Source organism: Orcinus orca, chromosome X (assembly GCF_937001465.1).
Source record: "Orcinus orca chromosome X, mOrcOrc1.1, whole genome shotgun sequence".
Classification (NCBI taxonomy): Eukaryota; Metazoa; Chordata; class Mammalia; order Artiodactyla; family Delphinidae; genus Orcinus; species Orcinus orca.
In genome coordinates, this window is record NC_064580.1 from 130,806,839 (window position 1) to 130,876,828 (window position 69,990).

At 52.1% G+C, this 69,990-nt stretch overlaps 2 protein-coding genes and 1 long non-coding RNA gene across 6 annotated transcripts in view; 1 reads left to right on the plus strand and 2 right to left on the minus strand.

Moving 5' to 3' along the window:
• Positions 1 to 308: 308 nt before the first annotated feature.
• Positions 309 to 29,343, minus strand: PDZD4 (PDZ domain containing 4). Of its 2 annotated transcripts, XM_033417669.2 has the most exons (8): positions 28,913 to 29,343; positions 6,389 to 6,642; positions 5,174 to 5,264; positions 4,677 to 4,775; positions 4,025 to 4,087; positions 3,527 to 3,628; positions 3,175 to 3,285; positions 309 to 2,985 (listed from the first exon to the last, which is right to left on the minus strand). In XM_033417669.2, exons 1-8 carry the CDS (start codon positions 28,970 to 28,972, stop codon positions 1,429 to 1,431), a joined length of 2,337 nt encoding a protein of 778 aa, XP_033273560.1. In that variant the 5' UTR covers positions 28,973 to 29,343; the 3' UTR covers positions 309 to 1,428. The 2 variants fall into 2 exon arrangements, with proteins under 2 accessions (XP_033273560.1, XP_033273559.1); XM_033417668.2 differs by lacking the exon at positions 28,913 to 29,343 and having other exon boundaries at positions 5,783 to 6,462.
• LOC117199125 (uncharacterized) lies at positions 6,577 to 7,697 on the plus strand. The gene is made up of 2 exons (XR_004480305.2): positions 6,577 to 6,715; positions 7,194 to 7,697. It is a non-coding gene; the product is annotated as an uncharacterized LOC117199125 (long non-coding RNA).
• A 37,314-nt stretch (positions 29,344 to 66,657) lies between the features above and the next one.
• L1CAM (L1 cell adhesion molecule) overlaps positions 66,658 to 69,990 on the minus strand; it is a 24,079-nt gene continuing 20,746 nt past the window's right edge. For 2 of the 3 annotated variants that reach the window (XM_049705060.1, XM_004286430.4), the window contains exons 24-29: positions 69,927 to 69,990; positions 69,643 to 69,798; positions 68,999 to 69,133; positions 68,572 to 68,644; positions 68,459 to 68,470; positions 66,658 to 67,905 (exon numbers count right to left, since the gene is read on the minus strand). The exon at positions 69,927 to 69,990 is cut by the window's right edge and continues 56 nt beyond it. In XM_049705060.1, the coding sequence (XP_049561017.1) occupies positions 67,674 to 67,905; positions 68,459 to 68,470; positions 68,572 to 68,644; positions 68,999 to 69,133; positions 69,643 to 69,798; positions 69,927 to 69,990 (672 nt within the window). In that variant the 3' untranslated portion in view covers positions 66,658 to 67,673. The remainder of the gene's footprint in view (positions 67,906 to 68,458; positions 68,471 to 68,571; positions 68,645 to 68,998; positions 69,134 to 69,642; positions 69,799 to 69,926) is intronic. The other variant, XM_004286431.4, reaches the window with a different exon arrangement.

Genomic DNA, 69,990 nt, shown 5'->3' on the forward strand with positions numbered 1-69,990 from the left:
GGGAGAGGGTGGAACCACTTCTCTACGACTCTGACCAGAGCAGGGGTGTTGGCCTCATGCACATGCCGGCTCCAGGCTCAGTCGCCAGTCCTGAGACAGGTGTCTGCCATCCTTCCTGCACTGGGCACCACCCTTGTGACCGTGGCAGACCTCTGAAATGACTCTGGTGGCTCTGTCCCTCCTCCCAGAGTGCTGGAGGCTGACTTCAGAACACCTCGCTTTTGCTCAGCTTCCCCCTGACCCGCCCGGCCCCACGCCAGCCCCCGGTGCTGGAGAGTGAAGGAGAACGAACACGAGGAGGCCAGGAGTCACCCTCGAAGGCAGCTTGCTTTATTCTCACGATGCCGGCAGGGGGCGGGGGTGAGCAGCCTGTCAGCCTTCCATCTGAGGCTCTCTGAGCCGGGAAGGGCCCGCAGGCCAGCTCTCACTAATGCACAGGTCCCCGGGGGCTGCCTGGCCCACACTGGCAAAGTGGGGCGCAGGGCATCTTCTCCGGTCAGCCCACCTGGCAGGGCCCGCCTGTCACTCAGCTCCAGGCCACTCCCTAGCTCTGCGTGGGTCGTGTCACCGAGGTCTGCTGCTACTCACGCCACTCAGGAGAGAAGCCGAGCTCCAGAAGGCGTCTGCCACAGCCCTGGGCTCTCTTCCTTCTTCTTGGACGGACACTGACCCTTCAGTCCCCGCAGTCGCCGGGGAAGGAGGTGACCTCCAAGGTGAGCCTGGCAAGCCACATCGGAAGCTCCCAGTCGCCACACCTCGGAGCGGAGGCCATCTGCAAAGCTGCTTCCCATTCTTGCCTTCATCCCCCCACCTCCCCTCCCCCATCCCCCTCCCCTGCTTCCCCCCACCCCCCTCCTTCCCAGCTATCACTCGGGGATTCCACCTCTGTCAGGCTGCCTGAAGGAGCTGCCAGCCCTCAGAGCGGGTCCACAAAACGAACAAACCCAAAAAACAACAATTGGCAAGCACAGAAAAGGAAAAGAACCACAGAGATCAGGGTTGCCTTTGTCTACAAGTAACGGACATTCTCTTGTGCTTAGGACAGTCTTCTTTGCCTCTGCTTTTCAGCTGACTTCCCTGTCCCCAAGTGCCCGCACTGAGAGCGCTCTGGAGGGAAATGCGTGTGTCTGCATGTGTACATGTGTCTGGGCTCGTGTCTCACACACACACATGCCTACGGCTGAAGGGGGGGCCGATACGGGTCTGCCCCCAGACCAGCTGTTGATGTGGTCTCTGTACTTGGGGAGAAGGAAGTCACCAATGGAGAGAAGCGTCCCTCGTCCTCCAGGGGCTTCTGTCTGGTAACAAAGTCCCACGTGCACACACAGACACACGCTAGATTCTAAGGGAGAGCAGAAGACAGGGTCCCGGCAGGCTCAGTGGACCTGGGCCAGGGCGGAGGACCCGTGCCCTGGAGCACAGCTGGGCTCAGACAGTGGTGACGGAGAGCAGAGGGTTGTAGACCCGCTTCCCATCGGCCGAGCGCGTGCCGTGGGCCAGCATCTCCTGGATGGTGATCCAGTTGTCCAGGATCTTCTTGCTCCGCTTCTTCATGGTTTTGCGGTGGCTCAGGGCGATGATGTTGAGCTCAGCCTTGCTGTCGCCGCTCTGCTGCTCCCGCAGGCACTCCAGTCGGCTCTGCATCATGAACTCGCGCCGCTTCCGCTGCTCCCGGGCCCGGATCAGGTGCTGCTTCCGCTGCTCCTTGCTCCAGTAGCGGCCCATCTTCATCTCACTCACCGCATCGTCGTCGGTGGTCATGCCGCTGCGCTCCTCCCGGATCTTCAGGGCCCGGGCTTTTAGGAGGCGGTCCCGCACCGGTCGCTTGGCCACATAGCGGGTCCCGTCGCTGCGCACCTTGACCTTCCACTCCATGCGGGGCGCATCGGTGGCCGCCGCCGCCACCCCACCCACCCGAGGGCCACTGGCCAAACTCAAGGGGCTGCGGCCCAGCTCTTCCAGACCGCGCGGCGGGGCCAGCTGCATGCAGCTGTGGTAGTGATCGCCCTCCTGGCCCTGGATGCGGTGGCGCCGCGACAGGTAAGGGCTGCCCTCGGGGCCCACGCGCTCCAGGGTCACCCCCGTCTTGGGGCCGCGGCGGACCCGCTCCCCCGAGTGCTGTCTCCGGCCCACCTCGGGATCCCGGGAGAGGGATCGGAAGTTGGCGGGACCCCCCTGCGGAGGGGCAGCCTTGGGGTGGGCGGCGACAGGGGGTGCGGAGGGGGTCCGGTTCAGGTTGGAGTTGCCCCCGGCGGTTGCCCGCCTCAGGGGGCTCTCGGGCAGGGGTTCCGCCAGCAGCGGAGTGCTGCGGCAGCTCTCACCCGTGTTGTAGGCGCTGGTGCTGTCCTTGTCTGACTTCTCAGGCAGCTCGGAGATGTCAGACAGCTCGTGCTTCTTGGGCTCGCCGGCCCCCAGGTCGTAGAGGCTCTCCTCCTCCAGCAGCCAGGCCTTCATGCAGCGCTCCCGCAGCTGTTGCATCTTCTGCGCCCGCAGGATGTTGCGGCACTTGAACTCCAGGTGCCGCAGCTCCTCCTCCAGCACGGCCATCTCGTGGCCCACACTCTCGTTGCGGTTGACATCCAGGGCGCCGCTGCCGCCGGCAGCCCGGGGAAAGAGGAGGCCCAGGGGATTGCCATTCTCCAGGTGGCACTTGATCTCCAGCAGCTCGCGGTAGCGCTCGTACTCCTCATCCGTGAGGCCCGGCACTTCGCCGCCACCCAGCCCTGCGCCCTCGGCCAGCAGGGAGTCCATGCTAAAGTGGAAGTCGCGGCTCTGCAGGGCGTCCCCTTGCAGGCCAAACTTGCGCAGGGGCCCGGGCGTGTTGGCGGTACTCAGGGGCTCGTCCCCCAGCAGGTCGTGCTCAGAGCTCTCCTCGTTGCGCGTGCTCTCATCCGTCCTGCCCACCCCGCTGTCCAGCTCCTGGCTGTTGCTCAAGCCTGGGCCCGCATCAGGGGCCCCTTTCTCCTCTTCGTTTCCAAGCTGGAGCTGGAAGATGAGCCCCGCTCAGTCTGGGACCCACCAGTGGGGGCGCCGTGGGGGGAGGATGGAGATCGGAAGGGCTTTCGGGTCTGGTCCATCTCCCGCAGCCCCCCCAAGCCTCTACTCCGTCTGCCGTCCTGCCCGCCCTGCCCGCCCTCCCCGCCCTCCCCCCCACCGCCTTCCCTCCTTCCTCACCTGCTGGGCAGGGGGAGATTTCAGCTTCCGCGCCCGCAGGTCCCCCTCATTCTCAGAGCCAAAATCATCCAGGAAGTCATCCCGGTCACTGTCCTTCCACCGCTTCGCCAGCTGCAGAGACAGGCCCGTGCTGTCCCCACTGCCTTAAGGACCTCCGCAGACAATGACCCCACTCGCGTCTAGGTCCCAGCCCACTCAGCCATCAGAGGCCACAAAGGGAAATGGGCCCCGAACACCCCCCCACACCCTCCATCAGTGCCAGGATGTTGGCATGTTTGTGCCCTAGTCGGCAGCTTTCAAGACAGAAAGCCCCACATCAGGGGGCTCAGGACGCCCTGTTGGGCACACACACCTGGCTCTCAGGCCGGGCCACCAGCAGGGAGATGTTGGTATTCTCCTCCTGGCTCAGGATGGCCACTGCTTCTTCCCGGTTTTGGACGTCCACACCATTTATCTGTGGCAGGCCAAGGGACAATCAACGAGGACACCAGGGCTGGCTCTGGGGCAGGCTCCAGTTGAGCACCCTGGGCCAGGACAGGCTCTCGAGACAAGTGGAAGGTGCCGGGGGCGAAGACAGCCTGGCCCACACAAGAGCACACGTGCTTGGAGCGACGAGGAGCAGGACGCACCCTCACGTCTGGAGCACGGAGGGACAGGCTGGTAAGGGGCCCGAGCAGAGACGCCAGCAGAGCCCACGGGCACATGGCAGCCACCGCGTGGTCGTGCAGGAGGGAGATGGTCCTAGCCCTGGTTTCAGGCCCGGCGGGATGCCCGGCATCGGGCGGGGCTCTGAGCAGGAGGGAGCTAGAACTGGCTGAGGAGAGCTGCGGGGCCTGCCTGCCCTGCTCACCTGGATGATGCGGTCTCCCTCGCGGATGCGGCCGTCTTTGGCTGCGATGCTGTTGGGATTCACCTGCAAGGCACGCGCATCATGGGGACTCGGCCCCCTCCCTGAGGTGCCCGTCTGGTAGGAAGGGGCAGCCTCGCCTCAGAGGCCCCACTGTGAACGGAGGGCTGATTTTTTGAGCATGGCAAAGTATGGGAAAGTACCCAGCACCTGCCAGACGGGTGGCGGAGAAGAACCCCTGTGATTACCAGCAGGGCTCCTGAAGGACGTGGTGGGAGAACACAGCCTGGCCGGACCACATCCTGCCTTACCCCGCAAGGCCCCACTGTTCCACTACGGGCACAGGTCTCCTGGGGAGGACTGCCCGGCTGGACACACGCCGAAGCCACTGGCTGCCTTCCTGTGACGCTAAGCTGCCTCCTTATGGGCAGCCTCAGAGCCCTGGGCAGCGTGGCAAGGCTGTGGGGATAGGGTGGCATGGGAGTCTTCATGTGCCACACCCTGCCTCAGCACGTGCCTCCGTGCTGCCCTGGCCCCCTCATGGGTGCCGTACAGATGGGCACCCAAGTCCAGCTGTCGTGTCCCAGCACACAGGAAGGCACGTAGAGCTCCACTGCCTTCTAGAAGATCCCAGCCGCCCGTCCCGCCTTCATACCTCTCCAACGTAGATGCCCAGGTCCTCCTCGTCATCCGTGCGGTAACAGACCATCAGGCCCAGCTTGTCCCGGTGGCTGGTTTTATACAGCTCCACCTCCTGCCACAAGGGGGATGGATAAGCAGAGGGAGAAGCTGCAGGGACGGCAGCCTCGGCCCAGCCTAACCCCCCAGACCGCATCACCTGAGCTGAGTTCCCAAAGGTCTCTCTTACCATCCCAAATGGCACGTGTGTCCTGTGGTGTCCCTTACCAGGAAATGCCCAAGACACACACAAGACACACGGGACGCACAGCGTACAGACATGCGTGGGACACAGACTCGCCGGCACACACTGACAGAGGGACCTCACCCGTGCCCTCCCCAACTCAGCCCAATTTGGCCCTTGAGCCCTTCAGCCATGCGTGGGAAAGGGCCGCCTGGGGGTTCGGGAGCCAGGCCTGAGCTGGGCCACAGACATGCCCTGGGGCTGGCGCCCAAGGCTGGCCACCAGCTCACCTCATACTCCAGCTCTTCCATATGGTCTGCCTCCTGCGGGCTGCCCTCCATGAACTCCGCCGGGTCATAATACTCATGGCTGATGGGGGGGCTGCCCAGGAGAAGCGGGGCGTCAGGCCAGCCATCTGCTCCCCTCTCTCCCTAGCCCCGGCTCCCAGCTGGCGGGTCCCAGTGCGCTTGGCATGGAGCCCTGCTCGGGGTGCAACCTTGGGAGGCGGTGGCCCAGCTACCTCTTCGGTACCCCCTCCTTTTGAGCTACATGCATCTATGCATAGACCAGGAATATTTCTTGAACAGGAGTGTGAGGGCATCTGCAGCGAGGACCCAGGCATGCCTAGCTCTCCCCACCCCGCCCTGTCCCATCCCATCCCACCCCATCCTGTCCTGTCCGCTAGCTCAGACTCCTCTAACCATGCCAGCCAGCAGGGACTGACTTCTCCAAACTGCGGGTGCCCCTCCCACCTGGCACTGGCCCCACTCATGCAGTGCCCCCAGGAGTTATCCAGGCCCTGGAGGATTGCTGGGCAGCGGAGGAGGGCCCAGTCTCTCTCCACAGGCGGCCCTCCTTGCCCCGAGGCTAAGCTTGGCTACTGCCAGCCCCAGGCCTACCTCTCTGTGGAGGAGGGGATCCCGGGATGACCTCCCTGCCGCCGGGGTGAGGCTAGCGAAATGAGTCAGCGCTCACACAGTCATGGGCCACCAGGCCCGGATGAGAGGCCCTTCTTCCGAGCGGGCCAAAGAAAGAAGCCGAAGAGATGGAGGAAGTTCAGAGCAGGCAGAGGAATGGGACAGACAAGGATGCAAGAAGATTCAAGGGATGATGCTTGTGAGGCAGAAGACGATGGGGCGGCAGAGGAGGAGAAAGGATAGAGGAGGAGCTGAGGACCTCAACCTTCCGGCAGCAAAGTCCCGGGACGGTCCTCCCTTGGCCCTGGGGGTAGATACAGTGGGGAGCCTGCATGTCAGGACCCTCAGGCCCATTCACCAGCTGCTGTCCAGCCAGAGGCTAAAGGCCCGGAGATGCCCGAGCCCTGGGGTGAGACGGTCAGCTCCGGAGGCCAAGGAGCCTGCTTCCTGCCCGGGGGCAGCCAGTCGGGGTCTCCCTGCCACGCCCAGAGCTGCGACAGTGTGGCCTCTGGGTGGCACGGGGCAGCCACCCCAGGTGGCTTGCCCTCTCTGGAGGCAGGGCCCGGGGCCCTCCTGAGGGCGACTCACAGCTCAGACGGGACGTACGGCTCCAGGATGACCATGGGTGGGGTGGGTGGGTGCAGCTTGCCCAGCGCCATGATATGCTCGAAGGTGATGTCGGTCTGAGTGCCACTGTCCACCAGCTGCAGGTCGTGGGAGGAGCCATCGCCCCGGAGGCGGGGACTGCGTCTCAGCACCTGGATTACCAGGGGCTCCTTGGAGGCACGCAGGGCCTCCAGGGTCTGCTCCTGAGACAGCTTGGAGAGCTCCTTCCCGTTCACCTGCGGCAGAGACGACATGTCCCCGTGAGGACCCGCTGAGGCCCTGCTTACCCCTGGGCGCCCTCATTCCCAGGTGAGCCCCACTTCTCAGCCCTGCCCCCACATGGCGCCACGCCCCGAGGGCCCTAGATCCCCTTCGGCCGTCCTCCTCCTTCAAGCAGCACTGAGGCCAGAGCTGGTGTGGGAAGATCACGGGGAGCCCCCTTAGCAATGACCGAGCATCTGCTGGGAACATCCAACATATCAAGGTGGGAGGGAGACCTTGACTCCCTTCTGCCGACAGGAGTCAGTCAACAAACGGGTTCAGGTGGGAGAGTCCGGAAGAGCAAGAAGCCTCAGAGGACAGGGTCTCTGTCCTCAAGGCAGCAACGACTCACCATAGAGAAAAGGCCAACACACACCGAGCCTAAGAGGTGCTGAGGAAGTGGCCCTTACAAGACCACTGTTGTCCCAGTCTTCACTTCTCACGGTGCCACCCCCTCCCCGGGAGTCTCCGGAGAAGGGGTGCTTCACAGAGATGCCCAATGCAATTGCAAAATCATGTCTTCCAGGCTGCAAAGAACAGGCCAGCCCTGGATGTCGTTCCAGGAAGACAGGCTGTCAAAGGAAAGCACAAGGAGTCCTAGGGACGCCTGGCCAGCCAGTGGCTCCTCTGATTCATGGAACCCAAATAATCACCTTGCTGCTACTTGGTTGTGTCCTTGTAGACAGTAGTTTCAGTTTTTATGTTCCCCTCTCTGTAATCTTCGCATGGTCAGAAAAGATTTTTTTAATCAGGTCTGTCCAATTATAAAAAAAAGCAGTTTCGTTGTAGAACATTTGAAAAATACAGAAAACCATAAGGAAGAAAACAAAAATCACCCATCTCAAGGGTGTAAAAGCTGTGAATGTGTTGGCATATTTCATTCCTGCTCTTTTTCCAATTTGTAACTGCAGGCGCCCCGAGGCCTGGAGCACGCCAGCCTGCGCGTGGACCGTCCGTTGTGTATTGGCTTGGTCCCTACTGTCCATCACTAGTGGTTTTCAATTTTATTATAAAGAAGGTTGCAGAGACACACTGTTTGTATGTTCTGTACCTATTTTCTATGTATATCTTTGTGTAATCTATAGTTGTTATGTTAGAGAAATTTTCCAAAAGTGGAATTATCGGATCAAAGGGTATCAAGGAAACAGCTTGTCAACCAAGAAGGTATTAGTTGTAAGAATGTGGTCAGCACAGCCCAAGAGGATCTGGACAGCTGGAGAGGCCGCAGTTATAAAGCGAAGAGGGAACGGAGCCCGCGGGGCCAAGTGCATGGGAGAAAAGGGCTGGCTGCTGACGTGTATTTGGAGACGCGTGTGAAGGGTGGACTGGCAAAGGCTGGGCACCAAGGGAATGTGAGGACTGGCCTTGAAGCCCTTAGCAGAGCCAAAACTGTCAGGAAATGCTTGAGGCAGCATTAAACACAGCCAGTATCGACCTTTCAATGGAACAAACTTACAACTAAATGAATTTTATTAAAAACAAAGGCAAAAGCAAACATGCATGTTCCTTACATAAACACCAATATTTAACATTTAACTCAACCCTCAGGATTCATTAAGAAAAGGAAATTCAATAAAGTCAGACAGATGTGACTACAAGAAAAACTACCTCCAACGAATCTGGCTGCTTTCAGAACTTTGAATAAAAGAGAAGTCAGTTTTACTGAAACCATTTCCTCTAAGATCAAGAACAAGACAAAGTTGTCCACTCTCACCACTATTATTCAACATAGTTTCGGAAGTTTTAGCCACAGCAATCAGAGAAGAAAAAGAAATAAAAGGAATCCAAGTCGGAAAAGAAAAAGTAAAGCTGTCACTGTTTGCAGATGACATGATACTATACATAGAGAATCCTAAAGATGCTACCAGAAAACTACTAGAGCTAATCAATGAATTTGGTAAAGTAGCAGGATACAAAATTAATGCACAGAAATCTCTGGCATTCCTATACACTAATGATGAAAAATCTGAAAGAGAAATTAAGGAAACACTTCAATTTCCCATTGCAACAAAAAGAATAAAATACCTAGGAATAAACCTACCTACAGAGACAAAATACCTGTATGCAGAAAAGTATAAGACACTGATGAAAGAAATTAAAGGTGATACAAACAGATGGAGAGATATACCATGTTCTTGGATTGGAAGAATCAACATTGTGAAAATGACTCTACTACCCAAAGCAATCTACAGATTCAATGCAATCCCTATCAAACTACCAATGGCATTTATCACAGAACTAGAACAAAAAATTTCAACATTTGTATAGAAACACAAAAGACCCCGAATAGCCAAAGCAATCTTGAGAAAGAAAAATGGAGCTGGAGGAATCAGCCTACTGGACTTCAGACTATACTACAAGCTACAGTCATCAAGACAGTATGGTAGGGCTTCCCTGGTGGCGCAGTGGTTAAGAATCCGCCTGCCAATGCAGGGGACACGGGTTCGATCCCTGGCCCGGGAAGATCCCACATGTCATGGAACAACTAAGCCCATGCACCACAACTACTGAGCCTGTGCTCTAGAGCCCGTGAGCCACATCTATTGAGCCCACGTGCCACAACTACTGAAGCCTGCATGCCTAGAGCCCATGCTCTGCAACAAGAGAAGCCACGACAATGAGAGGCCACGCACTGCAACAAAGAGTAGCCCCCACTCGCCGCAAGTAGAGAAACCAGCAACGAAGACACAACACAGCCAAAAATAAAAACAAATAAATAAATTTATTTTAAAAAGACAGTATGGTACTGGCACAAACACAGAAATGTAGATCAATGGAACAGGATAGAAAGCCCAGAGATAAACCCATGCACATATGGTCACCTTATCTTTGATAAAGGAGGCAAGAATATTCAATGGAGAAAAGACAGCCTCTTCAATAAGTGGTGCTGGGAAAACTGGACAGCTACATGTAAAAGAATGAAATTAGAACACTCCCTAACACCACGAACAAAAATAAACTCAAAATGGACTAAAGACCTAAATGTAAGGCCAGACACTATCAAACTCTTAGAGGAAAACATAGGCAGAACACTCTCTGACATACATCACAGCAAGATCCTTTTTGACCCACCTCCTAGAGAAATGGAAATAAAAACAAAAATAAACAAATGGGACCTAATGAAACTTCAAAGCTTTTGCACAGCAAAGGAAACCATAAACAAGATGAAAAGACAACCTTCAGAATGGGAGAAAATATTTGCAAATGAAGCAACTGACAAAGGATTCATCTCCAAAATTTACAAGCAGCTCATGCAGCTCAATATCAAAAAAACAAACAACCCAATCCAAAAATGGGCAGAAGACCTAAATAGACATTTCTCCAAAGAAGATATACAGATTGCCAACAAACACAGGAAAGGATGCTCAACATCACTAGTCATTAGAGAAATGCAAATCAAAACTACAATGAGGTATCAGCTCACGCCAGTCAGAATGGCCATCATCAAAAAATCTACAAACAATAAATGCTGAAGAGGGTGTGGAGAAAAGGGAACACTCTTGCACTGCTGGTGGGAATGTGAATCGGTACAGCCACTATGGAGAACAGTATGGAGGTTCCTTAAAAAACTACAAATAGAACTACCATATGATCCAGCAATCCCACTACTGGGCATATACCCTGAGAAAACCATAATTCAAAAAGTCATGTACCACAATGTTCATTGCAGCTCTATTTACAATAGGCAGGACATGGAAGCAACCTAAGTGTCCATCGACAGATGAATGGATAAAGAAGATGTGGCACATATATACAATGGAATGTTACTCAGCCATAAAAAGAAACGAAACTGAGTTATTTGTAGTGAGGTGGATGGACCTAGAGTCTGTCATACAGGGTGAAGTAAGTCAGAAAGAGGAAAACAAATACCGTATGCTAACACATATATATGGAATCTAAAAAAAAAAAAAATAGTTCTGAAGAACCTAGGGGCAGGACAGGAATATAGACGCAGACATGGAGAATGGACTTGAGGACACGGGGAGGGGGAAGGGTAAGCTGGGACGAAGCGAGAGAGTGGCATGGACATATATACGCTACCAAACGTAAAATAGATAGCTAGTGGGAAGCAGCCACATAGCACAGGGAGATCAGCTCGGTGCTTTGTGACCACCTAGAGGGGTGGGATAGGGAGGGTGGGAGGGAGACGCAAGAGGGAGGGGATATGGGGATATATGTATATGTATAGCTGATGCACTTTGTTATAAAGCAGAAACGAACACACCATTGTAAAGCAATTATACTCCAATAAAGATGTTAAAAAAAAAAGAGAAGTCAGTTTTTGAAATAAAATGCCAAATATAGATGGTGACCATCATTATAAATATTTTCTTTTGTTTTTAATCCTAGAGTGACTATCTTTTGTATCTTAAACTACCATGTTTCTTCAGTCCCTTGGAATACTTTTAAAGAATCTCATTGTGTGAACTTTAAATAAATAAATAAATAAATAAAAATAAAAACAAAGGCAATGAGTCCTCCAAGCTCATGGCTTTCTAATTATTTTACTACACTTTTATCTGGTCTAGTGTGTCTGGAAGGAGACACCATAGGACAGTGTGCGACTGTGCATGTCTTCCCATCCCCGCGTTCAGTGACATCGGGCTGGTGGCCATGGTAGGAGTGTTTACACCATGGAAATCGACAAAGGCTCCAAACGAGGGCTTTGCGTTTCAGAACATTTACCGGCTCCCCACTGCCCTTAAGTCAAGGGCTCCTGTAAGAAGCAGAAGGGCCAAGGGCCGAGAGCTGTGCTCGGCATCTTTGACCGGGGTTGGTGGGGGGTGGGGGACGTTTCACCTTTTCACCATGTGCAGTGGGACGCTCAGGTGACACTGGGAAACACTGGGATGTCTGTCTCCCTGGAAACGTTACCCAGCAGCAGCGTTGCTATGGAAACTGGGCCCAGGCAGTGGGAGGGGAGTGCAGGGTGGTCTGGGATGTCAAGAGGGGGATGGGCACACACACCACGGAGCAGATCGAGGCCACCGGAGTGATGCCCCTGACAGCCCAGCAACCTTCCCCTTGACCCACGTGGCGCAGAGCAGAGGCAGACCTCTGGGTGTGGAGGCCTGGAGCTCCTGGGCCACTCCTGCAGAGAGCGCCTGGGGCTCCTTCAGCCTCTTCTCTTCTCCTCAGCAGTCACGATGGGCCCCAAGAGCTAATGAAGGTGTGTGGGACCAGGACAGGTAAGACAGGAGCCCTCCCAGAAAGGGGGAAGGCTACAAACAAGATGCGGAAATGCGGGGCAACGGGCAAAGCAGTGCGGGCGCAGGCACACGGTAAGGATCCAGCGTTCTGCCGCTTCTCGTCCTCACTCACCCTACGGCAGCGAAGACTCGCGTGCACCGGCGAAGCCACCATTCAAATGGCCCCGCTCCAGTCCCAAAATGTCTGAACCCAAGCCAGCTTCCCTTCAGAGTCCCCCTCAAGCTAAGGCCACCGGGGGGCGCTCCCCACCTCCCCGGCTGCCACTGCTCGAAACCCACACCAAGCAATTCCAAATGGATCAAAGTCCTAAACGGACTGAGCTTTAAAACTACCTTGGAGGCGAGAGAACAGTGTCTTTATGATGCTGAGATAGAGAAGCAATTCTTTCTTTTTTTTTTTTTGGCCATGCCTCGCGGCATGCAGGATCTTAGTTCCCCGACCAGGGATCGAACCTGGACCCTGGCAGTAAAAGCGATGAATCCTAACCACTGGACGGCCAGGGAATTCCCTTAAGACAAAACATGGGCAAACAAGAATGGAAAAGATAAATTTGACTATGTTAAAATGTAAAACTTCTGGACAACAAAAGACACCATAACTACAGTGAGAAGATAGGACAGGCTAAGAGAAGATCCTTACAAACGCACAGAACTGATACAGGATTGTCCAGAATAAAGGGAAACGGGCATTCCAGGAAAAGGGAGCCTGCACCCACCCATAAGCTTGAATCGATGCCCCTTCGGGACGCTGGGAAGCGAGCAGCGTCATCTTAATAGCTAGAAAGAGCCGAGGGCCGGCCGTCGGTGGAGTGGCTCCAAAAAGTGTGGTAAAGTCATACATGTGGCTTGTGACAACACACCTGCTTATGAATAGCACACACAGTAGAAAATGTGCCTCAGAATGGCAAACCTGAATCCCTCGGACAGAGAAGGAGAGGAACGGGGTCAGGGATGGGAAAAACACTGAGGCCAACAAGGCCCACATCGAGGCTGGTGGCAGTACACGCGCGTGCTGACATCATTTTTGATGCTCATACTTTCCCAAGCTCAGGAAATATTCCAGAACATCTCCACGTGGAGGAGCAGCTAGGGGGAGGGAGGCCAGCTGGGGGGCTCTTGCTGCCGTCACCCGCTAGGATGTGGAATGGGTGAGACCTGGGGATGTGGGAGCACAGAGGTTTCTGGCCTGGGTGGCTCTAATACTGGCAGGGATGCCATTACTATTATTACTAATAATAGCTACAAACCAATACTAATAGCTACCACTTACTAACGGGCGACCGTGCCCCATTCTGCTGTGAGTGCTTTATGGCCAGTACTATGAAACAGGCACTGAGAGTACGTCCACCTCACAGATGAGGAAACTGGGGAGGTTAAGGGATTCGCCGAATAGGCCCACCACGGTCAGCATCTCAGGCTGCTGAGGGGCAGGGAGCATGCTCAGTCGGGACAGCTTCGAGAAGCCCCCTCCTTGCGGGCTGGGGGCGTGTGGGTGGTGGGAACCCATGGGGGGAAGGGTGCGGAGGAGTGGGGTGAGAAGGCGGGGCTTCGGCTCAGGTGGGGGGCTCTGGGCTGGTGGTCTGGGTAGGGGCGTGGGTTGTGGTGGGATGGCTTGGTGGCAGTGGGGGTGGGTCTAGGATCCTGCGTTGGACTCTCTTCTCCTTGCAGAGGGTCTTCTCTGGCCCCCTCCCTTCGCCACCCTCCCGCTAAGCGCTCCAGCCAAGCTTACTCATCTCTTGGGCTCCCTGCTCCCGCTGAGGACTCTGCAGAAAGGTGCCCTTGCCTTGCCGGGGGGCGGGGACCGGCGCCTCAGAGGCGCCTCTTTGCCCAAATGTGGCCCAGGTGGCCCTCCCCCTCCCCTCGCTGAGGGCCTGACTCCCGTTTACCTGGAGATCCCTGCCCTGGAAGCAGCTGCGAGCCTGGTCTGGGGCGCGGGCGGGAGAGGTCCCTGGAGTAGCAGCCGCCTCCCCCCCCCCACCCGCACTGCGACCCTTGCGCGGGCTGACCCCATCACAGACCACACACTCTCAGTCTGAACGTTACCCCAGAGCATAAAATGGTAAACTTGCTGGAGGAATCTGTCAATAACTATAAAGAACCTTGAAAATGTTCATCACACCCTTTGATCCAGTAAATTGACTCTAAGTAATAGATCCTAAAATAATCAGAATCGATATTACATGAATCACAGGATGTTCAGAGCAGCATTCATGATTTTTTTTATTGTGGTAAAATACACCAAACGTAAAATTGACCATTTTCAAGTGCACAGTTCAGTAGCATTTGGTGCATTCACGTAGCTGTGCAACCATCACATCTATTTAATTCCAGGACATTTTCATCCCCTCAAAAGGAGACCCCCTGCCCATTCTCTCCAAATTCACCCCAGGCCCTGGCACTCACCAATCTCCTTTCTTTGCCTCTAGACATTTCATAAGTGGAATTCTACAACAGGTGGTCCGATGTGTCTGGCATCTTTCCTCAAGCATGTTTTCTAGGTCCATCCACATTACAGCCGGCATCAGTACTTCATTCCTCTATGGCTGAGTAATATTCCATCATATTCCAAACTACTGCATTGGGCGGACAGACCGTTGATCCCTCAACAGACATTGGTTTGCTTCTACCTTTTGGCAATTGTGAATCACGCTGCGGTGAACATTTGTGTACAAGTTTTTGAGTCCCTGTTTTCAAATCTTTGGGGCCATATGGTCATTCTACATTTAACTTATTGAGGTACCAGCATTATTTTTAATGCCCAAAACTTTACAACAGTCTTAAGCACAATTGTCTGCCTCGAGACTTCCCTGGTGGTCCAGCAGTTAAGACTCTGCGCTCCCAATGTGAGGGGCCTGGGTTCAATCCCTGGTCAGGGAACTAGATCCCGCATGCTACAACTAAAGATCCCGCACGCCGCAGCTGAGACCCAGCGCAGCCAAATAAATAAATAAAGTTTTTAAAGGTGTCTGCCTCATCGAAGTGTACAGCTGCCCTACCAGAGTCTTCCAATAACAAGCCTGTTTCTCAAAAAAGATATAAAATGCCATGTGAACTATGACGATTGCCATGTAAAGTATGTTTATGGAAAGACTGGGAAAGAATATATAAAAACATTGTTCGAGGGAAATGGAAATCTGAGAACTTGCTTTTTTCCAAACTTTATATACCATGGCTAAATTGTTTTTTGAAAAAATGTTTACAAACTTCAAAAAAAATAGCATTGCTGACCCCAGTTCTGAGAGTGTGGATCTCAGCACGTGGGAGGCAGCTGACAGATGAAGGTGGGGAGGGAGGTGTGAGCCCACGGAGGCTTCATGATGCTACAAATGTGCCAGCTCCCAGGGTGCACGGGGGCTCACGGGGCTTTGAAAACTATTTGGAATGCACGTGCCCGTTATGTATATTCATTGGTACGTGCGTAAGTATCAATTATCACACAATATCTTCTTTAAAGACTGGAAGGAGGGACTTCCCTGGTGGGGCAGTGGTTAAGAATCCGCCTGCCAATGCGGGGACACGGGTTCGAGTCCTGGGCCGGGAAGATCCCACATGCGACGGAGCAACGAAGCCCGTGTGCCACAACGACTGAGCCTGCGCTCTAGAGCCCGCGAGCCACAACTACTGAAGCCCGCGTGCCTAGAGCCCGTGCTCCACAACAAGAGAAGCGACCGCAGTGAGAAGCCTGCGCACCGCAACAAAGAGTAGCCCGCCAAAGCCCACGTGCAGCAACGAAGACCCAATGCAGCCATAAATAAATAAATTTTAAAAAACTACAACAATCTAGCCTGTGCTCGGTTTCCCTGAGGAGGCCCCAGGCTCGGGGGCATGGGCTGCTTTGTGCTTCTACTCCCGGGCAGCCCCTGCAGGCGGTACAGCCTCTGGGCTCAGGCCCCTTGGGAGCAGGCCATGAAGTCCCGTCAGACTTCACATCCAGATCCGATCTGAGGAAGCTCGGGACGTGCTTTCTGGCCCAGGTGTCCCCAGAATGCAAGGGGCAGCTCCCAGGAGCCTGGAGCCCAGATGGAGGCAGAGCCTTCACTCCAGGACCTCCGGCCTGGAAGGTGGGGGAGATGAATCACAGCCTCCACCCCCAGGAGGGCCCCACGCCCACCCCACAGAGCATCAGGAAGCTGGTTCTGCAAGGCTGGAGAAGGGCCTTGTCATGGGGCTGCCAGCTGGTCTCAGGCCTGGGACAGGACAGAGCAGACACCATCCCACCCCCCATTTCCCCCATGCCCCTCCCCGTCACACCCACCCCCCACTGGCTCTAGGACTGCCTTTGCAGAGAGGTTCTGCGGGAGCGGGCCCTGAGCTCCCCCAGCCCAGTGTGTGAGCAGAGGGCGGCAGGAGGCCCCTGGGTGTGGAGGCACTGACCTGCGAGCGGGGGAGCACAGCCAGCAGGCCCCCAGGCCTGCCTTCAGAGGGAGGCCGTGCCCAGCCCAGCCCCTCAAGGTAGGCCAGGCCCCGGGGCAAGGCCCCTCACACCAGCGGAAGGCAGGTGCCTGTGGCGGCGGGGAGTGAGGTGAGGGTGGGAGGGGTGCGGGAGAGGAGCCAAGACACAGCTGGCTCCCAGCTGGCTCCCAGCTGGCACACAGCTGGCACACAGCTGACACACAGCTGGCTCAGGGACTGCCTCAACCCAAGCTCCAAAGGAGGACTGTGAGGCAGTGCGGGGGGGCATGCGAAGGCCTTTCCAACGATCCAGGGTGTTGGGGGTGAGCAAGGAAGCAGAGGGCCCCCAGCGCCAGAGGCTGAACCCGGGCAGGGAGTCTGGGTGCCTGGGCCACTTGCCACTGCTCAGGCGCTGAGGGGGGCCCTGGGGAACACCCAGTCCCTTATCCCCAGGGGGCCGAGGACAAGGGATTCCTGGCACAAGCCCATGCTGTGCTGTCTCCCCGGGGCTTCTCCGGGGATCAGAGAGACATGGGAGAATGAGCCCAGGAAGGGAGGGGGAGTGGGATTTCCTCGCCGCCACCCACCCGCCATGCCGGGTTGCTCTTGTGGAAGCTGAGAGGCAGCCTGCTTCAAGCTGTGGGCAGAAGCTTGAGCCTGGGGGGATCCAGAACACAGCCCCTCCCACAAGGGTCCTGGCTGGAAGGTAGGAGGGAAAGGGGGGGCAAGGCTGCAGCTCAGAGGGTCCACGGCAGAGCGCAGGAGGTGAGGTCGGCACATGGGGTGTGGGTGCACCAGTGACCCAGTCCCTGGTCGGCCAGGAACCACTGGAGGGAAGAGGGCACGTGTCCCGGAACAGGGCATTCGGGGACAGGCCCACGGCTGGCTCAGAGCCCAGGCTCACCCAGCACCGGCAGAACAGGAGCAACAACCTTGGGCAAGACAGACATGATCCCCACGTTGTTTGGGGAGACCAGTGCCGGGGCAGAAATGAGCATACAGAGCCTTGAGCTTGGACGGGGGCTGCTTTAGATAGAACGCACAGGGACAGCCTCTCTGGTGACATTTGAACTGAGACCTGAAAGATGACAAGGAGCCAGCCATGCTAGGGACTTCGAAGAACATTGCAGGCAGTGCTAAGCCCTAGGATGGAATGACTTAGCGCTTGCTGGAGAATAAGGCACGTAGGGGACAGGGCGGAGGCAGGGGACAGACCGGCAGACAACTGCAATGGCTCAGCTCAGGGGGTGGTAGTGGAGACGGGGCTACCATGAGCTGCTGCTGAGCTGGGGAAAATGACCAAGGAACCGTGAGGGAGGAGGGACACCGAATGAGCACAAGAGAAGATGCTCAACGTCACTCATCACAAGGGAAATGCAAATCAAAACCGCAATGAGATAGCCCCTCGCACCCACTAGGATGGCTGAAATAAAAACACAGAAAATAACAGTTGATGAGAACGTGGAGAAATTCAGCTCTCACACACTGCTTGTAGGAATGTCAACAGCAGTGGACGTGGAAAACTGTCTAGAGTTCCCAGATGACCCAGCAGTAACACGAGAATTGAAAACAGGCACCCAAACAAAAACTTGTACACAGATGTTCATAGCAGCACTATTTTTATTTTTTTGGCCACCCCACGCAGCTTGCAGGATCTTATTTTCCTGACCAGGGATTGAACCAGGGCCCCAGCAGTGAAAGTGCTGAGTCCTAACCACTGGACCGCCAGGGAATTCCCAGCAGCACTATTCATTTTTTGTTGTTGTTTGGCTGCGTTGGGTCTTCGTTGCTGCGCGCGGGCTTTCTCTACTTGCGGCGAGCGAGGGCTACTCTTTGTTGCAGTGTGTGGACTTCTCATTGCGGTGGCTTCTCTTTGTCGTGGAGAACGGGCTCTAGGCGCGCGGGCTTCAGTACTTGTGGCACATGGGCTCAGTAGCTGTGGCTTGCGGGCTCTAGAGCGCAGGCTCAGTAGTTGTGGCGCACAGGCTTGGTTGCTCCGCGGCATGTGGAATCTTCCTGGACCAGGGCTCGACCCCATGTCCCTTGCATTGGCAGGTGGATTCTTAACCACTGCGCCACCAGGGCAGTCCAGCAGCACTATTCTTAATTGCCAAAATTTGGAAGCAACCTACATTGTCCACCAACAGATGGATAAACATAATGTGGTAACATGCACCCGGTGGATTATTCCACCGTATAAAGGAATGAAGTCCTGCTACATGCTACGACGTGGATGAAAACAGCCCAGCTGAGTGAGAGAAGGCGGGCACAAAAGGCCATGTACTGTATGATTCCAGAACAGGCAAATCCATAGGGACAGAAAGTAGATGAGAGGTTGCCAGGGACTGGGGAGAGGGAGAATGGGGATTGCCTGCTTAATGGTGTGAAGTTCCCTTCTGGGAGGATGAACACGATCAGGCACTAGCTGGTGGTGACAACTGCACCGCACCGTGGACGTACTCAGTGTCACTAATGGTAAACTTGATGTCATATATCTTTTACCACAATAAAACATTAAAACTGCTGCCCGGATCCAGAGACCACCAGTGCCCTTACAGAGGTGAAGACCACTGGAAAAGACACAGGGGTGGGGGGGAGGGGCGGGATCTGGGGAACTTGTTTAATCAATGCACATCTTTATCTCTGATTTGAAGTTCCTGAGACCTGCAGACATCCCCAGCGTCCCCACTCCACTTACACGTATCCCAAACCAAGCCACCAAACCAGGTGTCATATGACCACTGCTACTGAATTCAAGCAGGGATTGGTTGTTCTTGACTTAAAATCATGAGATGGAGGCTATCACCTGGGGATTGAGTGTAGCAGAGGATAAGAGGCCCAAGGAGGACCCTAAGGCACCCTGACATTGAGCAGTTGAGGAGACACAGAGCTTAAGTCAGCCAGAGAGAAGGAAAACTAAGGAGGGAATCTGGGCAAGACAGTGCACCACGAACCGGGAGGATGGACTGGATCAGGACGCAGAAGGGTCCTCAGGATTTGCTAAAAGGGGGCAATCGGGGAGGGCGACCTGTACAGATACTCAGCCTTGGGGAGCTTCTGCAGAGAATGGGGTGCAAGCGCCTTGGGGCTGTGGCTTGGGGATGCGGGAGAGCACTAACGTTTGGGTTTTACCAGGTCAGACGCCTGAGAGCGTCTGAAAGCTTGATGGGAAAGGTAGGTTCAGAAGAGGAAAAAATTTTAAATGCCAAAGAAAGCGAGGGAAAGACCTGCAGAAGGTACGGCAATAAGAGAGGGGAACACGGGGGCAGGAGGGAGGGACACGGCGGGGGGGGGCAGCAGAAGGGATATCGGTGTCAGGTGAGACATGGGGGCTGACTAGAGGGACATAGGGGCAAGAGGGGACTCGGGGACAAGGGGTCAGGCAAGAGCAACGCAGGAAGCTCAGCGGGCAGTCGCGCTCCCGCAGGGGCCTGGTGGGCGAAGCGGGAGGCACGGCCCCACCCCGACCCCCGCCGCGAAGCGGCGGCGCCCAGGGAGGCGGGGGGCGGGGCCCAGGCTCGCTCGTCCCGCCTCCCCGGGCGCGGAGCCGCAGACAAAGAGCGCGCGGCGGCGGCGGCGGCGGCGGCGGCGCGAGCTAGGCTGGCAGCCCGTTGGCTGCGTCTCCGGCGCCAGCAGCCGGCGCAGCCCGACCGACCGGCGCGAGTCCTCCGCCCCCACCCCTCCGTCCCCACTCCCGGCCGGGGCGGGTCTCCGGACCCCGCTCTAGGAGGCCTGGCGCGACTGGGCCGGAGGCTCCGGGTGGGAGGTCCTCGCCGTACTTCCCAAATGCCCTGATCGGGAATCTCTGAGCAGGCGAGAAGAGGGAGGGTAGGCTGAGAAAAGAGCCCTGGCCCGGGTGACTGGGGGTCCCGCGGGCCCCACGGCTCCCCGGGAGGTCTAGGGACCTCCCCTTTCACCCAGGGTAACGCGAGGGGGAGGGGGTTAACGACACAATTCTAGGGGCGCCCACGGTTGGGGTGAGTCTCCCAACCCCACCCTGCGGATTGGGAAACCTAGGCTAGGCGAGAACACAGACCGGAAGTCAGCCTCTGCGCTGGCGCCCCGTTGCACCCGCTATCTCAGCTCTGCTGTCGCGAGTGTCCAAGGAACACCTTGGACGCAGCCGTGTCTGGCTCAGCAGGACCGAGAAAGGAGAAGCCAGGCAGGCTCTGTGCGCTCCCATCTTTTCAGTGGCCCAGCAGAAGTCCTCATTCATGTGTTCCCATCTCTGGAGCTTAAAAATTGTCAACCCACAGGAACGTTGGCGCATCTGACCGTGGACATCTGCATTCCCCTCACCCAGCTCTCCCCGGAGTGCACATTCCACCGCACCTGCTCCCTCCTCGCTACACACACACATTCCCAAGCAAATTGCTGGCACCGACGCTCTCCACACACCCCCACCCCCCGGGAAACCGCGACACCCTTAATGTGCTCAGGGATTTAACACTGACACAGTCAGCACCTCTGCATCTCTCCAATTGTACTGCTAATGCCCTTATAGCTGTTTTTTTTCTTCTTCTTTTTTTTTTCAGATCCAGGATCCAATCAAGGATCACACACTTGGTCATTAGGTCTCTAGTCTCCTGTAATCTAGAACAATCTATGCATTAAAAAAAAAAAACAACCTTTCATGACACTGACCTCTTGGAAGAGTCTAGGGCACGCGCCTTGCAGAAAGTCCCAGTCTGGATTTGCCCGCTCCGCTTCCTTCCTGGTTAGATTCAGCTTAGGTGTTTTGAGGACAGCGCTGCCCAGGGCAGGCTATGTCCTTCTCCCTCCCCGCACAGGGCGAGGAGGGGCAGGGGGCCGGGCTGCCCACCGTTAGGGAGGCTCGGTTTGATCACCTGGTGTCTCCCTTGTAAAGTTGCATTTTCCCTCCCCAATGCACAAGTAATCTGGGTGACACCTTGAGACCCAGTGACTATCTTTTCTTCCCCAACAACCTTTATCTAATGGTTTTACCTTCCAAGGATGATCCCCAACTGGATGAATTGCATTGGTGGCTGCAAAATGCCTTAATTTGTTAGAACTCTAGCAGGGACACAGCACTACACGCCAACATGTGACTGGCCCAGTGAATGGCATGCCCCCAGTTGAGGCTGCCTGGACAGGCCATACCATCCGCCCCCCAGAACTCTGTGCCCACTCTTTCTGCCCAGGGGCAGGAGCGAGAGAAGGAAGAAGCACAAGAAGCCCTCATCTCAAAGAACTTTTTAGTAGTTTGGGGCTGGTGTGTGTGTCTGGGTACCCATGTGAGCTGCCTGTAGGTTGGTAAGGTTGTGGGTGATGGGAAGAGGCTCAGTTAGTTGCAGGTAGCCTGGAAGAACAGATTATGTCCCTTGGGGCCCCACCTGGTCAATTATCCCTGGAAATTGATCTGATAGGTGTGAGGCCTGCCCCTCTTATTTGTAATAACCTCACTTCCTAGGTGATATTGACATAATTTGGGGCTTCACTGATTTATCCAAGTCCTGAGCGAGGTCCTAGCTACTCAAAGTGTAGTCTGAGGGCCAGCAGCATGGACATCCCCTGGGAGGTCGTGAGTAATGCAGAATCCCAGGCCCGAGCAGATCCTGCATTCTAACAAGGGCCTCAGGGTAGAGTCATGCTGGCCCAGAGCACCCCCTTGAGGAACCAGGCAGGACTTGCACACACCTTGACAGGATTCAGACCACAGGCAAGTGCTTCAAAGGGTCTCTGCTCTCACTCCACAAAGGGGAGTGGGTGGGTGGTGCCCATGGGGCAAGCGGAAATCTGATCCACCTGCCCTGGCCCCCCTGCCTTTCCAGGGAAGAGCAGGCCTCTCGGGCCCCTCTGAAGTCCTGCCTGGAGAGAGAGGCTGGGAATGAGGGGTGCCCCACGTGCGGCCAGTATGGAAAAGCAAAGAACTTCCGGAGGTCATCATTAAGATCAGTTTTAGGGGGCTTCCCTGGTGGCGCAGCGGTTGAGAGTCCGCCTGCCGATGCAGGGGACGCGGGTTCGTGCCGCGGTCCGGGAAGATCCCACATGCCGCGGAGCGGCTGGGCCCGTGAGCCATGGCCGCTGAGCCTGCGCGTCCAGAGCCTGTGCTCCGCAACGGGAGAGGCCACAACAGTGAGAGGCCCGCGTACCGCAAAAAAAAAAAAAAAAGATCTGTGTTTGGGTGTGTGCTCACAGCTTCCCAGGCACTTTGGGTGATGATGGAAAACGTCCTCCCACCCACCTACCTCTGGGCTAACCTGGCTGGCCCAAAAGCAAGCTCTGTGTCTCGCAGTAATCAAAATGATATCCCTTATGGAGTGCTTTTCATTTCCACTGCTCAAAGCAAGCATGAGGAAGAGACAGATTGCACGACAAAGAGGGGAGACGCCTGTCACACCCAAAGCCAGCTCTGAGCCCCAGCTTCTCAATCTTTCTTCTTTTGACTTGGCTCACGTGCAAAAGGACCAAATGTGCCTCCACCTTGGCATGTGTCCATCGCCTAAGTAATCTTACACGTTACACTTCACAACTCACGGCGCCTCTGTTTTTCTCCCCCTTCTTTCTTACTAGAAAAACCCTCAGAATAATATTGGACATTCTTCTGTCACTGGACATTAATTGTGACATGTTCATGAGGAATGCCTTCTCCATCCGATTTCCACGCCTTAACGCCTGACCAAATGGCCTGATGGCAGCAACTCCACCCCCACCCAAATGAGATCCCAGGGGACCCAGTGCCGCTGATTTCCCAATGGCAATGACGCCGGGAGGCAGGCGCTCTTTATTCCCATAGAGCAGGTGAAGAAACTGAGGCACTGAGCCAGTGAGCCGTTGAGTATCCCCACACCACACTGTCTTCCCCGGCAGGGATCCCGAAGTAGAAGGAAAGAAGGGGCTCCTGGTGGGCTAAGTGCTCTCGCGTGCTTTTCTTCCTTTGGTAGGTGTACACGTGTTTCTTGCTTTCAAAGCTTTACCGGGGTACCATTGCCACATGATCAGCTGCACATATTAGAGCGTACAGTTTGAAAAGTTTTGATATAAGGTGTACATACACATCTGTGAAGCCACCACCACAATCAAGATAGTGACCATTTCCATTATCCCCGAAAGCGTCCTCGTGCTCCTGCCTCTGCTCCCTCCCTCCCACCCATCCCTGCAAATACTTTCTGTCACTATAGATGAGTTTGCATTTTCTAGAATTTTTCTATCAGTGGCTCAGACAGATCCACGTCATGGGGGTCATGGTGTCAGAGAGAAGGACACAGGCCCGGCAAGCAGGGACAACAGGAAAGGCTCTCGGAACGTGCGTTTGTGTCTCAGTGTTAGGTGACCAGGCTACCTCCCTTTCTGCCCTTTATGACCTGGCTTCTTCCTCTTCCTATCAACATGCATGACCCTCCCCCACTCAGGGTCATTTCCAGATTTTTCAAGCTCTCCCTGTGCCCCCCCATGCCCCCAGCGCCCACACTTGGTTAAGTATCCTTGGAGGACTAGACTGGGATAACAGAAATGGAGCTGCGGTTCTGACATGCCGCACTTAAAGTGCCCGTGATAGACCACGTCAGTGGAATCAAGGGCCCAAAAACCACAGGATCATCTCAAGAGCCACAGAAAAAGCATTTGACAAAACCTAACAACACTTCATGATAAAAACGCTCGAACTAGGAACAGAAGGGAACTTGCTCAAGCTGATAAGGAGCATGTATGACAAACCAGAATTGTGGGTGAAAGACTGGAAGCTTCTTAGACCAGCAACAAGACAAGGATACCCACTCTCACTTCTATTCAACACTGTACCGGAGGTGCTAGCCAGAGCAAATAGGCAAGAAAAGGAAATGAGAGGTATCCACAATGGAATATTACTCGGCCATAAAAAGGAACGAAATTGGGTCATTTGTAGAGACGTGGTTGGATCTAGAGACTGTCATAGAGTGAAGGAAGTCAGAAAGAGAGAAACAAAAATCGTGTATTAACGCACATATGTGGAACCTAGAAAAATGGTACAGATGAGCCAGTTCGCAGGGCAGAAATAGAGACACAGACGTAGAGCACAAACGTATGGACACCAAGAGGGGAAAGTGGTGTGGGGAGGGGGGTGGTGGTGTGATGAATTGGGAGATTGGGATTGACATATATACACTAATATGTATAAAATGGATAACTAATAAGAACCTGCTGTATAAAAAAATAAATAGAATAAAATTCAAAAAAAGAAAAGAAATGAGAGCTATTCAGATTGGAAAGGGAGTAAAACTATCCTCTATTTATATATAGGAAATCCTGAAGAATCCACTCAAAACAACCATTCGAGCTAATAAATGAGTTTAGTAAGGTTGCAAGATATAAGACCAATATAAAAAATCGATTGTATTTCTATACAGTGGCAATGAGAAAAATGAAAAGGAAATTAAGAAAACAATTCTACTTACAATAGCATCATAAAGAATAGAGTACTCTGGAATAAATTTAACAAAAGTGCAAAACATTGGCGAAGGAAATTGAAGACTCAGGGAATTCCCCGGCGGTCCTGTGGTTAAGACTCTGTGCTCTCACTGCCGAGGGCCGGAGTTCAATCCCTGGTCAATCCCTGGTTGGGGAACTAAGATCCCACAAGCGACGCGGCAAAGAAATTGAAGATTCAAATAAAAAGGCATCGCATGTTCATGGGTAATACTCTCCCAGATTCAATGCAATATTCAATACAAATTCAATGCAATTCGTACAAAATCACAGCTGGTTTTTCTGAAATTGACGAGCTGATCCTAAAATTCATATGGAAACTCAAGTGACTCAGAATAGACAAAACGACCTTGAATAGCACAAAGTTGGAAGACCCACAGTTCAAAAGTTACTTACAAAGCTCTAGTAAAAGCAATGTGTTACAGGCATAAAGATAGACATTTCTCCAGAAAAGATACGCAAATAGCCAATAGCACAGGATAAGATGCTCATCAGGAAATGCATATGATGTCCCCTCAAACCCAGTAGGATGGCTATAATAAAGAACGCGTGTGGGGAGGGTGTGGCGAAACGGAACCCTCATACACTGCTGGTGGGAACGTAAAACGTAAAACTGTGCAGCCCTTGTGGAAAACAGACAGCTCCTCAAAATACTAAACACAAGTACCATATGATCCAGCAATTCCATTTCTGGGTATATACACAAAAGAATTGAAAGCAGGGACTCAAACAGATATTTGTACACTCATGTTCACAGCAGCACTGTTCACACTAGCCAAAAGGTGGAGATAAGTCAAATGTCCATCAATGGATGAATAGATAAATATTATGTGGTATAGCCATACAAAGGAAAATTACTCAGTAATAAAAAGAAATTTAGTACTGATACATGCTACAACATGGATGAACCTTAAAAACACGATAGGGGCTTTCCTGGTGGCGCGGTGGTTGAGAGTCCGCCTGCCGATGCAGTGGACGCGGGTTCGTGCCCCGGTCCGGGAAGATCCCACGTGCCGCGAAGCGGCTGGGCCCGTGAGCCATGGCCGCTGAGCCTGCGCGTCCGGAGCCTGTGCTCCGCAACGGGAGAGGCCGTAACAGTGAGAGGCCCGCGTAACGCAAAAAAAAAAAAAACAAAAAAAACAAAAAACCACGATAAAGGAAAGAAGTCGGACAACAAAAGGTCGCGTATCGTATGGTTTCATTGAGATGAAATGTCTGGAACAGGCAAGTCCATAAAGACAAGTAGATTGGTGGTTGCCAGGGCCTAGGAGGTATTGGGGGAAATGTGACTGCTAATGGGTACGGGGTTTCGTTTCAAGGTGATGAAAATGTTCTGGAATTCGATAGTGGTGATGATTGCACAACTCTCTGAATATACTAAAACCCACTCAATTGTATGTTTTACAAGGGTATGTGAATTATATCTCAATAAAGTTTTTTTTAAATGCCTGTGAACTATCGGGAGAAAAGGGTCTGGAACTCAAGGCTAGAATAAGACACTCGGCACTTAACCTGGGTGTCAGAGACCTCTGGGGATCTAGGAAGGGGCCCCAGGGCGCCCCAGCAAAATGAAGCCACATGGCAAGTGCTGTAGGTGTACTTGTGCATTTCTCTGGGCTGAACTGTATCCCGGGGGGGTTCCTTATTTTGGCAAGGTGCGGAGGCCACAGGTGGGTGTGGACAAACCATGGAGAAGCCTCTCTGAAGCTGTGAAGCACCAGAGTTTAAGGGGGGGCAGGCAAGGGGTCCTGGAAACTGCCTGGTGTTCTGGGACAAAAGCTTCCCTCCCCTCTGAAAAGAGGCTGGGACCAGGAGAAGCTCCCTGCTGCGCCTGGGACGCCAGCCCCCAGACCCAGAGTCATCTGGGATAGTTAATGGTTTTCCCTGCTCTCCGGATTTTTTTAAATTCAATTCTCTTTTGTCTTCCCTTAATTTTGAAGGATAGTTCCTTTTTAAAAACTGCATCCATACTGTATAGCACAGGGAACTCTATTCAATACTCTGTAATGACCTATATGGGAATAGAATCTAAAAAAGAGTGGAGATATGTATAACTGATTCACTTTGCTGTACACCTGAAACTAACACAACGTTGGAAATCAACTATACTCCAACAAAAATTAACTTAAAAAGATAAATTTAAAAGGTAAAATAAAATAAAACTGCATCCAGTCTCGGATTCTGTCCAAACTTCTGCAGGAGCTTTAAAAGGGAGCAGCACCCCCAGGGACTGGTCAGTGAGGGCTGCAGATGAGGAAAAGCAGAGGCGGCTGGCCTGAGGCCGCCCTCCTCCTGGGGAGCTACTTGCCCAGGGCTTGGGGTTCTCTCTCCAGGAGAAAAGCCTGGACTGCGACCTTCCAGCCCAGGTTCACCTCAAGCCTTCCTGCGACATGAAGCCTCCCTGAAGGCCGTCCCAGCCAGACCTGTGGCAGCCTCCCTGCCACTGCCCATGGGGAACCCGAAGGGTCACAGCAGCGTCGCCTCCCAACCACGGCTCATCTCGGGCCTGCAGCGCAGCGCAGGTTGCCCTCCACTCTCCACACATCCGCAAGGGACTGGCCTTTAACGAAGCACTACCTCAATCCCTCTGGGAGGAAGTTAAGATTCGCTTTTTGCCATTTGATAGAATGATCCCAAGAAAGGAAGCAGTGAGGACGGGATCCCACGGCCTCATCAACCAACCAGTGCAGCCCACCTCCCGCCGGGAGCCCTGGTGCCACTACTGGGATTCCACGGGACTGCTCGGGGTCCAGCCTGGGCCATTCCCGAACCTGATCCCACGAGGGCGAATAGCAATGGCCAGGCAAGATTTCCAAACAGCTGGAACGAGAGATGGGAGGAAGCACGAGGCGGGGTGGGGGTGGCGGAGAGAATGGCAGAAAGAAGGCGGAGGGCCGAGAGCGGGGAAAGCAGAGGGCCCGCGTGTCCCGGGAGAGCGGCCCGAGAGCGCGGAAGAGGAGCGCCGCCAGGCTAGGCAACATTCCCGTCCTGCCCCCCTCCCCTCCCGCCCAGGACGGCCAGAGGCTCTCAGCACGAATGCAGCACTCCCGCGGGCTCCCCAATCCCCACCGCGCCCCGGCCGATGCCTGTAGGGGTCCCCCCTTTTCTTCTAAGGAGACCCCATTCCCCCAGCCAACACCTCTCCGACCTGCACTTGCTCCCCAGTCCGGACCAATAAACCCAGAGCAGAAACGTTATCCCTGTCTGCGCCCGGTCTGCCCCTGGGTCCAGACTCCCTCTAACCTTGAACTCCCTCCACAGAGCCCTGGGGGCGTCTCAGACCACGCCATCCGGGACATTTCTCTAGACAGCTCTCAGAGCGCACACAGAAAGTACACACACGCAGGGCCGGAGAAGCCTCCGCGAACACACAGACGGGGCACAGGCACGCACTCACGAAGTCACGCCACGCACAGGCAAGGAAGCCGAGCTCCGGGTCCGAGAGCGCGACCTGGAGTCTCCCCTCCCTCCCCGCCGATCACTGCCCGGTACACGCCCCCACCGCCCAAGACCCGAAGGCCCTGCGGGGCCTAGGGCAGGCCGGTCACCGACTCCCGAAGACTGCCCTTCTGGCAGACCCGGCGACAGCCACTCACCCGAGGCTCCCAAGGGCTGGGAGCCCACCGTTTGTCTGGGCAGGGCCGGAGCGGAGAGTGCGTGCGGGGGTAGATGCCCGATCCTGGCCAGGCGGCGGCGGGGTCCCGGGGCGGCCCGCGCGCTCCAGTACCCCTGGCCCACGGGGACCTGGATTTGCCCCGCCCCACCGCGCCGCGGGCGCCCTGCTCCCTCCCCCGCCCTGGGTCCACCGGGGCTAGCGAGTGCGGGGAACGGAGGCCGTTGCTATGCAACCCCCATCCCGCGCCGGCGCCGGCAGCAACGCGTTTCCCGGCTCCCGGGCCCGGGATGTATGAGCACAGGACCTAGGCTGAGCCCAACTTCCCGACCCGGGCCGACCTGGACCCAGGGCTCGCGTCCCAATCAATGTACTCCGGGCGAGCCAGGGATGCGCCCCGCACCCCTACCCCCGCGCAGGGACCCCCCATCTTTGCCTGGTTCCCACGGAGCACCTACACCCAGCAGCCCCAGAAACTGAGGGCGAGGATGGCTCCCTACCTCTTCCTCGTCGAGCCCTCGTGCCCCTCCACCCGGCCCTCCTCGCGGGCCAGCTCTTCCCCAGGTGTCGCCCACGCCCCTCGCCCCAGCTGCCCAGCCGCCCTACCTGAAGCATCACTTTGTACTGCTCCTCCGGTTTCTGGACCACGCACATATTACATCCCATGGTGCTAGCCGGCGAGGGAAGGAGGGCGGGAACGGGAAAACGCCTTTCACTGGCCCGTGCTCAGGACCTCGGGTCCCGGCCCAGGGCCGGGGGCCATACCCTAGCGCGGGGGGCGGGCCGCCTAGCGGGGGAGGGGGGCACGCCCCCGAGGGGGGGGCAGCTCCACGTCCCTCGGGTTAACTCTTAGCTGGCTGAGGCCAGGCGCGGGCATGCTCCCTTGCACCCGGCCAGGAAAAAAAGGGCAGCGGGGGATGGGCGGGCGCGCCGGGCGTTGCTTAGCTACGGCCCCCCAGGAGGCGCGGGGGCGCGCCAGGCCACTGGGGACCGTCAGGGGCCGTAGGCCGCGCGCCTCCCCGCCCGCGGGGCCCGCCGCTGCCGCTGCCGCTGCCGCTGCCGCCTCCGGCTCCCGCCCATGGCCACCAGCCCCGGGAGCCCGGCCCTCGCGCTTGGCGCCGCGGCCCGGCCAGCCGACTGGGGGGCGGCGGCGCGGCTGCGGCCCCCGCCCGCGGCCCAGGCCCGCGCCCGCGCTCCCGCCTCGCCCGGCCGCGCTCCCGGCGCCTGCTCTCGGGCCCGCAGCCGGCCCCGCGGTCTCCAGCTCCCGCCCGGGACGACGGGCACAGCGCGCGCGCCCGCGGCGGCGGCGGCGGGGGAGGGGCGCGGGGACCGGGCGCAAGCGCGCGGGAGAGTGGGGCTGGGCTGGGTGGGAGAGCGAGCGGCTGGAGGCCGCGGGAGCTGGCGCGGGAAGCTGGGGGCGGGGCCTTGACGGGGATGGAGTGGGTCCCTGGTTCCCCGCGGTCCCCGGCGTCCGTCTCCGAGCACCCGGCCCAGTTTGTGCCGCCCGCCCTGTGCCAGCCCGGGAGACGGGGATCCTGTTTGGAGGAGCGCCTCCCGGGATCCCCCAGAGAGCTCAGGGCCTCGGGAGGGGGGCGCGATTTCAGACCCTTTCCCAGTTCCTCCGCGCCGCATCCCGAATGCCTCTAGCCCTCCCTCAGGTTGCCCTTTAACGAGTGCTTCTCTCCTTCAACTTAGCCGTTCTCTCGTTGTTGAAATGGACACCTTTGTTAAAATTTACAAAGAAACAAATGTTTTTAATAAGAAGGAGAAAAAGAAAAAAGCATGAGGTGGGGTGGGTCCTGGGGAGAGCCGACTAAGGGCCTTGGGGTGCCCTGGGGCCCTGGCGTGCAGCCTACCTGTGTCTCTCTCAGCCACAGCCTGCGCTCAGGCACACCGCTTTAACGTTCCCTCCATCTCCCTCTTCTCTCCCACAACCTGTCCTGGCTCTCTTCTTGGGAAGCCTGGAGAGGGACAGCCTGGGAAGCAGCATCGGATTGAGGGCTGGGTTCCCATGGGGTGCCAGGAAGAGCTGCAGAGCCCAAGCCCTCTGGCTGCAGATCACTTGATTAAATTGTTGCATGCTTCATTTCCAGGCTTTGGCAAGTGATAGAATCATTAACCACACAGGGCCGAAGGCCCCTCCAAAGCCTTTCATTCCTCCCTGACTCCTGGTTTAGAGAACAGGAATCAGGAACGGTGGGCCTGCCTGGAGTCTGGAAAAGGAATGTGGGTGTTCCAAAATGCAGACCTTGAGACAAGACAAGGGCTGATGTGCAGGTTGCATATGTCAGAAAGTGGTCTCAGGGGAATGAGAGCCATTCTAAGGGTACATTATCAAGTTGGTCGGCACTTGAAGCTGCTAGGACTTGACTCTGCTAGGGGCTGGCTGGGTAGAATTGTCTGCCCCGGACCCAAAGAGGAGACTGCCACACCACAAAAGACCACGAGCCCGGTGGCTTAAAACAACAGAGACGTATTCTCTTCATAGTTCTAGAGGCTCCAAATCCGAAATTAAGGTGCTGGCAGGGCCACGCTCCCTCTGAAGGCTCTAGGGGAGGGTCCTTTGCCTGTGCTGAGCTGCTTGGCGGCTCGTAGCCATGTTTCGTGTTCCGTGACTTGTAGCTGTATCGCTCCAATCTTTCCCTTCATCTTCATATGACCTTCTTCCCCATGTGTCTACTCTGTGTCTGGGTCCAACTTTCCTTCTTCCTTACAAGGACACCAGGGAGTTCCCTGGCGGTCCAGTGGTTAGGACTCCGTGCTTTCACTGCCGTGGGAAGCCATGCTGCGTGGCAAAAAAAAAAAAAAAAAAAAGAGAAGACACCAGTCATTGGACTTAGGGCTCACCCAAATCCAGCATGACCTCCTCTTAAATTGGTTACATCTGTAAAAACTGTAAATCCAAATAAGGTCACATTCACAGGTACCAGGGACTGGAACTTGAACTTCTGGAGGACGTAATTCTACCCACTACGCATCAGCAAGTCCAGATTCCGAGCCTGCAGAAGTGGACTCTGCCTTTTGGTGGGAGGAACGACAAAGTCACACTGGATAGGAGCGTGAGTGTCTGTGTAGACCACATGGGAGGGCTTTGTGGACGTTTTGCCATTGACCGTACCCTCCTCCATCACCCATTCTAGATTTCCCTCGCCCTCAGAAGGCCTCTCCACGGGTCGAGGTGATTTTCACGGAGGACTGAACCACATCTTTATCCGCCACAGGTCAGCGCATTTCATTGCTTTCCCCTTGTCAGGCCACCAGCGTGCAATCACCTGTTTACAAACACCGAGAGACACGCTAGCGAATCCGTGTGTCACGGACACACTTCCTGCTGTCCTTGGAGAGCAGCAGCTCTAGCTCGTGACGTACTCAGGATCAGCTGCCCTGCCGATACAGCAATCTTTTCTTGAGTGGATGGTCCCTGGGTACGAGGAGCTCACATTGACCAGATGGTAGGTTTCATTTCAAGTTCTGCAGAGCCCTTACCATGAGCCCTGATGGAAGCAGTTCCCGCCACCCCAGAAACCAGGACCGCTGGTTCAGGAGGGCCTAAGGTTTCAGAAACGGGGAGCACAGATTCCCCAGATGGGTCACTGGGAAGCAATGGGAGAGCAGCCAACGCTACTCTCATTCCTTGGTTCACAGCACCATGGATTCTATCCACTGGGGACACAGCACCACAGCACCACGTACTAACTATTAACTCAGTGCATTCGTCACATTATGGAGTAACACTCCGCAGCCCCACAGGGTGTATTTCCCGAGCTGGCATCTTTGCAGAGCAAGACCACTGACTCCCAGGGTCGTGTACCTATTGTCACACCTCCTTTCTTGGAAGAAGAGTCCCTTACTCTGAAGCACTGTTACGTGACATACTATGTAAGCCCTCCGATTGCTGGCAGACACGCTATGCACAGGAAGGCCAGTCCACATCTGGAGTACAACCAATGATCGCCCCTTCCAAGGTGGAAGGAGCCCAGTGTAATCACGCTGCCTCCAAACGGCTGGATGGTCCCCTGGAGGAATGGCATCACATTGAGGGCTGAGGTCGCTGCTCCGGCGGGCTGGGCACTCAGTGGTGGCAGAATCAGGATTAGCCTCCTCGGTGAGAGGAAACCCTAGCTCTTGGGCCTTTGCAGAACGTCCAGCCTTTCCACTACAGCCACTGCCTTCACGGGTCCAGGGTACCACGGAGAAAGGCCAGCTGACCTCCGCAAGGCAGAGACACGGGACCCACACCCTCTTCCCACGCACCCCTTTCGGTGTGCTAGCTAGCTCCCACGCTCTTCTCCAAATCTTCTAGTCTTTGGCTGTGATACTGTGATTTATGAAAAGAAATATATATACTTGGTATTTGTCCCTGTTTCTGGCACAGAGCTCCTAAAACTCTTGGAATTTCCTAAGTGATGAGAGCTATAAAAGTGTCTTTATTAAGTGAATGAGGTGACTTTGGGACCCCACCTGAGGATGGGGGTTGGTTGCCAGGGGAACCAACCAGGTGATTAGAAGCTTGGGATTTTCACTTTCTCCCCCCATCTGCCTCTGGGGAGGGGAGAGGGGCTGCAGGTTGAATCAATGGCCAATGGCCAGTGATTTCATCAATCGTGCCTGTGTGATGAAGGCTCCATGAAAACCCACCAGGACTGGGTTCAGAGAACTTCTGGGTTGGTGAACACATGGAAGTGGCCGGGAGAGTGGCCCCTGGTGAGGGCGTGGAAGCTCCGGGCCCTTTCCTCATGCCTCGCCCTGTGCCTCTCTTCCATCTGGCTGTTCCTCAGTTATATCCCTTTATGATAAGTCAGTGATCTAGTAAGTAAAGTGTTTCTCTGAGTCCTGTGAGCTGCTCAACCAAATTAATTGAACCCTCAGATGGGGTCGTGGGAAGCTCCCATCTATAGCTGGTCAGTCAGAAGCACAGTTGACAACCTGGGCTTGCAGTTGGCATCTGAAGTGGGGGGTGGGGGAGCGCAGTCTCATAGTCTCGTGGGACTGAGCCCTTAACCTGTGGGGTCTGATGCTGTCTCCGGGGAGACAGTGTCGGAATTGAGTTGGATTATAGGACACCAGCTGGTGTGCAAGAATTGCTTGGTGCTGGGGAAATCCCCACCCCCACCCCTCGGAATTGGGTGCAGAACCCTTTCTACCGACCCAATCTTACTCCCTCTGGGTCCCTGACCAATCAGTTAAGTTGTTTTCCATGGACACCTTTAACTCAGGCCATAGCTCTCTCTACCAAGTGGATGGCCAAGTGTATTGCTCACTGGGGGGATTTCCCTCACCACCGTCCCTGAGGGCCACCTGAATGGGACCATAGTGAGACAGCAATCCACTTTTATCAGTACCAACATAATGCGGTGACCCATCTATGAGCCGGGTCTGAGTGCTTCCCCCGCATGGGTTAGTCACAGGGAACCTCCGCCCATGAGCCCACAGGTGTGAGCTGAGGAAGAGTACAGAGTGTGATGGAGGCAGGTGACACGTGGGGTCTTGACTACCTGTCCATGTACCTGACCATGTAGCCTTGGGCCCCAGTTGGGCCTGGTCTGGAAGGTGTCATCTCCATTGGATCACTGCTGTGTCTGCCAGGCCACAGGGCTCAGTGGGTCTGCCAATACTCGGCTCGTGATGGCCAGCTCTGGTTACACAGGCACTTGATAACCTGGCATGAGGCTCTAAGTCTGGACCACGGCCCGGTAGCATGACAGCAGCTTCTTTTTTTTTTTTTTTGGCTGCATCGGGTCTTCGTTGCTGCACGTGGGCTTTCTCTAGTTGCGGTGAGCGGGGGCTACTCTTCGTTGTGGTGCGAGGGCTTCCCATTGCGGTGGCTTCTCTTGTTGCAGAGCACGGGCTCTAGGCGCGCTGGCTTCAGTAGTTGCAGCACATGGGCTCAGTAGTTGTGGCTCACGGGCTTCGTTGCTCCACGGCATGTGGGATCTTCCCAGACCAGGGCTCGAACCCGTGTCTCCTGCATTGGCAGGCAGATTCTCAACCACTGCGCCACTAGGGAAGCCCCAGCAGCTGCGTTTTTGAGCGGTGGGTAGCTCTGCCACAGAAGATATGGCCTTGCTCCAGACCTTTATGGGCCTGTACTGGAATCCTTCTACAGAGGCTTCCCACAGACTCCCCCCAGCATCATTGTCTACCGTGGACAGATCCCCTTGAGCCTTTAGACTGGCTGCATCTTATAGCCCTAGTGGCCTAGCATCTTGCACTGCAGTCCAGATCTTCTGCACGGCCCTTTCTTGCTCTGGACCACTCTCAAAACAAGTGACACCTGTGCATCTCAAGACCTGCTTATAGACATTCTACCAATTCAGTGATCTACCCAGCATCATGCCAAATAAATCCCTTTTCTTGCTTAAGTTAGAGTCAGTTTCTTCCTGCAATCAAAAAGCCCTAACATGAAAAACCTGTGAGAGTGTGGGAGAGGAAGATCGGAGACAGTCGATCGATCGAGGAGCAGCTGCTTTGGTCTGACCTCAGCAATTCAGCAATGAGGACGAGTGTGGAGGGGTGCCCCAGCATGGCAGGAGGGCAACAGGTATGGCAGGCAGCCAGGCTGGAGCAGAACAGCCGGCTCAAGAGACAGATATGGTGAGGGCAGTCACCACCATCATCTCCATGGCCATTGCAGCATTCGTTAACCTGAGGACCAAATACCAAGGTGAGCCAGCCCGGGTTCTTATCTGGACTGGTCCTATCCTGTGACTCTGGGTTTCTTTCCCTCGATGCCCTGAAGCTTGGTCCTGCTGAGGACACCATGTCACCCCACAGAAAGTTTGCACTCCAACTCACCCCTGATTGCTGCAAAGAGGTCAGGAAGCCAATCTCCTATTTTTCCAGTGGATGTACGGTCCCTGCCTGGTCTTCACCCCAGCCCTGCCATATGCCCAACTGGGAAGCCCTGTTTCCCAGTAGTCACTCATGACCTTGCCCACTGGCATCCCCAGAAGGGAGCTCCCAGGGAAGCAGAGGCCAGACCACAACCGGGAAACTGTCCAGCTTCTCATCTCTGGAGAGTCTGGACTCTTTGTTGTCTGTCATCCTAGAATGAAGAGGTTGCACTCTCCTAATTCTTTGTGTTTGCCACTCTATTTTCCACTGCTCGTATCTTTGGTGTTGTGAGCCAAAGAAGTCATCAGCAAACGCAAGGTCACCTAGATGTTCCTCTAGGTTATCATCTTCTAGGATTTCATAGTTTGACATTTCCTGTTTAGGTCTACGATTCATTTTGAGTTAATTTTTGTGAAACGTATAAGGTCTGTGTCTAGATTCATTTTTTTGCATGTGGACGTCCAGTTGTCCCAGCGCCATTTGTTGAAAAGATTATCCATTCTCCATTGAATTGCCTTTGCTCATTGCCAAAGATCAGTTGACAGTAGTTGTAAGGGACTATCTCTGCTATTCCATTTTGCAAAACTGAAAACCCTGTTGATGACACGGAGGAAGCAGATGGTGGGCCCAGGGGGCTTCTCATGTTCTATATGAGAACATGTCCTAGCTCATGGGAACATAGGTATTTGCTTTTCTAGTTTTATTCTGTTGTTTTGTTTTTTTAATTCAGATGCACAGAATTGGATTACTCACTATCCACCAAATTTGTCCACTCAAGGCCCACTTTCATTTTGTTTATTTTAAAAATAAGCTCGGGGCTTCCCTGGTGGCGCAGTGGTTGAGAGTCCGCCTGCCGATGCAGGGGACACGGGTTCGTGCCCCGGTCCGGGAAGATCCCACATGCCGCGGAGCAGCTGGGCCCGTGAGCCATGGCCCCTGAGCCTGCACGTCCGGAGCCTGTGCTCCGCAACAGGAGAGGCTCGCATACCGCAAAAAAAAAAAAACCCAAAAAAACAACAACAACAAAAATAAATAAATAAATAAATAAATAAAAATAAGCTCGTTAACACCGACTAAGCCAGCACCCAACCCTGACACAGGACCATTACCGGTAACTTACGTATACCATCCTGACCCCGCCTCCCCCATGCCCCACAGTGACCAATAGGCCACAGTTGGATTTATCATTCTCTTGCTTTTTAAAATTGGGAACAAATATGTATAACACAAAATTTGCCATTTTAACCACTTTTAAGTACAATTCAGGGGCATTAATTACACTCACAGTGTCCAACCATCACCATATCTCCAAAACCCTTTAATCACCTCAAACAGAAACTTTGTACCCATTAAGCAATAGTTCCCCCTTCCTGTCCCTGAGCCCCTGGTAACTTCTATCTACTTTCTGTCTGTATGAATTTGTCCATTCGAGATATTTCATATAAGTGGGATTGTATAACATTTGTTAGTTTATTAGTATTATTTTTTTAATTTATTATTTTTGGCTGCATTGGGTCTTCGTTGCTGCGCGTGGGCTTCTCATTGTGGTGGCTTCTCTTGTTGCAGGGCACGGGCTCTAGGTGCGCAGGCTTCAGCGGTTGTGGCGTGCAGGCTCTAGGGTGCGCGGACTACAATAGTTGTGGCTCACGGGCTCTAGAGCGCAGGCTCAGTAGTTGTGGCACACGGGCTTAGTTGCTCCGTGGCATGAGGGATCTTCCCAGCCCAGGGACTGAATCCATGTCCCCTGCATTGGCAGGCAGATTCTTTTTTTTTGTGGTACGCGGGCCTCTCACTGTTGTGGCCTCTCCCGTTGCGGAGCACAGGCTCCGGACGCGCAGGCTCAGCGGCCATGGCTCACGGGCCCAGCCGCTCTGCGGCATGTGGGATCTTCCCGGACCGGGGCACGAACCCGTGTCCCCTGCATCGGCAGGCGGACTCTCAACCACTGCGCCACCAGGGAAGTCCCACGACTGGCTTACTTGACTCAGCATAATGTCCTCAAGTTTCATCCATGTTGTAGTGTGTGTAGCAGAACTTCATTCCTCTCTATGGATGAATGGTATTCCATTGTATGGATGGACCACATTTATTCCTCTAGTTATCTCTCTATGGACGCTTGGGTTGCTTCCCCTTGTTTTATCATATATGCTTTCAGTTTAGCTTATTTTTTAACTTTATGCAAAAAACTATCTCATCTGTAGTCTTCTGTGACTTGTTTTTCTCCCCTCAACATTATATAACTCAGACTTTTTCCCATGATGTTGTTTGTAGCTATAGGTAATAGGTAACAATAGGTAATAATGCATAATTTATCTACCCATTCTCTTGTTGAAGGGCATTTCAGTTGCTACCAGTGGGTCGTGTGCAGTCTCCTAGTGCAGCGTATGGAAGTTTCTCTTGAATATGTGCACATATTCAAACCAACAGATGAGGCCTAGCTGTTTCCCAAGGCGGTCCTGCCAGTGTACACTCCCACTAGCAATGTGGAAATGATCCTTTGGGATCTGCATCTTCAACTCTTGGCATTTTCAGACTTCATTTTTGCCAGGCTTGTGGGTGGAAATGGTCCCTCACTATGATTTTGCATTTCCCTGATGACTGATGATGGAAGAAATGTTCACATAGTGAGGTCTGGGGAAGTCATTCTGGCTTATGCATGAGTTCATTTGAATTTGAGGCTAACTAAAACAGCTTGTTTGTGGCCTATCGAACATACGTTGCCCATCTGCTTTATTAAAGAAAAGGTGCATTGACCAGAAGTAAAGAACGTCAGTGATAAAAATATGAAATGCCTCCCCTCCTAGAACTCCTTTGATTTGATAAGACTCCCTTCCCATGTGCCAAGGCCATACTGACTCGCTGTGGACATGCCGGTCTGTTTTTTTAAACCTTGAAGGAATGTATCCTTGACTTGTTTGATGGTCTTTGTTCTGACAAGTTCTAAAACTGTGCTGAAAACCATGCGTCTCTGGAACAGTTCCTCAGAGTCATATGAGAGGCTGTCTTCCAGGCTAGAGTCCTCAGTTTGGCTCAAATAAAACTCTTTTCTATTCCTATTATAGACTGTTTATTGATTATTTTCATCGACACTAGTGAGGCAAATATTTTCTTCCGTGGTTTCTTGGCCATTTGCATTTTCTCTTCTATGCTACACCTGGTTTTGACTTTTGCCTTTTTTTGTATTGTTTTCTTTTTCCATTTGCTTTTACTGATTTGTAGGAATTGTTTGTATATTCCGGATACTAATCCTTTGTCAGTTACAAATATTACATATATTCTCTCTCAGTCTGTGGCCTGCCTTTTCACTTTCTTGAAAGAGTGTTTGGTAAACAGAAGTTCTCAATTCTAATGTAGTTAAATCTACCAAAAAATATTTTTTTAATAAATTTATTTATTTATTTTTGGCTGCGTTGGGTCTTTGTTGCTGCGCGCGGGCTTTCCCTAGTTGCGGCGAGCGGGGGCTACTCTTCGTTGCGGTGCTCAGGCTTATCATTGCAGTGGCTTCTCTTGTTGTGGAGCACGGGCTCTAGGGTGTGCGGGCTTCAGTAGTTGTGGCTCGCGGGCTCTAGAGCTCAGGATCAGCAGTTGTGGCATGCGGGCTCAGTAGTTGTGGCTCACGGGCCCTAAAGCACAGGCTCAGTAGTTGTGGCGCACGGGCTTAGTCGCTCCGCGGCATGTGGGATCTTCCCAGACCAGGGCTCAAACCTATGTCCCCTGCATTGGCAGGCGGATTCTTTTTTTTTTGAATTTTTGAATTTTATTTTATTTATTTTTTTATATAGGAGGTTCTTATTAGTTATCCATTTTATACATATCAGTGTGTATACGCCAATCCCAATCTCCCAGTTCATCCCACCACCCACCCCCGCCACTTTCCCCCTTTGTGTCCATACATTTGTGCTCTACGTCTGTGTCTCTATTTCTGCCCTGCACACTGGTTCATCTGTACCATTTTTCTAGGTTCCATATATATGCGTTAATATACGATATTTGTTTTTCTCTTTCTGACTTACTTCACTCTGTATGCCAGTCTCTAGAGGCAGGTGGATTCTTAACCACTGCGCCACCAGGGAAGACCCCAGAAAAAATTTTTTTAAGGATTAATGCCTTTTATGTCTGGTTTAAGAAGTCCTTCCGTACCCCAAGGTCAAAAAGATACTTGCCTATATTTTCTTATAAGAATTTTAAAGTTTCCTTTTTGACATTTAAATTGTTATTTGCTGGGGACTTCCCTGGTGGTCCAGTGGTTAAGACTCCGTGCTTCCAGTGCAGGGGGGCGTGGGCTCGATTCCTGGTCGGGGAACTAAGGTCCCACATGCCAGGGGATGTGGCCAAATAAATAAATAAATAAATAAAAGTGTGATTTGCTAGACAAGCCCCTGCTCATTCATCTTCTTCAGGGGTGTATTACCTGGTCTTGACCTTTGCTGTTCCGTAAAGCCAGCAGTAAACCAAATATATAAACCTAGTAAAGAGAGTATAGAACGAAACCTTTTGAAGACAAGTGCAAAAATTCTAAAAAGAGGAGCGAGATATTATGTACGGCCAAGTAGGATCTAGCCCAGAAATACAAAGGTAGTTCTGAAGCAGGAGATAGATGGGCCCCAGTCTGAAGTTTCGCCCCTGTGGACGGAAACTCCATAATAGCAGAAACTCCATAAAAACAGGATGGTGGAGGAGGCTGGCCCTGCCCAGATAAGAGATGAGAGGCCACATATTCCCATTCCCGAAGTCAAGGAGACCTCCCCGACTACACATGTTCAGAAAGGCTCCTTGGAGGTCAAAAAGGGAGGGGGCGCCACCCCATAGTAAGTAACGCCAACTACCCATAGGCCTCTTCGCTAGAATCCATCTTGGCTAAGAGATGCGTATGCACACGTGGGAGGACCCTGAGTTATACCAAACACGGACTCAGAACCAGGCAAAGCAAGACGACTGGCCAGAGGAAACCCGGAAGAAATGCCCCATAAAAGTGATTCAAACCACCACACGGGCGCGACCCTCTCTGAGCCTGCCCGTGTGTCGATCCACACGTACTGTACTCTTTTCCCTCCTAATAAACATGTTACTTGCTTCACTACTTTCCTTCTCTGTGTGGAAATTCATTCCTACACAGCTGACGGGCCAGGGCCTTGTCACTGGCCACTGGTCCCTTGTGGTCTGGTGGTTAGGGTTCAGCTCTCTCACTGCCGCTGCCTGACCTCCATCTCTGGCCGGGAACCGAAGCCCTGCTTCAAGCTGCTGCAGGCCGAGGCCACCGGAGATCAGTTCAACAGGAGAAAGTCTTTTCATAGAAATCATTACTCAGCAAATTAGAGGAAACAACTTAATCACATCAGTAGGTGCTAATAAGGCATTTGATCAAATTCAACGCTCATTCCTTTAAAAAAGAGTACGAGGTAGATCTTATACTAGTAAAATAAGACAGAAGGAAAAAGACAAATGCCACATGACGTCACTTATATGTGGAATCTAAAATATGACACAAACTTATCTACGAAACAGAAACAGACTCACAGCCATAGAGAATAGACCTGTGGTTGCCAAGGGGAAGCGGGGATGGGGGAGGGAAGGACTGGAGGTTTGGGATTAGCAGATGCAAACTAGTACATATAGGATGGGTAAACGACAAGGTCCTACTGTAGAGCACAGGGAACTATAGTCAGTATCCTGTGATAAACCGTAATGGAAAAGAATATGAAAAAGAATGTATATATTCGTATAACTGAATTACTTTGCTGTACAGCAGAAACTAACGCAACATTGTAAATCAACTATACTTCAATAAAATAAATTTTTAAAAACAGTGCAAGGCAGTGAGACAGCGTTTTGACTCTTCTGGTGATGTCACAAAAGCAGTAAGTTGCATGGACCCCCCCCCCAAAAAAAAACAAACTTCCATTTTCAGCAAAACTAAGAGACAGATCTCCTCAGCCCCAAGGCAGTTAGAATTCGCGTCGTGCAGAGTCCACAGTGAGGCGGCCCCACCCTGGTGTGTCCCAGATAGACCAGCGCACTCTGTCCAAGTAGGGAGCTGACTCTGTGATGGTAACCCTATGTCCCTAACTACAGCAAGAGCTATAGGACCTGGGGGACATTGGGAGGAGGCGGACCGAAGCCACACGGGGGATACGTGCAATTAAAGGGTAAAGAGCAGAGAAAAGCAGCTAAGGGGCAGAAAATCTCAGAAAACACCAGAAACAAAATACACTTCTGTAGGTGAGGGGCTCATCCTGACATAGTAATCCTACCTGCCTAAAGCAGGAGCTTGGAGATAGGGGTCAAGAGAAAGGAGAGAGCAGAAGCCACGCTGCGGGGGGAGGGGCAGGGTGCAGGGAAGACTTGAAGAATAGCAAATTGGCCCAGTGCCGGCAGAGCTCAGAAAACACTAACTTATCAATATCTTCTCCTACGGTTAGTGCTTTTTGTGTCCCACCTAAGAAATCTTTCCCAACTCCGAGATCATAAAGATGTTCTCCTGTCGTCTTCTACAAGTTTTGCTATCTTGCCTTTTATTTTTAATTTCCAGTACAACTGAAATTGATTTTTGTGTATGCTGTCAGGCAGTGGTCACGATTTTTTTTTTCTTAAAAGAGAAGAAAAAGACTCTTCCAGGTTGAAGATGCTCTGTAGGGTCTAATCACGAGGTCCAGGTTGGTTTTCCAGACTGTTATTTTTAACAATGCCAGGAAGCTGACCAAAGTACTCTCTTCCTTTAAAAAGACACAGCATTGAGATGCAAGTCCCTTTGCGGGCGGGGCATTTGCTTCTACAGACTGGGTCTTGGGCACTTTTAAGTTTTAAGCGAAGTCCTCCAGGAGCAAATGCATCTCAGGAGTTCCTGGGGAGGGGATGTTGGGGGTGCTCTCACTCTGACTACTCTCCACTCCTCTAAGAACTTAAGTGTATTGAAATGCAAGTCCTTTGGAGGGCGGAGGCATTTGCTTATCCATATCGGGGCTTGACAATTTTTCAATTGTAAGGGGGCCGTTGGAAATTCTCTGGGCCAGATCACAATTCCTTCCTGGAGGAAATGCACCTCGTGAGTTCCTGGGGGAGGGGCTGCTGTGGAGTCTCTCGCTTTGGCAATCTTCAATTGACCCTTCCTCTCCTTGCTGCCTTGGGTCCCACCTTCTCTCGAAGTCCCCTCAGCCCCCATCTTTCCTGCTGCTGCTGGGGAGGGCTTTGCAAAAGCACCTCTATTCTTGGGAAGGGTGGTGACCCAAAGGGATGTGGAAGGTAAATGCTTCTTTACCATCTTTGGGTCTCTGGCTGGGCCTGAGAATAAAACGGACACAAGACACATTAACAGGAGACAAGCATACGCATTCTATTAAATGTTAACATGTACCTGGGAGCCTTCACTAGAGAATGAAGACCCGAAGGAGTGACCAGAACGGGAAGATTTTCTACCTTTTAGACACAGGCATGTTGCATTTGTGAAGAATTGACAAGAGAAAGGGGTTTGGGCTTGGGTGGCAGGTAGTAAAGAAACAACTCGGAATACTAGGGTGAGACTAACAAGGTTTGCACAGACTTCCAGGCCCTCGCTCCGTCCCTGGGGCACGGAAGCACTTTCGTGGAGGCGGGCTAGCTCCAGCTCTCAGCAAGAGAAAGGCTCAGTACATTCATGACCTTTCACTTTCCTGCCTGGTGGTTACAACTGAGGAAAAGTTCAGTGAGAAGACTTTTTTTCTCCATGTAGATATTCAATGAACACATCTCCATTGAAGCAAAAGTTGCCCTTTCTCCCTGGCTGCGAAGTGTGTCGGAGAAACATCACTAAAAACAAAATCTCCCAACCTGGAACACCTCTCCACAAAAGCAGAAAAGATAGAAAACGGATGTAAAAAGCCTGAAAACAGAATGATCTGTGCAAACGCAGGCACCCCACCCGAGGGATGCGGAGACAGAAGGAACATCTCCACAGGGGTAGCAGACAACAGCCCCGCCCCCCACCTCCCGCACTAGCTTTTGCCATTTGGAGTCCGGTCGGCTGAAGTCAGACGGAAGCTGGGAGGTCTGCAGGGCCAGCGTCTTCCTTGATTACAATTCAAAAAGATGCTCCCAGACCACATTCCTGAGTTGTGAGAATGACCGGAGGCTGATTTAGCCATTAAAAAGATTTACATATATTTAAAAGGACAGAGGGAGAGATTCTGAAAGAAAATGTCTAGGAAGGGGAGTCTCTCACCTTATCTTCTCCCAGTAGAATTAAGACTCTTACTCTTACTTTGTATTCGTCCTTACAATTGCCTCCCTGTGTTCCTATGAAATAGTAACATTACAATATTTCATTATCTCCATTGTCCTTTTAACTTTCTCTGGGCAAGGGACAAGTTGCAGGTGCCTAATTAGCCAGGAGGAAAAATGTGAGGCAAAACGATTATCAGAATTACAATAGGATGACGGCCACCATGGAGAACAGTATGGAGATTCCTTAAGAAACTAAAAATAGGGGCTTCCCAGGTGGCGCAGTGGTTGAGAGTCCGCCTGCCTATGCAGGGGACGCGGGTTCGTGCCCCTGTCTGGGAAGATCCCACGTGCTGCGGAGCGGCTGGGCCCGTGGGCCGTGGCCGCTGAGCCTGCGCGTCCGGAGCCTGTGCTCCGCAACGGGAGAGGCCACAACAGTGAGAGGCCCGCGCACCGCAAAAAAAAAAAAAATAAATATATCATACCAATGGGGAAGGGTTAAATCAGATTCTTGGGAAGCAATGCGCATTTTCCTTCTTCATAGATTAATTTTACTAGCGGTTATGACCTCTTTATTAACTGACCTTTCAAATGGTTAACAATTTGAGTATTATTCTGAAGTTCCTTACAAAGTCTTGTCCAATCCAAGTCTAGAGTAGCTTAACTCTGGAGTTTTATAATTTAAAATTTTAATTCAGAGTTTTTCTTGTAAGGCCCAATACCTTTCTCCTGAGTTTTCATCAAATATATAGGTAACATCATATTTACATCAGTTTAGGCCCTTCTGTAATTGTTCTATCTTCTCACATACTGTGTCTCTCATGTGGACCACAAAGACACCCATGGCCACCATCCAAGTCTTAGGTGGCACCACTCCAAGGGCACAGATGGAACTTCCAGTGTTTGATGTCCATGACCGTATTTGTTTTTAGTCTTGGGACAAACCAGTCCCTTGCGCCATTTTTTTCATGCATCAGTCCAAATCAATAGTATTATAACGTTAAGTCAACGACATCTCCCTGAATAAAAGCCAACCTTTGTTTATCCCTCCGTACTGGGATTGGGAGAGCTTGTGTCCGAAAGTTAATCAAGTCATATTAGACCCGTCTTTTGGAGCCTCTGTCTGCAAATGCCAGATTTCTGTTTGTCTATTAATTAGATTCTTTTCTTCTGAACACCATCCTTTCATCTCTTTTGGAAGTCGTGGCCCAATACCTAACTGTTCCTTTAAATATCAATAGTCCTGTAACTTTGAACAATCTCAGTGCTCTTTTTTTTTTTTTTTTTTTCCGCGGTACGCGGGCCTCTCACTGCCGTGGTCTCTCCCGTTGCGGAGCACAGGCTCCGGACGCGCAGGCTCAGCGGCCACAGCTCACGGGCCCAGCCGCTCCGCGGCACGTGGGATCTTCCTGGACTGGGGCACGAACCCGTGTCCCCTGCATCGGCAGTAGGACTCGCAACCACTGCGCCACCAGGGAAGCCCTCAGTGCTCTTTTATAGCTGATTGTTGCTGGACTCTTCTAGTGAAGGTCTCTGAGGTCTGGGTGGGATGATTTTTTTCCCAGTATTAAACTATTTCAAATTTTTTAAATGTAATTATCTTTTTAATTTTTTATACAACGTTTAAAGGTTACACTCTATTTACAGCTATTACGTAATATTGGCTACATTCCCCGTGTTGTACAATACATCCTTGTAGCTTACCTTACACCCAATAGTTTTTACCTCCCGCTCCCCCAGCCTTATATTGTCCCTCCCTCCCCACTGGTAACCACTAGTTTGTTCTCTTTATCTGGGAGTCTGCTTCCTTTTTGTTATACCCACTAATTTGTTGTCGTTTTTAAATTATCTACTTTTTTAATATTGATTTTATTAATTTTTTTGGCTGCATCAGGTCTTAGCTGTAGCATGTGGGATCTTTTGTCGAGGCATGCAGGATCCTTTGTTGGGGCGCGTGGGCTTCTCTCTAGTTGTGGTGTGTGGGCTTCTTTCTAGTTGTGGCCTACGGGGTTATTTGCCCTGTGGGCTTATTTGCCCTGTGGCATGTGGGATCTTAGTTCGCGGACCAGGGATCGAACCCGTGTCCCCTGCATCGGAAGGTGGATTCTTTACCACTGAACCACCATGGAAGTTCCTGTTGTAGTTTTCAGGTTCCACATACAAGTGGCATCACACAGTGTGTGTCTTTCTCTGTCTGACTTATTTCACTAAGCATGATGCCCTCCAAGTCCATCCATGTTGCTGCAGATGGCAATTTTTCACTCTATTTTTTAAAACCAATTTTTTAAATTGAAGTATAGAAAATTTCATTCTTTTTTTTTATTATTATTTATTGGCTGCGTTGGGTCTTTGTTGCTGCCTGAGGGCTTTCTCTATTTGCAGCGAGCGGGGGCTACTCTTCGCTGCAATGCACGGTCTTCTCATTGCAGTGGCTTCTCTTGTTGCGGAGCACGGGCTCTAGGCGCACAGGATTCAGTAGTTGTGGCTTGTGGGCTCTAGAGCGCAGGCTCAGTAGTTGTGGCGCACGGGCTTAGTTGCTTCGAGCATGTGGGATCTTCCCGGACCAGGGATCGAACCTGTGTCCCCTGCACTGGCAGGCAGATTCTTATCCATTTTGCCCCCAGGGAAGCCCCATTCTTTTTTTTTTTTTTTAATTGAAGTCTAGTTGTTTTACAATGCTGTGCCAATCTCTGCTGTACAGTAAAGTGACTCAGTTATACACATACAGACATTCTTTTTTTAATATTCTTTTCCATTATGGTTTATCACAGGATTTTTTTTTTTTTTTTTTTTTTTTTTTTTTTGCGGTACGCAGGCCTCTCACTGCTGTGGCCTCTCCCGTTGCGGAGCACAGGCTCCGGACGCGTAGGCTCAGCGGCCATGGCTCACGGGCCCAGCTGCTCCGCGGCATGTGGGATCTTCCCGGACCGGGGCACGAACCCGCGTCCCCTGCATCGGCAGGCGGACTCTCAACCACTGCGCCACCAGGGAAGCCCTGTCACAGGATATTGAATATAGTTCTCTGTGCTCTACAGTAGGACCTTGTTGTTTATCCATTCTAAATGTAATAGTTTGCATCTACCAACCCCAGAGTCCCCGTCCATCCCTCTCCCTCCCCCCACCCTTGGCAACCACAAGGCTGTTCTCTGTCTCTGAGTTGCTTTCTGTTTTGTAGATAGGTTCATCTGTGGCATATTTTAGATTCTACATATAAGAGATATCATATGGGGCTTCCCTGGTGGCGCAGTGGTTGAGAGTCCACCTGCCGATGCAGGGGACACGGGTTCGTGCCCCGGTCCGGGAAGATCCCACATGCCGCGGAGCGGCTGGGCCCGTGAGCCATGGCCGCTGAGCCTGCGCGTCCGGAGCCTGTGCTCCGCAACGGGAGACGCCACAGCAGTGAGAGGCCCGCGTACCGCAAAAAAAAAACAAAAAGACTTATCATCTGGTATTTGTCTTTCTCTTTCTGACTTATTTCACTTAGTATGATAACCTCTAGCTGCAGAAAATGTCATTCTTTTTTATAGCTGAATAGTAGCCATATATATATGTAGTATATGTGTATATACTACATATATATACACACATATACCACATCTTCCTTATCCATTCATCTATTGAGGGACACGTAGGCTGCTTCCATGTCTTGGCTATTGTGAATAGTGTTGCTGTGAATATAGGGGGTGCATGCATGCATCTTTCTGAATTAGAGTTCTGTCTGGGTACATGCCCAGGAGCTGGATTGCTGCATCATATGGCAACTCTATTTTTAGTCTTTTGAAGAACCTCTATACTGTTCTCCACAGTGGCTGCACCAATTTACATTCCCAGGAACAGTGTAGGAGGGTTCCCTTTTCTGCACATCCTCTCCAACATTTGTTATTTGTGGTCTTTTTGACAATGGCCTTTCTGACAGGTGTGAGGTGATATCTCATTGTGATGTTGATTTGCATTTCCCTGATGATTAGCGCTGTTGAGCAAACTATTTCAAATTTTAAACCTCTTACCTTTTACAAGCATTAGTTCTACTAAGTTCCCAGTAAAGTGGGTCAGGGAGAACTTCCTGCGCTTAACTTGGCAATTGCCCATAGAGGAGTCTGCTGATAAATGGCACATCTCTTTGATGTGCTTTGAATAATTTCATTAAAAAAAAATTTTTTTTTAATTTATTTAGTTTTGGCTGTGTTGGGTCTTCGTTGCTGCGTGCGGGCTTTCTCTAGTTGCGGCGAGCAGGGGCTACTCTTTGTTGCAGTGCGCGGGGCTCTCATTACGGTGGCTTCTCCTGTTGCAGAGCACGGGCTCTAGGCACACAGGCTTCGGTAGTTGTGGCATGTGGGTTCAGTAGTTGTGGCTCGTGGGCTCTAGAGCTCAGGTTCAATAGTTGTGGCGCATGGGCTTAGTTGCTCCGCGGCATGTGGGATCTTCCCCGACCAGGGCTCGAACCCGTGTCCCCTGCATTGGCAGGCAGATTCTTAACCACTGCGCCACCAGGGAATCCCCAAATAATTTCATTTTTTTTTTAGTGGACATAGTAAGAGTCTAGTACCTTTAAAATTCCTCTCTTAGATGATTTTTGTTGATGACACAAAAACACTAACCAGGCAAGTAGGGATTGTGGTATAAGAACGATTTTGGATTCCCATAGCCCAAACTTCTTTTATCCCCCTTTTCAGTTCATTTGCCCATTTCCTTCTGTGGAGCTATTTTTTTTATGAACAAAATCTTCTTATTGTAAAAAGCGGAGCGCCTGTGTTTGGAGGCCGCCATGTTTTACCAGCAGCTTCGGCAGCTCTAGCCAGAGAATCCTGGCATTCAGCAACTTCCTCCTTCTGCCCCGCGTGAGCTCTGCAATGATTTATTGATATCTGAGCAGGCAGTTGTAAAGCCTCTGACGAGCCAACTATCAATTTTTCCATGAGATATTTTAGTTCCTATGGAATCCAGAAATGCTCTATTTTTTCAAATTCACCCTGTGGTTTGGCCTGATACCAAACATGGAGTTATTATTTATATATTGTATATAAACTGTATATATAAAATATGCATTCATTTTAGGTCCAGAACCAAGAATTGCAGCCCTAGTCACTGACATTAACTTGTCTGCTTGTGCGGGCTTAATTGCAGACAAAACACCAACCTCCACGGTTTTATGACAAGTCACCACAGCACAGGAAGCTTTAGGTGGCCGCTTCTTTTTCTAAATTTATTTTATTGAAGCACAGCAGCTGATTTACAATGTTGTGTTAATTTCTACTGTACAAATCAAAGTGATTCAGTCATACATATACATATATATATTCTTTTTCGTATTCTTTTCCATTATGGTTTATCACAGGATATTGAATATAGTTGTTCCCTGTGCTGTACAGTAGGACCTTGTTGCTTATCCATTCTGTATCTAATAGTTTGCATCTGCTAATCCCAAACTCCTTCCCTCCCCCACCCCAATCCCCTTGGCAACCACAAGTCTGTTCTCTATGTCTGTGAGTCTCTTTCTGTTTCGTAGTTAAGTTCTTTTTTTTTTTTTGGCTGCACCTCGCAGCATGTGGGATTTTAGTTCCCCGACCAAGGATCAAACTCGTGCTCCCTGCAATGGAAGCGCAGAATCTTAACCACTGGACCTCCAAGGAAGTCCATGGATGAGTTCATTTGTGTCATATTTTAGATTTAAGTGGGCCACTTTTATCCCAAGTACATGACCCATGAGTAAACGTCATCAAAGGTGCGATATGAATAGGAATATCGGATGAATCAGGTTGGGATTTTCACAGTTTGGAACCCCCAAAGCTGGGGGAGAGACTGGAAGCCAATTTCAGTTGCTCAAAAGCCTCTTCAGGTTCCAGAGACAGAGACCGGGAGAATGTGCGTGCAGTCGCTCCACCTGAGGTTTGGTCTGCTCTGCAAAGCTGGAGATAATCCACTGTGAGTTAGACTGCACCAGCCCCCACATTGGCTAATTATTTTCGGTCGGAGTAAGCTGTTTTATCTGCAAAATGGGCCGACTCCTAGACTCTAACACTCTATGGCCGGCAACTGACAACAGATGCTCTAAATATTCCACCTGAGTTTAGCAAGATTGCAATTTGTCTGGTGAGGCTTATGTGCTTATTCAGGGAGAAATTGTAAGAAAACCCCAAAGCAGGCAGATTCTTAACTGCGCCACCAGGGAAGTCCCTCAGTCTTACTTTTTTAACCACTCTCATAAGCTCTGCCTTTTAATTGGTCTGTTTAATCCATTTACGTGTGATGGTTAGGTTTAAGTCTATCATCTTGCTATTTATTTTCTATTTGTCCCATCTGTTCTTTGTTCCTTTTCTCCTCTCTTCCTGGTTTCTTTGGATTAATCAAATATTTCTGGCGTTCTATTTTTTCTCTGCAGTTGGTTTGTTAGCTCTGATAACTGAGGCCACTGGTTCTGCTCAGGAGCCCCCTCTTCCTGCGCCATATTCTGGAAAGTACCTCCAGGCAGAGATGCAGGCTGCTCGGAGCAATCTCCACATCTGTCTTCCTTCTGATCACAGTTGTGCGCTGCCCGTTGGCCAGCAAGTCATCTATATCCTGAATAACCTTAGAGCTCTCTGGTGGACACATCTCTCTTAAGTTTTCCCATAAATGCCTAGAGGCAATAATAAGAGAGTGTGAAACCCTCGAGGAGTCCCTTGCTATAAATATCAGACTTTTTTCGTAAGCAAAAGCAAACAAGAATTTAGACTCATCTGCTAGAGGAACAAGAAAGAAAGAAAGAAAATGCAGGCCAATGATCAGATACAGAAAAACTTGTGCAGACAATGGTACCAAAGTCAAAGGAGCTGTAGGAGTTCATGAAACAACAAATGTATTTACTTCTTTGAGCTCTTGTACAAATCTATGTAATGGTTGATTATTTTTACCAAATTTACCTTCCATTATGGGATGAATGTGTCTCCCCCAAAAATTCATATGTTGGGGACTTCCCTGGTGGTGCAGTGGTTAAGAATCCACCTGCCAATGCAAGGGACATGGGGTCGAGCCCTGGTCCGGGAAGATCCCACATGCCGCGGAGCAACTAAGCCTGTGTGCCACAACTACTGGGCCCATGTGCCACAACTACTGAAGCCTGTCCTTAGAGCCCGTGCTCTGCAACAAGAGAAGCCACTGCAATGAGAAGCCCACACACCACAAGAAAGAGTAGCTCCTGTTCTCTGCAACTAGAGAAAGCCCGTGTGCAGCAACGAAGATCCAATGCAGCCAAAAATTAAAAATTAATTGCTTAATTAATTTAAAAAAATTTATATGTTGAAGCCCCAATCCCTGATGGGATGGTATTTGGAGGTGGAGACATTGAGAGGTAATTAAGTTTAGATGAGGTCATGGGGGGGCCCTTATAAGGGATTAGCACCCTTAAGAGAAGAAGTTAGAGGTCTCATTCTTTCCACCCAAAAGCGCGTAGCAAAGGCTGTGGGAGAACACAGTGAAAGGAGCTCACTACAGGAAGTGAGCTCTCACCAGGAGCCCACTACAGGAAGTGAGCTCTCACCAGGAGCCCACTACAGGAAGTGAGCTCTCACCAGGAGCCCACTACAGGAAGTGAGCTCTCACCAGGAGCCCACTACAGGAAGTGAGCTCTCACCAGGAGCCCACTACAGGAAGTGAGCTCTCACCAGGAGCCCACTACAGGAAGTGAGCTCTCACCAGGAGCCCACTACAGGAAGTGAGCTCTCACCAGGAGCCCACTACAGGAAGTGAGCTCTCACCAGGAGCCACATCTGCTGGCATCTTGATCTAGGACGTCCAGCCTTGAGCACTGTGAGAAATAAATGTCTATAGTTTAAGCACCCTGCCCCCAATCCCAGGTCTCTGTTATTTTGTTATAGCAGCCCAAGCTGACTAAGGTATCTTTATTTTTTACTGGAAGTGTGGGAATTTAGGGGGTGAGTGCCTTTTAAAAATTATCCTTTGTGTTTTGAATTCTTTTATAACGTGTGTGTTATATTCCTTCTAGTTGAGCTCTTCACAAAGGATTTTGTTTTACACATGACTATGGCTTATCCCTTTAGTAAACTATTTGTATTGTTTCTATATCTCGAATTTAACTAACACCTTTATTCTCTAGGGTTCAAAAGATGCAACAATTTGTTTCAGCTTGGGGTGCTTTTCCAGCACGGTGTGACATGACCACTTCTGTCATCCCCATTTCCTTTCAGAAGCCACAGAGTAACCAGATCAGGTGCTTTTCCCCCCAGGAGCTACACAGACACTCCCTCTGGAGGACAGAATATGGCAGCCTCTAAGTTGCACAGCAAGCCCCTCTCCCCAACAGGTTTGTGCTGATTCCAGAGACAGTGAGAACACACATTCCTTGGTCAGAAAAAGTATCTGTGTGGGAACTGCAGAGGGAAAGGAACAGCAGCCCGTACTGGTGGGAAGCGAGACATTTCTCAGGAAGTTGCAGAACAAGCAGCACCAGTATCTGCCAGAAAAGGCACTGACGGATTAGCCCCAGGAAAGGAGGAAATGTTATTGACACAGAGGTTCCCCACTTCCCATGTCTCAAAGTCCCAGTCTGTGAGCTTTGAGCCGTTTGCCAAGTGTTTCCTAGCTGAGGGTCTTGCCCTCTAGGCTCTCCTGATTCTCTGGTCCCTGCAATTCCTGCCTCTTTCGATCTCTTTCTCCAAAATTCCTCTGTCTGGGAGTCTTTGGCTTCTCCGGATAAAGGTATACAGGGTCTTTCTTCCTTTCTCCTCCTTACAGGTCGGCCAGAGCAGAGTTCCAACTGAGCAACTGACACTGCTTCACGCTGCCAAGGGCTTCAGCAACGTCTGGGGCCTTATTTATTTATTTGGCTGCGTTGGGTCTTCATTGCTGCACATGGGCTTTCTCTAGTTGTGGCAAGTGGGGGCTACTCTTCGTTGCAGTGCGTGGGCTTCTCATTGTGGTGGCTTCTCTTGTTTCGGAGCACGGGCTCTAGGCGTGCGGGCTTCAGTAGTTGTGGCTCACGGGCTCTAGAGCACAGGATCAGTAGTTGTGGCGCATGGGCTTAGTTGCTCCATGGCATGTGGGATCTTCCCAGACCAGGGCTCGAACCCATGTACCGTGCATTGGCAGGCAAATTCCTAACCACTGCACCACCAGGGAAGTCCACTTCTGGGGCTTTAAATGGTAATATCAGGTGTCCAGGAAGGCATGTGGATGACCTCAGAGTCCTGGGTAGTTTCTCAATGGCATCAGCCTTGCTGACCATCTAAGTAGGAAGAGCTCGTTTTCCTCTCACTGTGACAAGAAAAAGGTAGAATTATATTGCATTTTGCTCTCCTTTCCAGTACTGACGTCCAACAACTTAACACCTTATTAATAACAGAGAGACAACAGGAAAATCTCTAAACACTCGGAAACTAAACAACACACTTCTAAACAATCCATGGGTCAAAGAGGAAGTCCTGAGGGAAATTTTAAAAGTCTATTGAGCTGGATGAAAATAAAAATACAGCAGAGCAAAATGTGTGGGACAGCTAAAGCAGTGCTGAGAGGGAAATTTATAGCACTCAAATGTGTACATTAGAAAAGACGATAAGTCTCAAATCAATAACCTGAGTTCCCACCTCAAGAAAGTAGAAAAAGAAGCACAAAAGGCAGGACCAGAAATCAAGGACAATGGAAGCAGAAAATCACATGAGAAAATTAATGAAACAAAAGATCAATAAAATTGACAAACCTTTAGAAGACTGACAAAGAAAAAAAAAGGGAGGGGGCTTCCCTGGCGGCGCAGTGGTTGAGAGTCCGCCTGCCGATGCAGGGGACACAGGTTCGTGCCCCGGTCCGGGAAGGTCCCACATGCTGTGGAGCGGCTGGGCCCGTGAGCCATGGCCGCTGGGCCTGCGCATCCGGAGCCTGTGCTCCGCAACGGGAGAGGCCACAACAGTGAGAGGCCCGCGTACCGCAAAAAAACAAACAAACAAAAAAAAAGAAAAAAGGGAGGGACTTCCCTGGTGGCACAGTGGATAGGACTCCGTGCTCTCAATTTAGGGGGCCTGGGTTCGATCCCTAGTCAGGGAACTAGATTCCACATGCATGCCACAACTAAGAGTTCGCATGCCACAACTAAGAAGCCCGTGTGCCGCAACTAAGGAACCTGCCTGCTGTATCTGAGACCCAGCACAACCAAATAAATAAATAAATAAATATTTTTTAAAAAGGAAAGAAAGAAAAAAGGGAGAAGAAACAAATAACGAGTATCAGGAATGAAACAGGGGATATCACCATAGACCCTTCAGGCATCAAAAGGATCATAAGGAATTCTACCAATAGTTTACAAAAATGTGACAATTTAAATAGAAATGGAAATGGACAGGAACTTCCTTGGCAGTCCAGTGGTTAAGACTCCACGCTTCCACTGCAGGGTGCACAGGTTCGATCCCTGGTTGGGGAACTAAGATCTCAGGTGCTGCGCTGCACTGTCAAAAAGAAAAAGAAAAAAAGAAATTGAAATAGACAAATTCCTCAAAAACACGAACTACCAAATCTCGCCCAATATAAAATAAATAATTTGAATAATCCTATAACTATTAAGGAAATTGAATTGATGATTTAAAATCTCCCCCAAAAAGAAACTTCTAGTCATAGATGGCTTCACTGAAGAATTCTGCCAAACATTTAAAGAAGAATTAATATCCATTCTACACAATCTCTTCCAAAAAATGGAAGAGGAGGGAGTATTTCTTAATTTATTTTATGAAGCTAGTATTACTCTGACACCAAAACCAGACAAAGAACATTTAAAAAGAAAAGGCTACAAACCAGTATCCCTCATGAACCTAGACCCAAAAATGCTTAACAAAATATCAGTGAATGGAATTCAACAAAATATGGAAAGACAAATGCTGAGCCCGTGTGCCACAACTACTGAGCCCACGTGCCACAACTACTGAAGCCCGCACGACTGGAGCCCGTGCTCCGCAACAAGAGAAGCCACTGCAATGAGAAGCCCGTGCACCACAGCAAAGAGTAGCCCCTGCTCGACGCAACTAGAGAAAACCTGTGCGCAGCAATGGAGACCCAAAACAGCCAAAAATTAATAAATTAATTAATTTTAAAAAATGAGATGTCACTTTACACCCACTGGAATGGCCAGAACAAAAAACAATTGTTGGAGAGGATGTGGAGAGACTGGAACCCTCATCTATTGTTGGTGGTTGTGATTGTTCATTTTATGTGTCCACTTGGGTGGGCCCTGGAATTCCAGATATCTGGTTAAACATTATTTCTGGCATGTCTGTGAGGGTGTTTCCAGAAGAGATGAACATCTGAATCGGTTACACTGAGGAAAGCAGATGGCCCTTCCCAATGGGGGTGGACCTCCACAAACCCCTTGAGGGCCTGAATAGAACCCAAAAACCCAGGGAGGATCTCCTCTCTCTGCCTGACTGCGAGCTGGTGTCATTGGTGGTCTCTCCTGACCTTGGACTGGGATTTACACCATCAGGTCCCCTGGTTCTCAGGCCTTTGAAGTCAGACTAGAATTTATATCACCGGCTTGCTGACTTTAGACTGTGGGACCTCTGAGCCTCCATAATTTCATGAGCCAATTCCTTATAATAAACCTCATGGTGTGTGCGTGCGTGTGTGTGTGTGTGTGTGTGTGTGTGTGTGTGTGTGTGTGTGTATATATATATATATATATATATAATCTCCTGTATTCCAGACACTGCAGACATAGTCTTCCTTACCTCCAGTGTGGACCAGCAGTCCAACTTCCCCTTGGTAGTCAGGATCAATGACCCCAGCCAGCACAGGAAGTCCATTCCCTGCCTATTGATTCAGACTCATGAGGAGCCCAAGGTGGCTGAGTGACAGTTTTAACTTCCGGTTCAATGGAATCATTGCTGTGTTTCCTTGTGGAAGCCTCCGACTTCTGGAGCTAAGACCTCTAGGCCCGCAGAGCATAATGCTGCAGAAACAGGAAGCAAAGCTTTTGCCTGTGGGTCACTGGGGGTAATAGAGAGTGGTGTCACCACCATTTCCAGCCCCTGATGCCTGCACCGTGAATCCTGGCTGTGGGAAAAACGGTATCGTACGCTGAACGCTGACTCTGAGTGTATACAGCCTTCTGGAGAACCTTGCCCCTGCCCTGGAGGGTATCTCCACCTAGCTGGCACTGTGAGTCTGCAAGGGGCCTTTGCACCCATCTACCAAGCCCTTTCCACAGTGGAAGTGGTCCAATGTAATCAACCTGTCACCAGGGAGCTGGCTGATTAGTCTGGGGATTGGTACCATATTGGGACTCGGTACTAGTCTCTGTTGCTGGCAGATTGGGCACTCATCAGTGGCCATAGCCGGGCTGGACTTGGTGAGTGGAAGTCCACGTTGCTGCACCTTCCATCATAGAATGAATACCATATGCACTAATATTTAAAGTGTTTTCGTTTGGCAAATTATCTTGCTTCTTGCTTATCTTATTGAATTTAGGTCAGATTGACAACAATTTACTTGCAGGGGATAATGTCTATCATCTCAACTGTTTTAATGTTTTATGTTAATAAATGTCATGGTAGCAAAGCAATGATATATTGTCAGGAATGGAAGAAGAGTTTTTAAAGTAACTTTCACAAGCTCAGGATATTCATTTTACACTTTTCTCTAAAATGAAGCAAGTGATGCTGTATTTTCAAAATTCATCTTCAATCTTTCTTTTTTTCATGATTTTTTTTAATTTGGTTGCACTGGATCCTAGTTGTGGCAGGCGGGTTCCTTAGTTGCGGCACATGGGCTCCTTAGTTGTGGCATGCAAACTCTTAGTTGTGGCATGCATGCGGGATCTAGTTCCTTGACCAGGGATCGAACCTGGGCCCCTTGCATTGGGAGTGAGGAGTCTTATCCACTTCGCCACCAGGGAAGTCCCTTCAATCTTTCATCAATAGTCAGTTCCAACAAATTATCCTGTAAAGTCGTAGTCAAATTTAAAGAATATTTTAGAGAAATGCAAATCAAAACTACAATGAAGTATCACCTCGCACTGGTCAGGATGGCCATCACCAAAAAGTTGACAAATAGGGAATTCCCTGGTGGTCCCATAGTGAGGACTCGGGTCTTTGCTCCAGAGACAATCTATGTTTGCCTCTGGCTGACAGTTGGGACACTAGAAATCCCGGCTTTCCTTAATCCGGTTTCCAGGGCTCTAAATAGCTCAGATCTTGAGTGCAGTCCCTTACAGGACAGAGCTGCAATCTTTTAGAGGGCTATTCTAGTTCCACCTTACGCTTACTCCTAGACCTTTGGGTCTTTAACCCAAAGCATGAGGTACCATCTCCAAGTTTTGATCCCCTGCCACATAAGTCTGTCAACAGCTGTGCTCAGCTTCTCAGACTCTCAGCTGCCTCTCCAGGACTCAGCAGGTGGCCTTAGGGGATAAGTCCCCTTAAATGCTGAGCTCACATCTCTTTCACTTGCCTCTTTCTTCCATATTTTGGCCTCAATTCTTCACCACCTGTTATCACTTGGACATTTTCAAGCAAATGTTTTTCATACTTTGTTGAGCTTGTCTAGTTGTCCTCAGTGAGAGCTGTGGTTCAAATTGCTTATTCTATCATTGCTGGCCACAGACGTCATTCAGCACCATGATTTGAGGCTCTCTTTATGTCACTGGGTCTACATGTAAATATTTTCTTGTTTGTTTGGTTGGTTGTTTTTTCTAATTTATTTATTTTTGGCTGCGTTGGGTCTTTGTTGCTGCGCGCGGGCTTTCTCTAGTTGCGGCGAGCAGGGACTACTCTTCGTTGCGGTGCGCGGGCTTCTCATTGTGGTGGCTTCTCTTGCTGCGGAGCACAGGCTCTAGGCACGTGGGCTTCAGTAGTTGTGGCTCGCGGGCTCAGTAGTTCTGGCTTGCGGGCTCTAGAGTGCAGGCTCAGTAGTTGTGGTGCACAGGCTTAGTTGCTCCACGGCATGTGGGATCTTCCCGGACCAGGGCTCAAACCCATGTCCCCTGCCCTGGCAGGTGGATTCTTAACCACTGCGCCACCAGGGAAGTCCCTTTTCTTTTTTTTTTTCTTTCTTTCTTTTTTTTTTTTTGTCGTGCCCTGCAGCCTGCGGGATCTTAGTTCCCCAACCAGGGACTGAACCCGAGCCCCGGCAGTGAAAGCCCCGAGTCCTAACCACTGGACCACCAGGGAATTCTCTACATGTAAACCTTGCTTGCAAAGACGGCACAGTGCTCCCTAATGTCCTATCTGCTTCCTCAGTGATGGATGTTCAGATTGCCTGCACGTTCTTGTCACAGAAAATAAAGCTACAATGAGCTTTGTCACACATGTAACACCTTATACATTGTGTCTTAGGTGACACAGAATTACAGGGTCTTAGGCCAGGTGTATACATACTTTTTTTTTTACATTTTGGCCATGCTGCAAGGCATGTGGGATCTTAGTTCCCCGACCAGGGATAGAACCCACACCGCCTGTTGTAGAAGTGTTAACCAATGGACCGCCAGGGAAGTCCCAGGTGTATACATACATTTTTTTAATATTAAATTTATTATTTTTTAAATTTAAGTTTGTTAGTATCCTTTTTTTCTTCCAGTTTTATTGAGATATAACTGACATACAGCACTGTATGAGTTAAAGGTGTACAGCACAATGATTTGGCTTACATACGTCATGCAATTATTGTCATAGTAAGTTTGGTGAACATTCATCGTCTCACATAGATATAAAATTAAACAAATAGAAATTCTTTTTTTACGTGCCGCGGAGCAACTAAGCCTGGGCTTCAGTAGTTGCGGCACACGAGCTTCAGTAGTTATGGCTCTCGGGCTCTAGAGCACAGGCTCAGCAGTTGTGGCGCATGGGCTTAGTTGCTCCAGGACATGTAGGATCTTCCTGGACCGGGGCTCGAACCAGTGTCCACTGCATTGGCAGGCGGAGTCTTAACCACTGTGCCACCAGGGAAGCCCTCATTGCTTTTTTAATTTAATTTACATTTCTCTCATAATCCATGGGCTTGAGCATCTTCTTTTTATGCTTCTCAGTATTTTGGGTTTTTCTTCTGTAAACTCCCTATTCATATGCTTTGCCCGTTTTTGATATTTTAATTTTAATATTTTTCCAGCTTAATTGAGATGTAATTGACATATAACCATTAAAATACACTGTAAGTCAGGAAAACGGAAACTACACTAAGTATTTCAACAGAGAGGATTTAATACAGAGAGTTTATTAAGCAGGAAGCAGAAGACTGGGCATTGGAGGAACTGAGATAGCACAAAGGCAATAACTACAGGCAGCAGCTGCCCACCTTCAGGGCTGGGAGAACACAAGGAAGAGCTTGGGTATGGATCTCAAAGCTCAGAGGAGGGGCCCTGCAGAGTTGGAAATCAGACACAGAGGAGAGGGTGTTGAGTCGCTGCTGCAGAGGCTCAGGGGAAGGGCCACATCGGTCTGGGACTCTCACCTCTGAGGAAGAGTGCCCCTTGGCCGGTTCTAAGAATGCTGAAATCAGCTCGAGATGGAAATCAACTGACACTGCCAGGCTGAGGGCCGAGGCTGGGCCAGAGTGATAGGAGCAGAAAGCGAACAGGAAGGAGTAAGACCCTTGTCCACTTCTCCAGCCTTTCAGTCTTCCTCTAGTGCCCCTACTGGTGGAACCCAACAGACACAGAGCCAGAAGACGAGGAAGCGTTGCGGAGCCCAGCGTGGCACAGCTCCCGGCTCTAAGCCTCTTCAGCGTCTCGGCATCAAACCCTTCTACATGTATTTGAACTGCCAGCAGCAATGGTGACAACTGTATGTTTCTGCCTGACCAAAGGCCAGCATCTTCCATAAAAATATGCTCCCACCCTCTCCCCAAAGAGGAGAGAGGCCAATTCCCAAGAGCCCTTTTTTTTAAATCTTAGCTCCCCCACCAGGGATTGAACCTGGGCTCCGGCAGTGAGAGCGCCAAATCCTAACCACTGGACACCACGGAATTCCCCCAAGAGCCTTTTTTTTTTTTTTTTTTTTTTTTTTTTTTTGCGGTACGCGGGCCTCTCACTGTTGTGGCCTCTCCCGTCGCGGAGCACAGGCTCCGGACGCGCAGGCTCAGCGGCCATGGCTCACGGCCCCAGCCGCTCCGCGGCATGCGGGATCCCCCCAGACCAGGGCACGAACCCATGTCCCCTGCATCGGCAGGCGGACTCTCAACCTCTGCGCCACCAGGGAAGCCCCCCCCAAGAGCCTTTTTAATCATCTCTGATGACAGCCACAGTGCTGCTGGTGTTAATTTCTCCTCTAAATGTCATAGTTCCACTTTAATACCCTGTGATCCCGAGACTAAATTGTAAAGTTACGATCAAAACAATTGCTATATAAAGTAATAAGGGGAGAGGAGAGGAAGCAGAGAATTCTATATATATAATGTATATATATATGTATATACGTAGTATACATACCACGTCTGGGACAGTGTGAATCTCTGCTTTTGTCGGCCTAAGCTCTCTGCAGTAGTGAGGGCCAGGTCGACCTTGACCAGGGGAAGTCTGTGTTGTTGAGTCCATGCATAACACACCCCTGCCACCATGGCCGCTTTGTTCAGGGGCCTGTTGAGCGAGCGCTGGGGTTGCTGGGAAGGAGGCTGGCTGGCATCCACAGAGCACATCTTTCAGTCTCATCTGCAGTGGACGCCCCTCTGAAAGGTCCGTCCACATTCCTCTTCCCCAAACCTATGTTGCCAAACTTCCAGCCCTGTTCTTTCCAAGTCATGACCATTTAGCCAAATCAGTAGCAGTTTCCTACGAATCTATGCAGATCCATACTTCTGGCCGTCCCTCAGGCCAGTCAGAATGGGCAATCAACTACATCAAGTTAAATAGCTTCTGCACAGCCAAAGAAAGAACACTGAAAAAACAACCTATGGAAAGGGAGAGATATTTGCAAACCATCCAGCAGATAAGGGGTTAATATCCAAATATACATAACATGCAACTGAACAGGAAAAAACTAAATAATCTGATTTCAAGATGGGCAAAGGACCTGAACAGACATTTTTCCAAAGAAGACATCCAGGTGGCCAACAGGTTCATGAAAAGATGCACAACATCACTAATCATCAGGGCAACGCAAATCAAAATCGCGGGGTGATATCACCTCACACCCGTCAGAACGGCCATCATCAAAAAGAGACAGAGGGCTTCCCTGGCGGCGCAGTGGTTGAGAGTCTGCCTGCCGATGCGGGGGACACGGGTTCGTGCCCCGGTCCGGGAAGATCCCACATGCCGCAGAGCGGCTGGGCCCGCAAGCCATGGCCGCTGAGCCTGCGTGTCCGGAGCCTGTGCTCCGCAACAGGAGAGGCTGCAACAGTGAGAGGCCCGCGTACCACCAAAAAAAAAATAAAAAGAATCTGCCTGCCGATGCAGGGGACACGGGTTCGTGCCCCGGTCCGGGAGGATCCCACATGCCGCGGAGTGGCTGGGCCCGTGAGCCATGGCCGCTGGGCCTGTGCGTCCGGAGCCTCTGCTCCTCAACGGGAGAGGCCACAGCAGTGAGAGGCCCGCGTACCACAAAAAAACAAAAAGCAAACAAACAAACAAAAAAAGAGACAGATAACAAATGTTGGTGAAGATGCGGAGAAAAGGGAAGCCTTGTGCACTGTTGGCGGGAATGTGAATTGGTGCAGGTACTTTGGGTATATTATATACGCAAAGGAAATCAAACCACCTTCTTGAAGAGTTTTCTGCGCCCCAATGTTCACAGCTGCACTATTTACAATAGCCAAGACATGGAAACAAGTTAAGTGTCCTTCGATGGATGAATGGATAAAGAAGATGCAGTATATATATACAATTGGATATTATTCAGCCATAAAAAAAGAAAGAAATCCTGCCACTTGGGACAACGTGGATAGAACTTGAGGACACTACGCTCAGTGAAATAAATCAGACAGAGAAAGACAAATACTGCGTGTATAATCTCATTTCTGTGTGGAGTCTAAAAAAGCTGAAGTGATAGAATAGACAGTAGGACGGTGGTTGTCAGGGGCTGGGGGAAATGAACACGTGGTGGTCAAGGGCACAGACTTCCGGTTAGAAGAGGAATAAGTTCTGGGGTCTAAGGTACAACATGGCGAGTATAGTTAATAATACTGTATTGTATACTTGAAAGTTGCTATGAACAGCAAAGTGACTCAGTCATACATATATACGCATTATTTTTCATATTCTTTTCCATGATGGTTTATCACAGAATATTGAATAGAGTTCCCTGTGCTCTACAGTAGGACCGTGTTGTTTACCCATCCTATAGATACTAGTTTTTATTTTTTTATTTATTTATTTTTTATAGATACTAGTTTGAATCTACTCATCCCAAACTCCCACTGCTTCCTTCCCCCACCCCCTCCCCCTTGGCGACCACAACTCTGTTCTATAAGAGTAGATCTTAAACGTTCTCACTAACAACAACAACGACAAAATGATAATTCTGTGAGGTGAAGGATGTGTTCACTAACACTATTGTGGTAAACATTTTGCAACAAATATGTGTACCAAATCGTGGTGTTGTACACCTTCAACTTACATGATAGTATATGTCAGGCTCGCCCGTGAATGGTTCTGGCAGGCTCCCAGCAGACTGTGCAGCGCCATCCACAAGCCAGGCTCCAGTTGCTCCCTCCTCACTCACCTGTCCTGCAAAACATCCCGGGAAGCACAGACGTGGCAGAAGGAGAGGATGTGCTGCAGGAAACCGAGGCGCTTCCTCAGGCTGCTTTCCTTCTGAAACCACCTGAGCTCCTGTCTCTAAAATCCCATTTCCACTCATGGCGACGCGCCGCTGCACGTGCCCAAACTATGGCTTGACAGGTCAGACCGACACCCAGTTCTGGATGGAAAACTCAGGTCACCCAGAGTCCTAAGAGTTCAGTCTCTTCCAGGGCCCGATAGCAAAGCCAAGTCTGCTTCTCCAAAGGAGAATGGTTATCGGAAAGAAGAGGACATGGATTTTCTACAAAAGCCTAAAGGTCTGCGTGGTGACCCCCCATCGGTGCTGGCCAGAGACTCCGCCCAGTCTCACTACCTTCCACAGACATTTTGAGAAGTATTGGACCTGCTGGGTCACAAGGCCCAGTTGCAAGTGCTCCTTGCACGGCAGCCTGGACTCACTGCAGAGTTCTCTCCTGCTCAGGTCCCCACACAAAGTGGCAGCCTTGAGTTACACACTCGATGGGTCAATGTGGCACACTCACCTGTGATATATATTCCACAATCGGAGAGAGTACACCAAACGTTATTTTTAGAGGTGTTTGGTGTAGGTTCAGCGTCCTGTCTTTCACCTTGAAGAGGGTATCTTTACATTCCGTAGAGCATTGAACTTCCCGAAACTTCACTGAGGTTTTACTTCCCTAACTTTTCATGGAGTAACTCTCCCCCCTTCTAGTCCGGGTATGTCTTACTAAGGCATCTCTAGTACTTTCTGCCTCTTGCTCCTCATATCCAATCAGGATGATGTCATTGATGTAGTGAACCAGTGGCTGTTGTGAGAAATGGTGAGACAAAGTCTCTAAGCGTTACATTATGTCAGAGAGGAGGCGAGGTGACATGGCCCTTAGGTGCGCTGTTGGCCCTGCCAAGTAAAAACAAAGTGCTTCTGGTGGACTTCGCAAAATGGTATGGAGTTAAACAGTCAATAGGGCAAGACCTGCGTACCAGGGGCCAGGGGTTGTGTGTTTACTGCTTCGGTAAAGAGACTACCTCTGGAACAGCAGCTGTAATCCGAGTCACTGCCTGATGAAGTTGACATCAATCCATAGTCATTCTCCAAGATCTATCCACCTTCTGCCCAGACTCAAATAGACAAATGGGGATATGAGCAAATATCATCACAACTGCAACTTTCAAGTTCAAGACACAAATACCTGCAGCTCCCCCTAGGACACACCTTCGTGTTCCTTCCTCTACATCAAGCCAGGGTTGTTCTGGCGTCTTGATATCATTGAACTTAGGCCACAGCTGAGTCCAAGTTTAAGTCAACCAACCAAATAGGCTGTTAGAATCCCTTCCAGCTGCATGGGCTAACATTAAATATAGACTCCCTGGTGGCACAGTGGTTGAGAATCTGCCTGCCAATGCTGGGGACAGGGGTTCGAGCCCTGGTCCAGGAAGATGCCACATGCCGCGGAGCAACTAAGCCCGTGCGCCACAACTACTAAGCCTGCGCTCTAGAGCCCGAGAGCCACAATTACTGAAGTCTGCGCGCCTAGAACCCGTGCTCCGCAACAAGAGAAGCCGCTGCAATGAGAAGCCCACACACAGCAATGAAGAGTAGCCCCCGCTCGCTGCAACTAGAGAAAGCCTGCACGCAGCAACGAAGACCCAACTCAGCCAAAAATAGGTGTCCCCTTGCAAAGCATCAGAGAGCTTCCACGACAGCCCTAAAAATTCTCTTCCTCTTTGCAGCCGTGTAGCTGAAAGTGCTGCAAATCAAGCACAACGTTTCATTGTGCGGGTTGCGGAATCCCAAGGTCAGATGAGTTCCCAGCCTCTCCACGTTTCTCATGTGAAAGGCAGGGCAGTGGGTGGGGAGGAGTGAACGGCGCCTTCAAGCCGAAAGACGCAAACAAACCCATCCCCAAAGCGCCTCTCAGGATGTGATTCCTGACACCACCCCTGTTACCAGTTTCTCCATCAGCCTAGATCCAATCAGGAAGCAGAAACGATGGCAGGTCCTTCCCTAGCGCCCTGCACAAGCCTGCCAACACCTTGATCCTGGACTTCCAGCCTCCAGAACTGGGAGACAATTCATTTCTGCTGTTTAAGCCCCTCAGCTTGTAGTCCTTTGCTACAGCAGCCCCACAAACTCATACAGCCCCTAAGCCTGGAAGGAAGGGAAGGGGCTGCGACTCCTCAAACAGCAGCTTGGACAGGGGCCCTGATCGGTGACACTCAGTGTCCGAGTGGGGGCAGAGCCTAGCTAGTGCTGGGGTCTCTGAGCTCAGAAAAGAGCCCCAGGGGGCGGGGACCCAGACCTGTGAGGAGGACGGGCACTGGTTGCCTGCGAAGTGGGATGCAACAAAGCTGCTTTTGTAAGTGTTGGGAAATCTGAAAATTGGATTCAGCTGGTGCCGTGAGGCTGCGCTGCTGACAGCTCGGATGAAGAGGACTCGCGAGGTGATGCTCCCGGGAGGGCGCATGTCCCTTCTCCCTCTTCCGGCTTTGCCGTCTCCCTCTAACACCCCGTGAGAGCAGAGCCTACGACGGGGCCAGCTTGGCAAAGCAGGAATGCGGTTTGCAGAGCCTCTGCTCACGCATCAAGAAGCAGAGGACAACAAAGTGGGTTGGGACTCAAGACAATGGCTTAATACCTGGCCCAGCCGCGTTCCTCCTAGGGCATATCACCCCCAAAAACCGACTGCATAGATCCGCTGTACCCAGAATAGCCAGGCAAATGGATGAGCAAATTGCGCTGCGTCCATACGATGGATACCCCCCAGCAATGAACGGGAGGGCTGACGTCACGAGAGGGGCTGTCTCTGGAGCAAGGTGTTGGCTGGGTAGGGGCATAGAGGGGCTTTCCGCAGTGACGCAAATGTTCTGAGTGGTGGGTTCAACAGTGAAAAATGCAGGTGTGCACTTTATGTCACGCGTGCTAACTCCCAACAATGACATTTTGGGGGGGGTTTAGGGCAGTGAAATGACTCTGTATGATACTGTACATTTGTCCAAATCCATAGAACATACAACGCCAAGAGTGAACGCTAAGGTAAGCTGTGGACTTCAGTTAACGAAAACGAATCACTACCGGATCATCACTTGTAACAAATGTTAAGACGTGAATAATGAGGGAAACTGCTGAGGGGCGGGGCTGAGGGACTCTGGGGGAACTCTCTACTCTCTGCTCAGTTTTTCTGTAAACCTAAAATTGCTCTTAAAAACAATGAGGCAGCCAGGGCAGACATGGCAGCTCCAGCTCAGCAGGACCCCAGGCTCCTTTTACGTCGCTGCTCTGCCATGCCCTCCATTCGGCGGTGCAGGATGGCTCTCCTCGCAGGCTGGGGAGACGGAGCCGGGCAGAGAAAGGCACACTGTGCTTCCTTAAGGGCACAGCCCAGAGGTTGCCCCTGCACTCACATTCCTCTGGCCCTACCTAGATGCAAAGGAGTCTGGGAGATGTATCTTCAGCTGAGCAAAATTCTATTGTTATGTAACAAGAAGACAGGTATTGGGGACAAGAAGCAGATGCTGCTACAGGTGGAGATTAAGTGGGGCTGATGAGCGTAGACAGCTCTTGAGGGGCGGTGCGGTCAATAGGGGCAGAGAAGCCGGACAAGAGCTGGAGGGGGGCGTGGTGTTAGTAGTGGGTGTTTTTAGTGATGGAGGCTGTTACAGCATGTTTGCCCGTGGACTGATCAACAGGGACAGAAAAATTAGAGATACAGAAAAGGCAAGGTGGGCTTCCCTGGTGGCGCAGCGGTTGAGAGTCCGCCTGCCGATGCAGGGGATACGGGTTCGTGCCCCGGTCCGGGAAGATCCCACATGCCGCGGAGCGGTTGGGCCCGTGAGTCATGGCCGCTGAGCCTGCGCGTCCGGAGCCTGTGCTCCGCAACGGGAGAGGCCACAACAGTGAGAGGCCCGCGTACCGCAAAAAAAAAAAAAAAGAAAAGGCAAGGAAGGCATAGCAGAACAATCGTTGATGGGTCCTGGTGGGGCGGGACCCAGTGCCTGGGTGATGGGCTGACCTCAGACTTCGGCTCACCCACGGGGGCCGGAGGACAGAGCGTTCAGGTCTGGGGCTGGGGCTGGGGCTGGGCAGGGGGTGGGGGGAGGGGACAGAGTTGATGGTATGAACGTGGGCAAAGACGGCCTCTTCTGGTGGTTTCTAGTGGCTCAGCTAAAGATGAAACCAAGGCCTCGGCTGAGTGCAGAGGCCAGTGGCTGGGGAGCGGTGCAGGAATCCGGCCTGGGAAAGCCAGGGAGTGAACCGACGCAGAGATCCCCAGGCTGTCCCTGTGGGTCCACTTGCGGTGTTTGGTCACTGCTTTAGAGGGCTGGGCAGCCCTGGGGCCCGAAACCGTGGTGACAGCCTAGAGCTCAGCTCCCCTGGAGGCCAGTGGGAACGAGAAGCAGGCAGCAGGGCCCCCGGGGGCGGAGAGCCAGGCCTGGCGGGGCAGGTGGACCGCAGTGTGCAGCACGGTAGGGGACAGGGTGTTCGGTAAAATGACAGCAGCTCCTCTTTGTTTCCAGGTTTTTATTTGCCTTTTATAATTCTGATATTTATGTACATATATATATAGACTTTTGCTTTTTGTAAAGGGCTCATCCACAGACCGAGCAAAGGCATATGGGGAGATGGGGGCTGCTGGGCGGGAGCGCAGCAGAGCCGGGAGAACCAATCTTTCCTTTTTTTTTTTTTTTTTTGTCTGTTTTTATTTTTCCTGGGATGGGATCATCAAAGCTAATTGCTATAAAACCTAGAAACCACCTAGAGACTCAGACATCTGCCTACACACTAGTGGCATATGGGGAAAGGGCATGGGTGCAAACTTTCAAAGTCACGGTGTATTTACATCCCAAGGTGGGGCTGGGGGAGGCTGAGGAAGGGAACTGTTCAGACTGGGGGCGGGGGCGGGGGGTCGCTAAGGGGTCCTGGGGTGCGGTGGAGGCTGGGAGAGGCCAAGGTCAGGGGGGAGGAGGTGTGCCTGCCCCGCACCTGGGCAGTGACGGAGGCCACTTGGATGTCGTCTGGCGGGTACCAAAGGCAGCGTGTGTATGGAACTCCTGAAAGCCGGCCGCAGGGTGGGGTGGGCCGGGCCGAGTGCGACACCGGCAGGTGGGACTCTGGGCTCTCCAGATGGCCTCCTCTGCACCCATGGCCAGCCTGCCCAGCTCCCATCCCAGTTGGAGCAGAGATGGCAAAGAAAAGGGAGCAGATGGTGGGGACACTGTGTTCTGTCCCCTGTCCCAGCCAGGCTGGCCAAGCAATGGCTGGGGGTGCAGGTGCCAGCCGTGGTCCTGAGGAGATCCCACCGGGCAGCATCCCCGCTTCCTCTGCCCTGACCACAGCCTCTCTCTGCCCAAAGGCCGGCGAGGCAGCACCTGAAGGCTCCTGATGTGTGGGTGACTGGCCCCCGAGCTGGAGTAAAGCAGTGTGTGCCCAAGAAGGGGTGCAGCTGGGTTTTGGCAATCGAGTGGGGACCAGGCAGTCAGAAGGGGATTAGAGGCAGTGAGTTCCTCTTCTCTGCCCCCGACTTAAGCCTCCCTCGGGCTCAGGATCAGAGGGCCGGGCCACCGCCTGGTGAAGAGAGGGAGGGGCCTCAGTCCCAAGGTCAGGGACCCAGCACAGGCCTCGGACGGGGGGGCTTGGCCTCTGAGTCGGCTGCGGCCTGGCCCTGGGCTGGCTGGACCCTGCTACTCCAGGGTCCCTGCAGGGTTGATGGGGGAGGCGGCCCCTGAGCTGTCGTTGCCTCCCGCCGCCTCCTTCTCCTTCTTGCCACTGTACTGGCCGATGAAGGAGCCGTCCTCGTTGAACTGCACGTCCACACTGCCCCCGTAGTCGGCCAGGCTGTCGTCACTGCCCAGGGGCTTGATGTCTCCGTTGAGGGATGGCTGGCTGCTGCCGAAGGCCTTCTCCTCGTTGTCACTGCAGGGGGAGGGCAGAAGGGAGTGGGAGGCTGCCCAGCAGTGCCCGGCAGGAGCTGGCAGGTGCTGGCCTGCAGAGGAGGCCTGGCTGGGGGCGGGGCAGAGCCCCAGAGGCCTGGGTTCCGCTAGTCTTCCGTCTTCCGTCTTCCGTGTGCTCTGAATGTACTGGGGCAGAGGCCCTCCGCCTGGACACACTGCCGGGAGGGCAGGTGGCACAGCACGAGTGGGGCGAGGCTTGGGCGTGCCCTGGATCCTGGGGGAGGTGGGGGGCTCGCGGGGCCTGGCTCCCATCTGCAGACGAGATGGGCGGGGGTACCTGTACCGCTGTGGCCCCGGCAGAGCCCAGAGAGTGGCAGCTGGGATGGGGACAGGCAGGCCCGGGAGCTGAGTGTCAGCGTTGGCTTCTCCCTGAAATAGGGAGCTGCCGGGCCGGAGAGCCGGGGGCGCGCAGAGGCCTGGCAAGCAGGGGCCGGTGGCACTCCCGGGCACACGGCGGCCATGGGAGGCCCCCGGCCCTGCAGTCTAACAGCATCTCCCCACCCGCCCCGCCTTACCTCTCCAGGGACCTGCCGGTACCCCGCAGCACGAAGGAGAGAGAGAGAGACGGGGTCAGGCCTGAAAGCGAGCAGCTGGGCGGCCCATCGGCGCCTGCCCCCGCCCAGCTCACCTGTACTCGCCGAAGGCTTCGTCCTTCATGGGCCGGGCCTCCGAGTCCGCCTGGGTGTCTTCCTTGTCCTTCACTGCAGACAAAAAGAGGGCCCAGCTTCTCCTCCCGCCCAGCCTCCACCGGGCAATGGGCCTCGCCCCAGGCAGGGATGCAGGCGAGGCTGTCCCTCTGGGCCCTGAACGCTGACAGCACCCTGTTTCAGCGGCTCTCAGGAACCGACAAGCCTTCAAGGGTGAACTGCTCGCCCCCCGTGGGCCTGGCTACCACGCGCCCCGGTGTGCGCAGAAACTCCCCTTAGGCCTCCTGCCTGCCCCCAACACGCCCACCCTATCCTGCCAGGGGCTCCCGGGACCAAGGAGAACTCGCAGGAGGGATGAACGGGGGCCCTCGGCGACCATCCTCCCTGAGCCCTGGGGTCAGGAGTTACCTGAGTACTTGCCACCCTTGCTGCGCTTGATAAAGCAAAGGATGAGGAAGATGAGAAGCAGGACGATGATGGCGCTGACGAAGCCGATGAACCAGCCCTCCGTGGCAAAGCCGGCGGGAGGGAGTCTCACTCGGCCTGGCAGGGACAGTGGGAAGGAGAACGAGCCCAGGCCCGGGGTAAGATGCTGGGTCCCGGGCGCTGCAGACCCACCACCTGAGCCTGCCCCCCCCACCCCGTTCCCAGCCTTGTGCGCGGGCTTCCCTCAGAGCCTCTAGTTCCATTGGTCCACTCCCGACCCCTCCACCCCCGGGGACCGGGCAAGGGCAGGTGAGGGCCAGGCCCATGGACGCCAGAGGGCCCGGGAGGAGCGATAAGCTGGGGCGAAGCGTGCTTGGAGCTGAGGCTTGCGGGGGACCCTCTGCGGGACAGGGAGGAGGACCTTCTGCAAAAGTGGTTGCCCTGGCAACAGTTCAAACAGAGGATACAAAAAGGGATCGTTCCAGGGACCCAGACTTCTCCATCCTGGGCCGCGGGGCACCCAGGTACTGGGAGGAAGAGCCGAGCCGTGGCCTGGGGCCTGAGGTGGCTGTAGCCTGGCCGGCGACGGAGGGACGCTGACCAGTCAGTGCCCGAGGCTCCCTTACCAGTGCCGTTGGTCTTCACGGCCATCTGGTGCAGAAGAACCCTCTCCTTGAGCAAGTGGATCTCGTAGTCGGTGTCAGGCTGCAGGTCCCACTGCGTGTAGGAGCTCTGGTTGTAGCTGACGTACTGCGGCGGGAGATGAGCGCCCAGCTTCTCATCTGTAGGGGTGAGAGGGCAGCAGGGGTGAACGGGAGGGCCCGGCAGCACCCTGGCTCCACGCCCCCCCGCAGCCCCTCTGGGCCCTGAGCCCCCTTCCCCCTACTACAGGGTCCCCTTTTGCGCTCACCCCCCAGGGCTTTGAACCAGATCTGGAACCCGAAGTTGCACTGGCCCTCCTTGGGGACCCAGGA

Coding starts and splice junctions, on each gene's coding strand:
- PDZD4 (XM_033417669.2), bottom strand. CDS start 28,972: ATGGGATGTAATATGTGCGTGGTCCAGAAACCGGAGGAGCAGTACAAA. Junction 4,088..4,676: donor TGGGCATCTACGTTGGAGAG/GTATGAAGGCGG, acceptor CGTGCCTTGCAG/GTGAATCCCAACAGCATCGC. Junction 2,986..3,174: donor AATCTCCCCCTGCCCAGCAG/GTGAGGAAGGAG, acceptor CTCATCTTCCAG/CTCCAGCTTGGAAACGAAGA.